Source organism: Pipistrellus hanaki (assembly GCF_964339955.1).
Source record: "Pipistrellus hanaki genome assembly, chromosome: 8".
In the NCBI taxonomy this organism is placed as follows: Eukaryota; Metazoa; Chordata; class Mammalia; order Chiroptera; family Vespertilionidae; genus Pipistrellus; species Pipistrellus hanaki.
Genome location: NC_140510.1, coordinates 55,871,512 through 55,940,749, shown reverse-complemented (window position 1 = coordinate 55,940,749; position 69,238 = coordinate 55,871,512). Strand labels below are relative to the sequence as shown.

Sequence of the window (69,238 nt, the reverse complement as noted above, 5' to 3'; positions counted from 1 at the left end):
ATGGGATGATTGGGCCCAGCTGGGATGAGTTCAACTATCTACAAAGCACAGAGAAATCTTTAATGAGCTAAATCTCATCCAGTTGTCCATCGGAACATGGGAAACTATGCTGGAAAATGCCATCTGTAACCAGCTCCAGACACTGGGCCAAAACCCACTCTGCTTTAGCAAAACCTATTCTTTTTAATCACCTCTAATTTACACACAACAGAATGAACTCATTTTAAGTATACATTTCGGTGGGTTTTGATAAATGTGTACACCTATAGATATTAAAGAACACATTTTGATGAGTTTCAACAAATGCATACAACCATGTAGCCACCACCTAAACAAAGACAGAACATGTCCATCACCCAAAGGGGGCTCCACATCCCCCCTCTTAGTCAAAGCCCACCCTCAGGCCCAGTCAAGTACTCACCTAAACTGAATTAGATTTGTCTTCTCCGGAGTCTGGCATAAACGAAACCACATTCTATGTTCTCTTCGGTGGCTGATGTCTCACTCAGCATGAGGTCTGTGAGAGGCACTCAGGCTGCTCTGTGTATCGTCAAGTTCGTCACTTTTTACTGAGGGGTAGTCATAGTCCATTGTACAAATACCACATTTTGTTTACTCATCCACCTGTTGACAGACTTTTGCCTTGTTTCCAGCTGTGGGTGATTGTGCTATGAACCTGTGTGCAGTTCTTATTTCTCTTGTAACCCATTCATTCTTTCAGCTTTTCACTTTGAGATCATTATAGATTCATGTGTGGTTGCAATAATACAGAGACCCTAAATTCCCTTCTCCTAGTTTCTATCAGTGGCAACAACTTGCACAACTATCGTACAAAATCACAGCCAAGAAATTGACCTTGATATAATCCATTGATCTTGTTCAGATTTTAACCAGCTTTATTTGCACTCATATGTGCCTGTTTAGTTCTATGCGATCTTATCATATGTGTAGATTCATGCGGCCACCGCCCCAGGGCAGGCATGGACCAGATCTATCACCAGGATGCCTTCATAGCCACGGTCACTTCCCTCTCTGCCCCATCCCAAGCCTCTAGCAACCACTAACCTACTCATCTCTATAAACATGTCACTTCCAGAAGGCTATTGACATGGACTCATAAAATTGATCACCTTTGGAGTGACCTTTTTCAGGCAGCAAAATTCCCTTGAGATCCACCCAAGTTATTGCCTGTACCAAGTGTGTTCTTCTTTATTCCTGAGAAGTACTTCAAGATATAAATGAACCGAACCAAAGGACTTGTATGCATGCATATAAGCCTAACCAGTGGTCACAGACAACAGGGGGGGTGGGGGCATGCGTGAGGAGGGGTTGGGATGGGAATGGGGGGATGAGGACAAATATGTGATACCTTAATAAATAAAGAAATTAAAAAAAAACAAGATATAGATGAGCCCTAGTGTGTTTCACCTTTCACCCGCTGAAGGAAGCAGAGATGTTTCCAGTTTAAGGTTGACACAAGTAAAGTTTCTATGAACATGTATGTGCAGGTTATTTTGTGAATGTAAGTTTTTTTATATAAACACCAAATGGTATGATCACAGAGCCAGGTACTGGGGGCATGTTGAGTTTTGTAGGAAAGTGCCATGCTCTTTTCCACAGGGACTACCCCTTCTACGTTTCTACCAGCAAATAGTTTCTCCTCCTGTTTGCCATTCTTATAAGCAATATCTCATGTGGTTTTGTTTGCATTTACCTAATGACTGATAATGTTGAAAATCTTTTCAGGTGCTTTTTACCATCTGTGTGCCCTCTTTGGGGAAAAAAAAAAAAAAAAACCTGTACATGTCTTTAGTCCTTTTTTAGATGTTTAGGTGGATATTTTACTGTTGAGTTTAAGAGTTCATTATATATCTTAGATACTAATCCCTTGTTGAATGTGTAGTTTGCAAATATGTTCTCCTGGTTGTAGCTTTTCTGGCCACCCTCTTAATTTTTCACAGAGCAAGAGTTTTTAGCTTTCAAGCAGTCCAATTTATCCATATTTTTGCTTTTATGAACGGTGCTTTTGATCAAATCAGGCAACTAACTCCTTGGTCAAAATATTTTCTCCTATTTTCCTAAAAGCTTAGTGGTTTTATAGTTTACGTCTATGATACATTTTGAATTGGTTTTGGTTTAACGTGTAAAGTTTAGGTCAAGGTTCACTTCTTTATCCACAGATGTCCAAGCGCCGCCATTTGTAGAAAAGGCTCTGTTTCCCTCAGTTGGGGTGCTCTTACGCCTTGGTCAAGTATCAGCTGGGCATTTTTGTGTTCTATTTCTGATTTCTCTACTTTCTTCCATTGATTTATGTGTCTATCCATCTGTCAATATAATACAGTCTTGATTATGGCAGCTATATCATAACCCACTCTTTTTTAAGAAAGCAAAATAAATTGAACTAGATGTCTATGTAACTCTCCTCAAATCCTTTGAAGATCCCACCAGAGCTGGAATATAAGTTGGAAACAAGAGAGTGGCAGGTATAGTCCTGAGCCGGTCACACCTGGAGAACAAAGGGTGGGTGCAATCCTTGGGCAGGGGCATGGGAAAGGCTCAGCAGGGTTCCCACCTCCCACAGTGGGTGGGGGTGGGGTAGGGCTCTAGTCACAGGGAACTGGAGATCTGACAGCCAGGACAGGACATTTCAGCAGAGGCCCCAGCCAGTGTGCCCCAGGGACACAGCACAAGAGGAACCATAGGGGAGGAATGTCATTAGTGCCAACCTTCTAGCATTTATCTCTTGCAATGCCACCCAAGACACTATACCTGAGGCATCTTCCCTGCTGGTGGGTGTCTTCTCCCTGATGGACAGGAGTTGGTGGGTAAAATCCCAGTTCCCTCAACTCAGGCTGGGATAACTCCCAGGCAGGGCTCAAGTTGCCCAACGTGGTAACTGGCTTCATAATACTACGCTTTGTCACCTCAGTTCCCTGGGTTAATCCCCCTGCCCTCATAGGGGCTTCCCTGGGGTGTCCTCCAAAAATAAAGTATTTGCACCAAATGTGCTCAAGGACACAAACCGAGTCAGGGGCCCAGAGCTGACGTAGGGCTGGTTGCCCTTGACCTGCACTCCGCTGGACACATGGAGCCTTCACTGCTAGCCTGGATCCTTGCACATCAGGTGATCCCAGCAGGTCAGACTCTCACCTGGGGAAACCGCCCGTCTCAGCCAACAGTGTTGGCATTTTTACCTGGAAGGTGGGGAGGGGCTGTTATTGGAACGCTGTGCTTTATTCTTATAACAGATGAGTAGTGTTATGTTAATAACTGAATGCTGCATGTGTGTCCCCAAAATTCACGTTGAACCCTAACCCTCAGAGGGACTATATTTGGAGACAGGAGTTATTAAGGATGTACATAAAGTTTAATGAGGTGTTAAGTAAGGGGCCCTGATCCTGATTCAATAAGAGGAGGGAGAGGGACCACAGATCCTTCTGCACGCAGATTCCTGAGGAGAGGCCATGGGAGGGCACAGCAGGAAGGCGGTCATCACAGCCACAAAGAACGTGGCAAGAAACTTGACCTTGGACTTCTAACTTCTAAAACTGTGAGAACGTGAAGTTCTGTTGTTTAAGCCACCCAGTCTGAAGCCCAAGTGACTAATAAAAGTAGTAAAAGAAGAAAGTGGGGGAGGAAGGAAGGAAGTTAGTTCATACTAGTGATAAGTCTTTTTAACTCAATGCAGCTGAGCCAATCAATGATGGAACTCTTTAGAAAGACTAGCAGCCGGAGTCCTTAGCTTTGATAATATTCAAAGGACCGAAAGAAAAGAACCAAATTAAACAACAGGATGGGATACTAGATCTACTTCAGTTAAGATGGTCTCGAAAAGAGGCCATCATCTTCTCTCTAGGTCTTTTGCAATGAACTCTAAATGAGTGAGCTGCTCAGCTTGGAAACAAGCGCCTTGAGAGAGGGAGAGGCGAGGCATGAGAGAGAGGCTGAGCGCCTGGGGACCAGCTGGCTGGACGCAGGGACACCCACGCACCAGGCGGGCATTGACACCTGCCTTGGGCAGCCCTGAGAGGAGTGCTTCCCAGTCCAAGAATCATCCATTCCCGATTTGACACGAGGGACGTTTTGGCAGAACTTCTGACTCCGGCATCCAGACGTCTGAGATCACCCTGCCTGTGAAATCAACCATAGACCATCGAGCTGAAACCAGACACCTAGAGACGTGGCAAGCCCTCCAGCATAAGAATAAAAACATTAAAGCACTCAGGCCACCACATAGGTCTGCTCAATGACAGAAAAATCTGCCAACGTAGGTGCTGCAGATACTAATGGGGATCAGATGGTACCGACTCCTGACAGCCACCCATGCTCCTCTCGGTGGGTACCGGCAGGGCTGCGTGGGTTCAATGCAGGCTCCAGGTCAGGGTGGGCGAAAGATACAGGTCTGAGTGGCTGCTCTTCCCAAGTGCGCCCCTGAGCTGCAGGATCAGCCGCAGTAACCCCTCTGGCCAGTAGAGGGCACCTGAGAGCAGCAGGACAGAGCTGATAGCACAAGGGAGTCAGGCTGGCCTTGGGGCAGGGAGGAGGGGGAGAAAAGTGTGAGGGGGGAGAGGCTGTCATTAAAGGAGGGGCTGAGTGTGCCCAGTCACAGCAGGAAGCTCTCCCAGGAACCTGGTGAAGCAGCTGGATATACAGAGGCCAGCGGGCTCATCGGGCTCCTGCAGACTTTGCCCTCTGAGACAATAGTTCTTCCCTCAGTTCCAGGATGAGCCCCCCCACTCCCACCCCCACCCCCATAAGCACAGATTTCAAGGTCAGGCCTGTGACCCCAGAACTCGGAGGGGAGCTCCCAAGGTAACTGTCTGCTACATTTCAAGGTCAAAGAAGGCACGGGAGGATGTGGAGGGATCCTGCACTGAGGGCTCAGCCCCCAGAGAGGAGGAGGTGGGAGGGGGTCAGGTCATGGAGTCCTAGAGAGAAGAGTGATTCTGAGAGTATGTTTCTTACAGCTGAGGACAGTGGAACGAAGGACGGGTGTAGAATAGAAGAAGCAACAGGAGAGAGCCCAGGCGAGCTGCTTTGGACCCTACGAGGCCAGGACAAGAGTGTGGGCTTTGTTCTCAACTGGCAGCCCCTCGCTTCACTTTGGGGCTAACAATGCCCCACTGGGTGGGGCTGGAGCACAGGACAGACCAGATGGAGCACAATCCAGATGTCAGGCAGAGGTCCCATAGCTGCCTAGGTCCCCTCCATCACCACCACCACCACAACACACCCCCTCCCCCTGGTGAGCCCCTCAGTCATAGGTTCTGGGTGTGAACAGACAAAGAGGAGAGCTTCTCAAAATACTTCTCTACAGAGCCCTCACTCGATCGCCTGGAACTGGGAGCACATGTTCCCACAGCCACAGCGCAGGCCCCACGCCAGGAACCACACAGCCCACGGATGATTCAGCCGTCAACACAGACAACCAGTTTCCCATTGTTTCCTAGGACATGGCAGACCCAGTTCCCAACCATCTGCCTCAAAGACCTAGAAGCAATGTCTGGCCCCCTTCCCTACCAGGCCCCCTGGCCCACCCACTGCCCCTGCCCTGCATCTGTGGCCTAAGTGCCTTCTGCTCTGGCCCAAGGCAGGGACTGGCCCACCTGGGCTCAGGCCAGGAGAGCAGGAGCTGGGAGTCAGAAGGATTTCCCAGCAGTAGCTGCTCCTTAGGGGGGAGGGGAGGAACGGGGGACGACAGCCTGGCCTGGCCTCAGACCCAGCGGCTGTGGGACTGCTGTGGGAGGGTCCCCTGAGGCCCCAGGAGGCCTCTGCATCTTCCTGGCCCTAGGGCCGCAGTGGGCTACCAGCCAGGATCTTGACTCTGGGATGGGCTGGAGGGAAGTCCCAGCACTCCTGACTCCCCCTCCCTGGGAAGTTCAAGGGCTCCCTTAGGGGAATTCCAGGAGCAGAAAGCCAAGGATGCAAAGCGCTGGTGTGGCTCCCAGTAGGTCCTGAGCAACAACCCTGCCAGGACATGATTTCCTAAGAGACACTGCATACCGGGACCTGGGCCACCAGCAAACCAGGCAGGGACACCAAGAAATGAGATCTTTCTGTAACATTTGATATTAAAAACAGTCTCAAAATAAGCATTCAAGTAACTACTGTGGATAGAAGCTCTTATGGAGGGCTGGACTTCCATAACTTCCTTCTGGCTCGGTCTGGTTTCATTCGGAATCAAACATGGGGAAGGAGTAAGGACAGGTCACCTGATATATGCAGAGGTCTGGGGTTAAAGGCCCAGGTTTCTACTGATTCAGATAGCAGCTCGGTTTTCCTTGCGAGTCTCCTAGTGAAAGGGCTGGGGGCTCCGAGGCCCAAGGAGGAGTTTAATGCCTCCAGGCGGGTGTCAAGAGGCCCCTAAGGGTCCGGGATAAGAAGGACTAGGGGAGGCTGAGGGCCTGGATCCCAGGTCTACCTGCAACCACCGCCGGCTCCTCCTGGGGTGGGGACCATGGTCCCGCCCCACCCCACGGGTCAGACATGGGGGCGGGGCGCCTGCATGCTTTGGGGGGACTCCCCGCCAGCAAAAACCGCATCCCTGTCTTTAATTATGCGTTTGAGTAAAGCTCTTTGGCCACAGACGGAAAGCCTTTGCAGGCTCAGACTTAGGGGGTGGTGTGTAGACTTAGGGGGGGAGGGGGTGGCAGACGGAGTCTTGCTTGTGAGGGGGTGAAAGGCGACCTCAGCTCTGTGGCCAGCAGGCATTATTCGCGCTGTATGGAGACCTCGCCGTGCATGGAGATCTCATTCGTTTTGCACGGAGACCTCACCCTCACTGCACTGCCCTTCACCAAAGGCTCGTCTTGTCCTAGGAGCTCAGACCTCAGAGCGCAGGACGGGGTCCCGTGTTAAGAATGGGGAAACTGAGACTGTCAGAGGACACTGGGCTCCGGCATCAGCCTCCGGGGGGTTAAACCCCTGGCCCTGCCTCCCCTTCACAGAAGGTGGTTGGGCTCGGCGCGCTCTGAGAGCCTCCCGCTATCTGCCTTTTTCGCCCTCTGTCGGTGCGGAGGAGTCACGGCAGGAAATGACCAAAAGCGGGCTTGAGGCTTGTCCTGATTATGAGGCTTCATCCTGCAGGGTCCACTCTGCCCATTCTCAAGCAGACACCCAGGGCAGGATGTCCGGAGGGACAAGACATTAGTTAGGAGGCCGCCAGTCCTGGTGATGTCAGAGACCAGCCCTGGATGATGCCTCACCTTCATCCTTTGCTGAGGGGTCAGTATGCAAGAAAGAGGGAAGAAAGGAGAGGAAGTTTCAACTGTCCTAAGGACAGAGGCTGATGTCCACAGCATACTGTTCGTCCAGTGTCCCTTCTTTAGTAGATGGCCTCTGGTGAGCATTGACATGAGATGCAAGACTCACACATCGTTCCCACTCCCGAGGTCCCCCCCACACGCCTCTGTCTCATCTTCCCATTCTAAGCAGAATCCTCCCATGCTCCGAGCCTCATGCCCCCCTGTTAGCCTTCCAGGTCACTTGCTCAAGGGGCTTGGGGCAGGGGGGCCTCTGGAACCTCAGGGAGCAGAGTCCCGGTGGAGTGTTTGGTCTTACGTAATAAATCCAACCTCTCACTCCTGCTCCATAGCCTTCTAAGCTCTTACTCCATGCTCTAGCAAGGCAGCTGCAGCATCTGCACCTCATTTCCATTGTGCCCACACTTTGCAGAGCTATCTGAGCAGTGTCTTGGGATAATTTTCAAGTGTCCTTGCCAGGAAGACAAGTCCTGAGATAAGGAGATTTCTCCCAAATCAGTAAACTCCACGTGGTATCTTCGAGGTCCATCTGCACACATTTCCCCTGCGTTTGGTGATACACAGTATCCAAGACCGAGATTGTGTCCATGAAAATGCCATTTATTCCCAGAGCAGGAACTTTATTTTCCCACCTGGGCTTTGCTGAGACCCGGCCCTAAGCGTTGTTCTAGAGCAGTGGTTCTCAACCTTTCTAATGCCGCGACCCTTAATACAATTCCCCATGTTGTGAAGAACCCCAACCATAACACTATTTGTGTCGCTACTTCATAACTGTAATTTTGCTACTGTTATGAATTGTAATGTAAATATCTGTGTTTCCCAATGGTCTTAGGTGACCCTGCTAGTGGTTCTCAACCTCCATCGGAAAACACAGACACTTACATTACGATTCATAACAGTAGCAAAGTTACAGTTATAAAATAGCAACAAAAATAATGTTATGATTGGGGGTCACCACAACATGAGGAACTATATTAAAGGGTGGCGGCATTAGGAAGGTTGAGAGCCACTGCCCTAGAGGGGACAGAACTTGGGAACAAGCATCCTATTGTAAGACGTCCATCTGAGGGGAGGTTTCACTCAGTGTCCTGGCACCAGCACCTCTGGGAAGAGGAAAGGGGCTGCTCCGGGGCCAGAGGGCTCTGGGGAACCAAGGGGTTTAATTAAACTCAGACTCATCCACCCAAATGTCCCCATCCCAGGGCACAGGGCTCCACCATCCCCTGTCAGGACGCTGACTATGGCATAGGAAACCTTTTCAGGGTGTTCCCTTATTAACTCTAGGGTCTACACAAGATGCCCAATTCAATTTGAATTTCAGATCAATAAATCATATTTCTATAAATAAGTATACCCATGAAATATTTAGAATGCACGTACACTAAAAAACAAAACAAAAAACTCTGTTCATTGTTTCTATAAAATTCAAATTTAACTGGACAGCCTGTTTCTTCTTATTATCCTGAAAACCTACACTGGGCCCCTTACCATTAAACTCTGGGACTGGGCATCAGCACCAGCTGCCCTTGAGGAGGTGGGATGGCAGATTTCTGTAAACACAGCCAGGATAACACACCCAGTCCTGGGTCTAATTCTTGCAGTTGCTTGGCGAGCCCACATGCTTAACATACACACACACACACATACACACACACACACACACACACACACACACAAACTGCAGAAGAAAACACAGACACTATTAATCATGATTGCCTCTGAGGAATAAGAAAATCTGACTTCCCATCTCTACTGTTTATATTCTTTACCATATATCTTTATCACCACATACCATTTTATACATCTCAGAAACATGCTAATTTAAATAAATAAATACTAAAGTATAAAGAAACATTTTTAAAATCTACCATTAAGGTCCTACCAGATTTGGCTCAATGGTTACAGCGTTGGCCCTCGGACTGAAGGATCACGGGTTTGATTCCTGTCAAGGGCACCTGCCTCAGTTGCAGGCTCCAACCCCTGCCGCTTCGGGACGCGTCTCTCACACATCAATGTTTCTCTGTGTGTGTGTGTCTCTCCCCCTCCCTTCCACTCTCTCTCTAAAAAAACAAACAACAACAAGAAAACATATCCTCAGGGGAGGATTAACAACAACAAAAATCTACCATTAAGGAACTTACTGTTCCAATGCCAATTTGGGGAAGAGAGTATTCATTTTGCAAGCAATTTTAAAGTGTATGGTAAGGAATGAAAGACATAAGAACCACTTGCATGGGCTGTGGAAACTGGTGTAAGTTGCTCTCATCTCCAGGGTTTGCACAGACAGGTTGGTGGTATTTGGTTCCAGCCTCCATCCTAATGGAGTCCTGGGGCCTGACATACCCAAGTTCAGTGTTTTTCAACCTTTTTTGGGCAAAGGCACACTTGTTTCATGAAAAAAATCACGAGGCACACCACCATTAGAAAATGTTAAAAAAATTTTAACTCTGTGCCTATATTGACTATATATAAAGTAATTCTCTTGAATAGGAATCAAATAAACACAAAGAAAGTATTTTATAATTACCTTATTATGAAATATTAAGTAAACAAAATAGTGAAAAATTATAAAATTCTTGTCTTGTCTGCACCTACGGCACACCAGGCAACATCTCGCGGCACACTAGTGTGCCGCGGAACAGCGGTTGAAAAACGCTGCCCAAGTTCACCTCCTGGGCTCCCATCCCCACCACAGTCCTATAATAAGGTTTAGTTTCCTCTCTCAGAAAATGGAGATAACTGTTCACCTGACAGCGTTGACTATGTATTTATTTGTATTCCTGTCCTCACTGTGCAGACATGGAAACTGAGCTACAAAAGTAGTTGCAGGGGAAATGATGTATTTTTGTTTAATTTTAATGGTCAGTGAGAGGAAGGCTGAGGTTCTTCTGCGCCCAAGTCCGGAGGAGAGAGGGCAGATGGGATTTGGAAGGAGGTGCAAGCCCAGTCAGCTGCAGAGGCGGCTGCACCTGAGAAGGACCGGGCGTGGCTTGGAGGAGGCCCAGCCCAGGTGCGCGTCCCCGAGTGCTCCCGCCCCATCTGCGCGCGGACCCGGACTCCTGCCGGAGCGCCACTCTGCGGCTTGCCGGACCTTTCCTGGTGGGCACCGACTGGGTCCCCGCCCCACGGAGGGGCTTCGGGCGCCATGCGCTCCTGGTCCAGGGGCGTCCTGAGGCCAGGCAGGATGGAAGGCGATGAGGGGCACGGGATCTGCGCACGGAAACCCTGGGCTCAAAATCCCACTTCCCAGCTAGTGTTCCCACTTAGTCCGCGTCTTCGTCTAAGGCCCTTTCCAAGCCTCGGTTTTCCCACCTGTAGAGCCGTAGTAAACAGCGTCCTCCCTGCGGCCCTGGGGCGGGAGTTAAACCGGGAGCCGCGCGCTCCGCGGAGCGTTCAGGCTCCCGGACGCCCTCGCACTGAGCGCAGGACCCGCGGCCGCATTGCCCGCAAAGTCACGCGACTGGCCAGCTGTGGGCTCAACCCCCTTCCTGCCGCCGCCTTTTGCCCCAAGCTGTCCTGGGGCGAGGAGCCAGAGGCCGCGCACGGGCGCCTCCTGCGCGGGCACAGGGGTTGCTCGGCCCTCCTCCCGGTCCTGCACCCCGAGGTGCCCGCGCTCCCGGAGCCGGGCGGGGCGCAGCCCACGTGACCCAGCGGGCAGCACCCGGACCTCCCGCTGCCCGCCAGGCCCAGGCAGTCTGAGCTCCTGCCTTGTGCGCTGCGCCCCGCTGCCCCAGTGCGCCCTAGAGGTTCGTCCAAAGCAGGGCCCGCGCGGCCAGGGAGAGAGGTGGTGAGTGCGGGGAGAAGAGGGGACGGTTGGGCACCAGTGACGCCCCCAGTGACCCCCTGGCCGTTCCAGGCTGGTGAGGAAATCCTGCTCACCCCTCAGAACCCCAAACCTCACCCGGATACTCTGATCAGCAGGTCACTTTGAGGAAAACTGTGCTTTTAACTAGAAACCCTATTGGGGGTGAGGGGGAGGGAGGGGGCGGACTGAGCTGGGGCTGGGACCTCAGAGGGCTCGCATTGGGCTGGACGCCCAGGGTCCAAGGCTGCTTGGGTAAATACTTCCTCCTGGGCTGCTGCCCTGCAGGTCAGGGCCCTGGGGGTGTCCTGGCAGGGGAGGAGGCGTCCTGACCTCCAGAAGCCCGGGGTTTATCCGACTCCTCTTGGGTTTGCTGCCAGGCTCCATCCCGGACCATGCACCCTGTTGTAGAGCTAGGGAGAGAGTCTGCATAAATCCCCAAAGATGTCATAGGCTCAGACCTTCACCAAATTTAAAAACCCACTTCATTTTCGGTTGGATTGGGGCTTTTAGATCTTTTCTGTTGTGTGTGTGTGTGTGTGTGTGTGTGTGTGTGTGTTGTTTGTTTGTTTGTTTGTTTTAATCTTATATACATATTTCTTTCTGAGAGGTTGGAGTGATAATGGGGGGAGCGGGGGGGGACCAGTAGCCCACTAGCCGCAAAAGCTGACCCTGCCGATGGAGGTGAAATCCAGGGAGAGAGCCAGAGCTGCAGACCATGGGAGCAGAGCCAGGACATTGGCCCGCAGGCGAGGACAGTGCCAGGCGCCCAGGGGAGCAGGCAGGGGTCTTACTGGTTAAGGCATTAGTGACTGAGAAGTTGCCAGCAGCCGAGTGGGGCTGGTGGGAGGCTTGGGGGTTAAAGTAGGCTGGTGGCAAAGGTGGATGACAAAGCAGTGGCTGCTCATGTGGTTGGGTCAGTCTTCTAGGTCTCACTGTCTCATTCTTTCAGAAGCTACTTCCTGAGGAAAAGCTCCCCTTCCTCCCCTCCTCTTACCCCCACCCCCACCCCCTTCTGTTCTAACATCCCGCATCATACAGGGCTGGAGTGGTCAGGGAGCCTGACCGTTGTCCATGGTGCAGATGGGAAAGCTGAGACCCAGGAACGTGTCCCAGGTCACAGGGCCGGCTGGTGCCTGACTGGGATGGGAAGCCAGCTCCTGACTCTCAGCCCCCCTCGCCCTGCACCCTCAGCCTGGGACCCACCCTTGCTGAGGACACTGGAGCTGAGGCCTTCACTACAAATGCAGGGCCTGTGTCCGTGTATAAATGAGGGACCTGGGGGAGGGGGGAGAGGGAGGGGGCAGGCTGCAGAGTGCCCACCCGTGTCAGTGTGGCAGGAGTGACCTCAGAGCCTCTCCTTGTACCCCAGGTGTGCCGGTGCAGGTGCACAGGGGAGGGGACTCCGTGGGAATGTGGTCCTTTTGCAGCTGATGAGTGCTGGGGCTTGGTTCCTACGGTTTCAATGGGCGGCTCTGGGAGCAGCATTTGGGAAACAGCCACAAAGGTGAACGCAGAGACCCCACAACTGGCACCAGTGCCTTCCTTCAGGAGTGTGCCTGCACCTTTATCAGCAGGAACAGCACCTCACACCTGGATTCTGAGTCAGCAGGCATTCCTGCCACTCAGCTGGGCATTTCGTGGGGACATTGACTGGCTCCCTGGTTTTGTTTGCTCAGGCGGTGACCGCTCATAATCACCATTGCGCCAAGGCTTAGGGAGCAGCCCGTCCGAGATGTGGTTGAGCTAAGTGTCATGAAGGAGGAACCCCCGCCCAGATTTCCCTTTAATTCAGCCAAAGTGTGAACTCAAATCGAACCTTGAACAATAAAGATGACACCCCATTGAGATTCTGTATTCTGGGTCCGGGATATTCGTTTTATAAAACCAGTTCCGCTGTGTCTTTCCAACGCTTTCCCCTCCATGTCAGCCCCTCTTCTCTCCATTGTAACTATCCAGTGATGGGGGAAGGCTAACAGCCTCAAAGATTAAAAGCGTGATTAGCTCTGAGCAGTGAAACAGGCGCAAACTGAAAGCATTTTCTTCAGGAACCTCATGACTGGGAGTTATCTCCACCGAAATGGGGCCGGGGACAGATAGAAGCTGTGGGTGGAGTCTGCCCTCCCTACGTGTGCGCCCTGGGGGTGTCTCCCGGGCCAGCGGCCAGAGCAGCCCTGCACCCTCCCTGGGCTGCCCTTGACTGTTGTGGGTCAGGGGTACCAGGTGGAGATGGGGCCTGGGTGAGCAAGGAAGCAGGGAGTGATGGGCTGAAAGGCTGTCCCCTCCCTGAGCCCACGCAGGTGCCGTGGCAAGGCTGTGTCTGGCACAGGGGCTGGCTCTTCCCCCTACTGCAAGTGTGCCCATCCATGTCCCAACCGGAGGCAAGCCAGAGGGGGTACCTACAATACATCCCCTAATGCCAGTGAATTGGGGGGGTGTATTTTAAATGCTGGCGTCAAACATATTCTTCATTCAACCTAAGATTATTTTCTAGCCGAAACCGTTTTCTAGCCAATACCAGTTTGGCTCAGTGGATTGAGGGGTCCCGGGTTCAATTCTGGTCAAGGGCACATAGGTTGGTTGTGGGCACATCCCCAGTAGGAGGCGTGCAGGAGGCAGCTGATCGATGTTTCTGACTATCTCTCTCCCCCTTCCTCTCTGTTAGAAATCAATAAAATATGTATTTTTTAAAAATATTATTTTCTAAACATAGGGTTTTGGTTTTTTTTAAGCTTTAAGCATTTGTTAATCCACTAAATGGGGAGATAGGGCCACAACATATAAAGAACATGTCGAGGACCATTAGCCCTCAACCCCGGCTATCCTAGGAGCAGCGCCCTCGAAGCATTGCCTCCGGGCCTCATGGCACAGCCTCCTCCGAGGCCGCGTCTGGGCTTGGAGTCCCTCTTCCTCCAGTCCTCTCCCTGCCCCTGCTGCTCACCCTATAGTTGGGCCAGAACCAAAAATAAGCACATGGGTAAAAAAATTTCGGGTAATGTCTAACCCATGAAGTCGCAACAGTGTGGTCTTGGTTTAGCTATGTGGGATGCATGTTTCAAAATGTATATCCCACATCACTGTTTTATTAAACAGAGTACGTGGACACGTGTCACTTTCTTTAAGAACTCAGGCTCATTGTTGGGGCCTCCAAGATGGCATTAGGCCGAAATGCCAGGGTTCCCTTGGACGTGGGTACCCTGTGTGCCTCCCTCTGCTGTGGCCGCCTGGTCCCATCGCAGCATGTTCCCGGCGGGCCTTGCTCTGGGCAGCCAGGAGCCAGCATGGGCCTTCACCCCGGGAGGGGAGTGTCACTGCTCAGCTGATGGTCATGCACTCTCAACTGCTCTGAAAATAGGATTTCAAAGAATGAGCTTCTTAGGATACGATTTTTTTTTTTCTTTAAATGTGGTAAAAAGAAATAGAACTGAATACATCCCAGTCATCCATCAAATAACTTTTTGTTCCAATTTCTTTTTTTTAATCCAGAAACTGTATACTCTGGGGAGCATCAAAAATCCATTTTGTTTTCATGTTTTCTGGCCCAGAATCTAAATTCAAGTCTAACGAGGCCAGTTTGGATGATCCTGGCACTCAGGGTCCCTCCCCATGGGTGTGCGCAGTCAGACTGCGCTTGAGGGGCTGGGCAGAAAATGGAAGCTGCTTTCCATCAAGGTTAAGGCACAAGCCAGGGGGCATTCTAGTTGACAGCATGCGATCTCCGTGGAAATTTTCATCTCAAAGGGTGCCCAAGTGCTGCTTGGAAAATGTTACTTTCCATAATTAACCTCATATGCAAAAATGGGAGTCTGTCCCCACAGTGAGCACATTCAGGGTCAGCAGCCTGAGGGTGACGCTCCCCGTGTTCAGCCGTCAGTGGAGTTTTCCCTTTGACGTGAGGAAAGCTGATGGTTGGCCCCTTCCCGGACATTCCCGGGAAGATGGATTTCAGGCCCCAGTGAAGTCATAGGTGGTTTACAAACTGTCAGTCTCCACAGCGGAACCTCATCCAACAAATCATGCCCCAGAGCAGGGCTGTTCCGGCTCCCAGGACCACTAAGCAGGACCCCGAGATCACACCTGGGGTCCCATCACAAAGCATGACCTAGAACAGGGGGAAGGAGGCATGATGGACACTTACGCCACAGTGAAAAGAGGATTAGGAACTCGGGTCTACAGGTATGAGGTCCAGGAGGCGGAAGTCGATCCCTTTTATTTTATTTTTTTTTATATATTTTATTGATTTTTTTTTTTTTTGCAGAGAGGAAAGGAGAGGGATAGAGAGTTAGAAACATGGACGAGAGAGAAACATCGTCGATCAGCTGCCTCCTGCACACCCCCTACTGGGAATGTGCCCGCAACCAAGGTACATGCCCTTGACCAGAATCAAACCTGGGACCTTTCTGTCCGCAGGCCAATGCTCTAGCCACTGATCCAAACCAATTTTGGCTCAATCCCTTTTAAAAGTAGGGTGTGGGAATTCTCTTTTTTTTTTTTTAATTTTTTTTAATATATTTTATTGATTTTTACAGAGAGGAAAGGAGAGAGACAGAGAGCTAGAAATGTCGATGAGAGAGAAACATCGACCAGCTGCCTCTTGCACAGCCCCTACTGGGGATGTGCCCACAACCAACGTACATGTCCCTGATCGGAATCGAACCCGGGACCTTTCAGTCCGCAGACCAACGCTCTACCACTGAGCCAAACCAGTTTCAGCAGGGTGTGGGAATTCTACACAGGGTCGTTTAGTTGCCTGTTTAGCCCAGATACCGACAGGCCGCCTGGGAGCCCAGACTCTGGGTGTTGCCTGGTGCTCAGAGAATCAGCCAGCATCGCGGGCTTCTGGGCTGACGCTGTGATCCTGTGGTTTCCCAGGTGTGAGCCTGACGAGGAGCCGAGATGGGGAAGAAGCTGGACCTCTCCAAGCTCACGGATGAAGAGGCCAAGCACGTCTGGGAAGTGGTGCAGCGGGACTTCGAGCTGAGGCGGAAAGAAGAGGAGAGACTGGAGTAAGTGCGTGGGGCTGAGCCCTAGAAGCCCAAGCCCGACACTCCCCGGGGCTCCCTGGGTGGGTGAGCGGCATCAGTTTCCTCGTAATTAAAACGAGGGCGCAACCTGACTTTTAAGTGGGCCTTAAGCAGTTTTATTTCAGCTTGAGCCAGCTCCCAGGGTAGTGTTGTCCCCAAACCGGGTGATGCTGGGACCACCACAGTGTAAGAATTAACAGTGACAAAGGGGTAATGACTGGGTCCATTCTGAAACACCCAAAAGTTGTGATCGAGGGGTTTGTGGTTGAGGAGTTTGCGGTCCAGGAGTTTGCAGTGGAGGCTGACTTCCCACCTTCCTTTTTGATAGCATGGGTGGCCCTCATCCAACTGAGTGAAAGCCCCCTGGCATTCTTAACTCCCCCCCCCCCCTTTGCATGTTCCTCCCAACACTTGGTTCCAACCAGCTCCTTGTTATCTTTTCTGGGTATTTTGGGAGGTTGGTAGCTTACTGAGAAGGAGACATTTGAGCAAAGACTCAAGGAGGTGAGAGAGTAGCCAAGAGAATGCCTAAAGGGGCTCCAGGCAGCGCAGGGAGAGGAGGTCGTGGTGGCATCACGTGGGCTCCGTGGATCTTTACCGGACCTGGGTCTTGCTCTCAGGCCTCTGCTGACCTGCCTTGGAGCAGAGGACTAGCGAGACCAGACCTCCGCTCTACAGGCTGTGTGTTACTGAGTCGAAGTCACTTGTATTTTGAAGGGAGAGCCAGCAAATTTGCCCTCAGATTGGATGCAGGGTGGAGAATATGGGAGAAGTCCAAGGTGACTCCAAGGTCATGGCCTGAGGAACTGAGAGGATGGAGTTGTCCCCTCCCCTGGGGAAGGCCCCTGTTAGACCAGGTCTGGGAGAAAGCAGGTAACAGAGCACAGTGATTAGTGGAGATTGTGAAACCAAAAAAGCAAACATGCTCATTCCTTGGAGATCACTTCCCTGTCCGGTGTCTATGGACACAGCATGTGGGCTCAAGGTCAGTTCACCAAGAGCAAACTTGCCAAAAGGTAACTTGCTAAGCAGATAACTTATGTATGCCAACTGAAAACAAAGACCAAAAGAAGTGTTTCTTTTCATATTTACAGAGTTAACAGAAATAAGTATTAGGTGGATTTCTCCCCAAATAGGAGCATCTGTCCCCTGGAAAGGACATTGGGCAGGTTTGGGGGAGACCCGGCACCTCCCTGCACTGTGAGATAAGTGGACCTCCCGGCACTGACAAATGAGCTTGCCCAGGTCCCTGACATAGAAGGCCATGGGGCTGTGAGACCCGTTTCACTAACCCCTGTATGACCAGACTGTCCCCAAGACACAAAGCCTTTGCCCCTGGGGCCAGGCCTCAGGCTCCCCAGGCTGTGCCAGAGACGTTCAAAGTCCCCCTGGGCACAGAGGCGGGAGGCCTTGGCCCTCTCCACCGTGAGCCCCCTAAGTGAATCCCTGTTTATTCCAGGGAACAGGGTTGCCAACAGCACTGACCTCGTTGTGCCTTTCCTCTGAGCTGCCAGGAAGGAATTTCCCTTGGGGTTTGGCTCCTGAGTGGCACGGCCCCTGGCAGGCAGCTTCAGGAAGTGCAGGAGAAGGAAGTGGAGGCCACCTCGCTTTTCCCTTAGCCCAGGCAGATAAAATCTCTCCCTGAAGTTGGCGTCTTCTACCAGGGACCTGGGAGTGGGGTGTTTACTGTACAGGGCGTGATGTTCTTCCTGGCTTCCCAGCAGGTTATAGTGCTGGGCACCAAACAATAAAAAATTCAAAGATGTACAAGATTTGGACATTACCAATGTTGGCATCAGAAGGATTTAGGATAGAATCCGGGCAGGGTGTTGCCATGGGGACGTGGGTCTTGCTGTGGATGAACTTTGAATCTTAGAATATGGTTGGCATTTGTGGGAGAGAACGGACATCCTGATGCCAAGTCTGTTGCCCGGTGCAGGGCTTGGGCTGTGAACCATGGGTGCGGCCACCTCCCTGTGTGAAGAGGGACTGTGACAACAGAGGCTTTGCTCAAAGGGGCTCCTCCATATTTGACGCTCCGGTGGCATTGGCTTCCCTGTCCTGCGGGTGTATGATGTGCTGGAAGGAAGCAGATAGGGGGGAAGGGCATGGAACAAATGAGGTGATTCCAGCCTCTGATGTAAGAAACCAGCTACTGAGAGCAGAAGGCCTTTTGGGAAAGCAACATTCTTGCTGCTTACGTTCTCTTTAAATCCTTCCTTCCCCCGTGGGATTTAGTTCTTGGGGAGAACATCAGCTAATCTTGGACAAAGAAACCTTGAGAAAGAACGAAGTGGGAGGAAGCACGCTCCCTGGTTTCAAAATGTACTACAAAGCTACAATAATCAAAACAGCATCATACTGGCATGAGAACGGGTGTACAAACCAATGGGATAGAATAAGGAGCCCAAAAATAAGTCGGCACTTACATAGTCAATAAATCTATGACAAAAGAGGAAAAACTGGACCAACCTCTTACACCACATACAAGAATAAACTCAAAATGAATTAAAGACTTAAATGTAAGACTTGAAGTCATAAAATTCCTAGAAAAAAAAAAACATAAGCAGTAAGTTCTTTGATATTGGTCTTAGTAATATCTTTTTGGATATAACTCCTCTGGCAAAGGAAACAAAAAAAATAATAAACAAATGGGACTACATCAAACTAAAAAGGTTTTTGTCCAGCAAAACAAAATATCAACAAAAAAAAAAAAAAAAAAAATCTAATAAATGGGAGAAGACATTTGCCAATAATACATCTGCTGAGGGGTTAATATTTAAAATATATAAAGAACTTGTACAACTTAACACCAAATTTAAAAAAAAAATCCAATAAAAAAAATGGACAGAGGACCTGAATAGACACTTCTCCAAAGAGGACATACAGATGGCCAATAAACATAAGAAAAGATGCTCAACATCACTAATCATCAGAGAAATGCAAATTAAAACCACAATCAGATATCTCCTCACACCTGTCAGAATGGCTATCATCAATAAATGAACAAATGACAAGTGTTGCTGAGGATGTGGAGAAAAGGGGACCTTCGTGCACTGTTGGTGGGAATGCAGACTGGTACAGCCACTGTGGAAAACTGCATGGAGATTCCTCAAAAAATTGAAAATAGAGTTGCCATTTAACCAAGTAATAATACTTCTGGGTATTTATTCAAAGAAAAAAAAACACTGATTTGAAAACATATATGCACCCCTATATGTTCATTGCAGCATTATTTACAATAGCCAAGATATGGAAGCAACCTAGATGCCCATCAATAGACAAATAGACAAAGATGAGCTACATACACACAATGGAATATTATTCAGCCATGAAAAAGAATGAAATCTTAACCACTTATGACCAAATGGATGGACCTAAAGGGTATTATGCTAAGTGAAATAAGTCAGAGAAAGACAAATATCAAATGATTTCACTTCTATGTGAATTTTTAAAAACAAATAAACAAAACAGACATCATGTTGATGGTTACCAAAGGAGAGGGTGGTGGGGGTGGATGAAAGAAAAAAAAAGTAATAAAATAAAATAGCCACCACACCTCACAACACCTCATTTACTGCTCAGACAACACCACAATGTGACTGCTGTGTTCTCCCCAGTCTCAGAGGAGGACACTGAGGACTAGGCGGTCCCGGCTCTAAAGAATACCCAGGGATTGCTCACAGTGGGGATATGGGTGGGGCCCTTTGTATTATTTATCTTATGAGTGTTCTGCAGTCATTTGTGTTAACTGAGTGTTAAAAAGGCTTTAAGTACAGATAGATAATCATGTTTCATGTTTAATGGCACATAAACACAAAGGAGCACCAAGGTAAACTTCTTGAGGGGAGCATCCAGTCAGCTGACCCACCTTCTTAACCCCCTCCATCCGGAAGACCTAGAGCTCCGTGGTAGCCCGCCAGCCTGGACCTGGGGCAGAAGCAGGCCTCCAGCTGGTGCGCTGGGGCCCACGTACTCACAGCTGACCTTCGCCCCGCCTTCTCTCTGCTCAGCTGAGGTCCTCTAGTCACTCTCCCTGTGCTGTCCAGGGGCTTCTAAGCTGTGTTTACAATTACTGGGTTTTCCTAAACCCAGAGAATGACACTGCAGAGAGGGAGCTGGGGACTCACGCCCCTGGGCAGGATGGCAGCTTACCTAAGCGACGCCTTGTTTCAGGGGCCGGCCCACAAGTCAAATATTAGGCCTGGGAGTCTGCCCCGAAAAGGCAAACAGCTGGTGGCAGGCATCTGTAACGTCTGTAAACAGGCCTGCGTTCCTGAGATAACCATGAAACATGGCAGACTGTGGCATACCTTAAAAACAAATAATAACAATGACAACAATAAAGAATTGGATGTTACCACTAGGCGGGCCACTTGGCACCAGACAGGACTCCAGGGCTGAACAGACAGGGACTGGAGCAGGGAGTGAGCAGGCAGCAGGGCCCGGAGTTTGGTGCATGATCCATCATTCAGGAAGTTCGGGGCTCTCAGTGCTTCGTTCGCCGCCACCACTGTTCCCTTCTTCATTTTTGTCGCTATCATCCAGTCTCTTCAGAGGACCTCAGAGAGCGCCAGCAAGTCCCATTTCCCACACTGATTCCCGGCGTCTGTGCGGGTGCCAGGGACCTAGAATCTCATCTCTGCTGCCCAGTATTGACTGCACCAGGTCTGCCTCCTTCAGTGGCGACCTCTGGCAGGCAGGTTTCGTGCGGTCGCCTTACTTTTAATAAATCCGTCTCTTCTCTGTGACTTGGTTCTCTGGGCTACAGCCCCCTCCTTGGGGTCAGACTTGACCCGTGAGAAGAACTCAGCCACCACAGCCAGCTCTGTAGACAGAGGAAGGGCCGGACAGAGGATACAGGAGCCCTGGCAGCTGGGAAGAAAGAGGACAGGACCTCCAAGAAGGATCACAGTCCTGCCCACAACCCCATCTCAGCCCAGGAACACCTAGGTCGGATCTCTGATCTCAGAATTGTAAGGTAATAAGCTGGTGTTGCTTTAAGCCACTACCTTTGTGGACATGTGTTGGAGCAGCCACTGTAACTGTGTGGCTGTGTCCAGGTGTGTGTGGCTCTGGCCACAAGAATCGGAAGGTCCAGCTCCTCTTGTGTCCTGGTCGGGAGAGCGCTCGTGTGTTCTCAGGTGGTCGCTGTCCTAGGGCAGGGCCAAGACTCATACCCACCCAGCCAAGCTGTGCAGAGAACAGCCAGCTCATTTGTTACCTACCTCACCTCACCTGTATGTCCCCGCCCTCAGTCAGCAAGAACTCCTAAGCTTGTGGGGTCCGTATCTCAGGCGCTGCTCTGTCCTCTTCTCTGGGTGCAGTCTTCTCTCTCAGAGCCCTTCGTCCCCACCCCTGCTTTTGGCCAAGTCTGCGTGGTCCCCACCCTGGAAGCAGACTTGATCCTCAACTCTGCATCAGGGACCAGCCAGGAGCCAGTGGACAGTGTGTGGAGCCAAAACCCCATCAACTCTGTCCCCTTGAGGGTCATGAGCCCCCACCGATAACACACGCAGACTTGGCCAAAAGCCACTGGATTCAAACCCGAGATAGGGAGACCAAGGACATGGGGTGTGACATCTCCATGCCCTTCTAGCCTTCTCCCTCCACATCCAGTCCCTTCCTCCTCCTGTCTTGGAAGGTGAAAGGGGGAATCCTTGCATCAAATCACCTGCTCTCGGAGGACAGCAACCCCTTGACACTAGCCTCCTTCCATCTCAGCCTGGCTCTTTGTCTCCTGCTCCTTTGTCTCTCGCCCTAATTAGCACACCAGGCAGACGTTTCAAGTCCTCCTCAGTTTCTGACAGTGAACCTCATTGGAGGTGTCTTCTATTCTAGAAGGTGGTTCTCAGTTGTAGCTGCATGTTGAGCTTTTGCCTACTGTAGTGCAGAGACATCTGGTCAACCGGTGTCGGCGTGTGGTGGCTCTGGCCCCACTCACCTCCTCCCCATCTGAAGTTCCAGGTGGGGTTTGTGTGTCCTGCGCTGCAGGTATCACCTGGGGTTCTTCTGTTGCACCCCCACAGGGCCTCCTGTTCTCCACCTCTGAAGAAGGGATGTAATGCTTGAAAGAGTCTGAGTGGAATATAACTATCTTTTTTCCCAATTCTGCACCCAAAATGTATGTCTCCAGCCAACCCTACCCCCACCGCCCGCACAGGGTGCCTCCATATCCTCTTGTCTTTCTTCCTGCTGGGAGGGGACAGGGTACAGCTCTGCCTCGAAGGCGAAGGGGTTAAGCCAGACCAGGTAAGGCCCCATCCGCAAAGGGGTGGCCTCTAGGTTTTCTGGCTGATGCAGATACAGCAAGAGTGGAAATGGGGGGGAGAATTTTTTTTTAATTAAAAAAAAGAAAAGAAAAGGTTTTCGGGATGATAATGACAACAATAATAGAAGCTACCATTACTGAATACTTACTGATGGTCAGCATATGCTAGGTACTGTATGTATATTATTTCCCTTACTTTTTACAATAACCCTCAGAGGATGCATGTAGCAGGCACTTACCTGTTAAATATTTGTTGCAAGAGTGAATAAACTACTATTGGGGAAAAAAAAAAAAAAAAAAAAAAAAAAGAATGGCAATGGAGGCCCCCGGATCCTTCCCCCCTGGTTCCAGGGGCTTGTGATCTTCTGTTTGAGGCAAAGACTTGGCCTTGTCCATGCAGCTTTATTAAGACTGTGGTCAGTGGATGACAATATCCCCCTAGTTTTATACACTTGGCCCTTGTGTGTGTGTGTATATGTGTGTATGTTTATGTGTGTGTGTATGTGTGTGTGTTGTGTACGGTTTCAAAGCTGAGACAGGAGTCTTATTTTTGTGTCTAACTTGGTGAGTATTTTCATATCAGTTGGGAGAGGGAAATCGATGAGGTGCGGTCAACCCCACCTTTTCCAGCGCTGGTCTGCTGGTCTCCGGAGCTCCTTGGAATCCCTCCATTGTCCGCAGCCTAACCACTGCCCCATCAAAAGCCACAGTGCAGCCTCCTCAGAGGAAAATAGCACTGTGTCTGTCCAATTGTGTCACTAAGAACAGATTCATTTGATCTCATCTGAAACTGAAATATTACATCTGGCAGACGTTCTCTGAGGTAGAACAAAGGGGACGTGTTCCCAGGCAGTTTGAGTTGGCGGGTTCGTGAGGAAGCTGTTTCTGCAGCCCCGATAGTCTAGGACCAGAACCATTGGCTTGATCCCTGCCAGGCTCCCCAGAGCCACCAACCCACCCCATCTCAGGCAGACTAGACACCAGATGCTCATGACCATGTCCACGCTCACCTAGCCAACCAGGATACCTCAGCTCGGTCCCCCCAGCTCTGAGCTCTGCACTCACAAGCTCAGGGCTCCGGCTCAGAGCTGGAGAAGGAACGTGGGCCCAGGACCTCCAACCTGAATGTGGGCCCAGGATCCCTGACCGTCTCTTTCTGTTATGCTAAGCTACGTGAGGTGGTGCAGGCAATGGTGGGACCTGCCCCAGCCTGTGACTCGGAACTTTTGTGGTTTGTGGCTCCTTTGACAACCCATGAAAGTCAAGCATGTGCATCCTGGGAAAATACACAATTGTAAACAGTCACAGAAAGGTTTAAATGCCATTTCATGTCTGTAAAAATAAGTTCCCCCTGCCCCTATTGCACATTTGAACCCAGTGTGTTGGTGAGTGAGAAAGTTTCCGTGTCTGTGCTCACACACTCGAAGACTGTTGCAGGAAGGTGTCCAACCTGTTCCCTGTCTCTGCTGTTCCCTAAGGGGGCTGAAGGGCAAAGTGAAGAAGGAGAGCTCCCAGAGGGAGCTGGTCTCCGACGCTGCCCACATGAACGACACCCACTGTGCCCACTGCCTGCAGCCCTACCGGCTGCTGGAGGGCCCCAAGCGGCAGTGCCTGGACTGCCACCTCTTCGCCTGCCAAAGCTGCAGCCACGCCCACCCCGGGGAGGAGGGCTGGCTCTGCCACCCCTGCCACTTGGCCAGGTGAGTGGGGCCTGGAGATCCAGGACCCTGATGGTTTTGAGGGGTGGCTTGTCCCTTTGGGGTGGGGGGGGGTGGCTCTCTGAAGAAGGGTGGGCACCTGTGCATGGTGGTTGAGCACAGCAGTGCCTCAGGCCTGGGCTCCATCTCTCCGCAGAGTCGTGAAGATGGGCTCGCTGGAGTGGTACTACAGGCACGTGAGGGCCCGCTTCAAGCGCTTCGGAAGTGCCAAAGTGATCCGGTCCCTCTGCGGGCGGCTGCCAGGGGCAGGTGAGGAGTGGGTGGAGGGAAGGGTGAGGTCTGGGGAACCCATTTTGCTCCCAGGCATGATTCACTGTTTCAGGGCCAAGCGGACTGCTTTGGCGCCTGTGTCTGAGCACCTGTCGGTCCCTGTGTCTGCTGTTGTGATGGGGTGGGCTGCTTGCTGAGTGAGTGCAGCCTTTTGCACCCCGGTCTGGCCTGGCCCTGGGAGGTCCTGCATGTTGACATCCCCACCCTCTGAAATCGTGTTTTCTCAGAGCTCTGTAGCAAGTGCAGCCAACTTCTCAAACTCAGCAGCTGATGGAATAGCTGGGCCCTAGTCCGTGCTTTGAGTCCCTGAGTCCTCCCTCCCTGGGTGGAGTATTTGGAGGGGTGACACATTGATAAATCCTCCAAACCAGGACATTTTTAAGAGTAAGAGTGGCCTCCTGACAACCACGCTGAGACCACAGACATGGCTCGCAGTGCCCCAGCCACATGGGAGGGACTGTCACCCTGTTCTTGGGGGTTCTTTCTCCTTTCCTCCTCAAGCTGCTTCTTCCGGGGCTAATATCTTTGTCTCGGGCTGGAGCCCACCAAAGTCCCACCTCCCGTGCCCGCTCAGCCAGCCAAGAGCCAGCCAAGGGTCTTCCTGCAGACAACACAGGAAAAGCCACACTGCAAAGCATCTGAAATCTCACCCCCAAAGTTGGCTGCTCGTGACTTTGGGGAAAGAAACCACAGGCCACATCAGAGCGCGAGGACCTGGGCCCCGCCATGGGAGGTGCTGATTGCCAGGGACCTGGTAGGCTCAGGAGTCTGTATGATGCAGAAGGTCTCAGGGTCCAGAGCTCAGTGAGTTGAGTCAAAGGGGCTAGGAACCTGCCAATTTCAAAACTCTGACCGAAAGCCAGGAGGTGGCGCTGTGGGGCAGCAGGATCCCTGCTTCCCGCCACAGCAGAGGCTCCTGGCCCCAGGGAGGCAGGACTTGGGTCCCTACAGTGACATCCCCAAGGACTGTGTCTCCCTGCTGGGGGCCCAAACACAGCCCTCTGAGAACGGGTGCAGGAAGGAAGCACAAGGCTGGGGGAGAGGTATGGCTAAGAAAAGTAGACAAACAAAGAAATGACTGCAGTGCCAGCCAGGACCTGCTGCAGACCCTGTGCAGTTCTGGGGGCGCCCGGGGTCTGCCGAGCAGCCCTTTCCCAGAGGCCCCAGGACTGGATGGCAGGGGCAGCGGGAAGCGGTGTGGGGGGACGTGGGTGGGAGGAGTCCCCTCTCTCCTGTCCTTGAGCTCACACCCCACAGGGTGTCTTTCTTCTCAGCCCCTTCTCTTTGGTTGTAGGTTTGTCTGACAGAGCACAGAGCTTACCCGGTGTCCACAGTAAGTCCTTCTTGCTCAGACATTTTTATCTTCATTTCCACCTCCCTACCAAGAAATATGTTCCAGGTCGGGAACGTGGGAAATCCTTTGGGTTTCTTTAACCACGACTCAATAGCCAGAGGTGGGTTAATATCAAACCCTTGTCCCAGGTGTAGAGGGATATGTAAAGGGCTGATAACCACAGGGTCATGGAGATGCTGCTCATATTTAAGCAGAGGGGCAGGGACACCACCCTGACCGGTCACACACACCTGGGCCTTTGGAAACCACGTCCACATGCCCTCGATGCAGACAGAGTCCACGTCACAATGCCCTCTATCTGGCTGTTTGACTTGAGTTTCAAGACTGTCACTGTTCAGAGAGGGGCCACCAGCTGGCTGGCTGGTGTTCACCTCTGGGGGCAGAGGAGGGGCAGAGAAAGGAAGAAGGGCCTGGGGCTGAGCCTCACTCCCTTCCAGCTGTGCCCGAGGCCGGGCCTGCAGATAAGCAGGGGGAATGAGACTGTGGGAGAAGTGGTTTGTTTAGGAAAACAAAATTAGCTCTAAGCCTCCCTCAAGGGGTGGGTGACTGTGGGGTGAATGCCTACAGGTGTGATCCTATAACATTAATTCAGAGCACTGGTTTTCTGCTATGATGAGGACACCAGCTTTAACTGATGCTTGGATAGGTCATTGTAAGGTCAACAGAGGGCCTTGCCTGGATGTTTGTGATGGATGGATGGTGAATGGAAAATGGATGGATAATGGATGAAAAATGGATGGATGGTGAATGGGTGGATGGATGGATGGTAGATGGTGGATGGAAAATGGATGGATGGTGGATGGATGGATGGATGGATGGATGGATGGTGGATGGATGGATGGATGGTGGATAGTGGATGGAAAATGGATGGATGGTGGATGGGTGGATGGATGGTGAATGGAAAATGGATGGATGGTGGATGGGTGGATAGATGGATGGGTGGTGGATGGGTGGATGGATGGTGGATGGATGGTGGATGGGTGGGTGGATGATGGATGGATGAATGAATGGGTGGGAGGATGGATGTGAGGAGGGGGGTAGACAGAGGGTTTGCCTCCAGTCTATCTCTCCCTAAACAGAGTCATGCAGGTGTCTGTTGCAGGTGAGCCTGAGCCAAGCCCTGGAGAGGGAAGTAGAGACAGCGAGAGTTCCAATACGGATGAAGAGCTGGACACAGGGGCTCAGGCCCATCCCCTTGGCAGCAAAGTAAGTCTTCCCCCACCGCTCCCGGGGCTGCAGCCTTGGGCTCTGACTTCCTAAAAACCCCAGTGCTCCCATGACTCCACTATAGCTGAGCGCTAAGGCTCCACCTCCCTTTGCCACGCCCGGACCATCTCTGAGGGCCATAAGCACCAGATAGAAGAATACTTTCAGCAGAAGGTCACCGTCACCATAAGAAACCCCTAGCAAGCCATGGGTGGGCAGAGGCTGCAGAGAAGGCTGCCTAGACCCCCAGACCTGCCTGGCCCTTGGCCTCGGCCCCTGGAGCAATGGTTGGAAGGGCAGAAGCAGAGGGCACACTGGGGTCATCCTAAGATGGCCTTTGCACCTTTCAGGGATGTAAATCCCTCAAACTGCGAACTTTTTTGCTTCTTTCTAGGACAAAACATGAGCCTTATTTTTTATTGGTGTTTGTTTCTGTTTTCACTTATTTTTAAATTTATTTATGGAGATAAAGACACGCAAAGTAACCCCCAGGGTTTCTGGGTAGGATGATGGAAGAGGAGCCGTTGAAGAGGAGCAGGTGGGAGAAGCAGGTTGGAGGGAGGGGTACAGCAGGCGATGATAAGTATGGGCGGAGTCACTAGGAGAGAGCCGCAATGCCAGGTCAACCCGGCTGCTCTGGGGGAATACACGCATCTGTTTATGACCAAAGTATGTTTGCGCCACTTACTAACCTTCCAGAACACTCCCCAGTGTCTGCACTCTTCCCTACACATCCGTCTGAAGGATGGAAACCATCAGGGGGGTCAGAGCTAACCTCTGACCTTGCATCTAAGGTGCACAAGTTCTCCCTCTCCCCTCTGCCTCCCCCTTTTGCCTAAAACCTCAAGGGTGGGAAACCCGAAGCCTACCTGCCCCCAAGGCTGCAGCCTTCTGGGGCCTGTGTCCTGGGCAACCGCGTGTCCATCAGCAGCTTCCTCTCATCTCTGTGAGGGGTACTGGCCATGCAGACCCTGTGGCGGGGGGGGGGGGGGGGGGGCTCTGGGCAGACTTTTGATGTGGCTTCAGAGCTGGGGCTCATCGGGTTTGTTTTAGGGCCCTGGGGTGAGGGGCGTCCAGTCCTCCCTGTCCACTGACCGCGCTTTCCTCTTGCCCAGCCTGTGCCCACCAAGAAAAAGCGCCTCCTCCCCATTCACAGCCTGGACTTCGAGGAGGACTCTGATGACTCCGAGGGGTGTTACGGTCACCCCCCGAGCCTGTCCTCAGTCCCAGCGGCCCCGGACAGCCTGCAGGTGAGTGGGCTCTCCTTCCTGCCCACCCCTCCTGGGAACAGCAGGTCAGGGACGGGATCCAGCAGGCTCTCGGGGGAGGCTGAGCTGGCAGCATGGCTGTGGGGGGCAGGGCAGTTGAGTGAGGGGCATGGGGCGTTCAGGCTGGGTGCTTGTCCCGGAAGTAAGGCCCAGCCCACTCACTCGGGAGGGCAGACAGAGGACTGGCATCTGCCCAGGAGTTGGACGTGCCTGGACCTCCATGTTATTGGTGGGGGCATAAGCTTATTGCCCAAAGGAGGCTGGTCCTACGTGGAGGAGCTGCCGTTAATAATCACAGCAGCACTGTGGCCCCACAGGGCCCACCCAGCAGCCAGGACAGGTGGTCACTCTGCTCTTCAGGTTTGTGACCTTGGTCTGGGGACCCTCCGTGAGGCTCCATACCCCACCACCTGAGAGGGCTGACCATCTCCCTTCACAGGGTCACTCTCAGGACCAGAGGCTGTGCCAATCACCCATAGGGCACATGCAGCTTGGGCACAAGACCCAGAGCGACGCCCAGCTTCAGCAGGACCCCTGAAGTCGGGGTCCCCTGGGCTCAGGCAGAGCCCGGGCACAGCTGGGACAGGGCTGGGCCTGCCCAGGTTGACTGGCACAACTCTGTTGGGGACAGGCCAGCAGGGTGGGGAGCCAGCACCCAAGAGGCCTTGGGCCACGGGTCCTGCTCCAGCTGCAATTCTGGGGGTGCAGTTTCCGTTTCCTATGGCCTCCAGGGCCTGGGAGGACTTCCTTCCTGCCCCCAGCCCCAGCACAGCCAAGCTGGAAAGGAGTGGGGGCATGTGGCTCCCAGAGGGGAGGTGTGTGGTGCTCGGTCAGCAGACGGCGCCTGGAAGCCCTCCGGATGTGCATTGCACAGACCCGCACGCCAAGGAGCTGCCCCAAGTCCAATCCCCCCAGCGGTTGACAGGCCCCATGTGCTCAGGCCCTCACAGGTGAGCCCTGCGTGGAGGAGGCCACCTCCCAGGAGGCCGTGGTCCTGCAGGAGGCTGATGCCAGGGCCTCTGGGGGCCACTCCCACCCAGAAGAGCAGACAGACATCCTCTCCTCTGCCGGACGGGATGCCCGCACTGAGCTCTGCCTGCCAGGAGAGTCCTGCCCAGGAGCCCTGGGAATCGCTGCCACTCCTGGTAGGTGGCCTTGGCCGCTGTCTTCCGTCTGGGCTCTGCATGGTGGAGGGGTTTCTGGAAACCCTGCCCGCCACCCCAAGTTGGGCAGACACACTGGCTGGTTTAAAGCAGGCCTTTCCTTCCCTGTGATTGGCGGGCGTGTGCAGTCCTGGCAAACCTCATGGATTCCTGCTTCTCCCACACACCCCCCACCCCCAGCTGCGTGTGCCCCTCGCAACACTCAGATAACCAGCATTGACCCCCGACCTGACCACACAGCTGCTGCCACCTTTAGTTATTTTTTGTTTGTTTGTTATTTTTAAATCCTCACCCAAGGATATTATTTAATTGGTTTTTAGAAGAGAGGGAGGGGGAGAAATGGGGAGAGAGAAATGTCAATTGATTGCCTCCTGCATGTGCCCTGACCAGGGCTAGGGGTCAAGCTTGCAACTGAGGTATGTGCCATTGCCGGGAAACAAACATGGGACCCTTTGGGCTTTGGGCTAATGCTCTATCCACTGAGGAGCCAAGCCCCCTAGGGCTCACTGCCCCCTTTACAGAGGACATTGTGGCAGGGCAGGGACATGCAGGTCTTCCTGAAACAACAGACCGATGGTCACTGGACCAACCGTCCTGACCGGGACCGGGCATCTCACAGCTGAGGACTCAGGGTGCCGCTGGGGACCCATGGGGCAGTTCCATGGGGGTGACACCTACCTGGTCCCTCATGAATGGGGAGGTCTGTAAGTGCTGAGAACACAGATTCGCTTGATTGAATTTGTTGCCAGACAGTTTGCTTCCTAATGAAATCCTGAAGCATTGTCTGTGCCTCTGGGGGTGCGCGTGCGGTCAGAGTCAGACTCCCTGCTGACGTCGGGCAAATAAGATCACACAGCAGCACAGCCTTCCACTAACGCGGCTGCGCAATGTGGTTAGGACACCGTCCTCTTTCCCTTCTCCCTTTTCATTATATTAAAGAGACCATAATCTCATGAGCCACACACCCACTAGGACCCTGGAGGCATTGGGCGGGGAAGGCGAGCTAAACAAGGAGTAAGTGAATCTACATTGACTGAGCATGCAGACTGGGACACACTCATCCCCTCCGTGGTCCCTAATCACCCAGGTGTGTGCTCGGTGGCGGGGTAGGGCTGAGGGACAAGCTGAGGGACTGTATCAGGCTGAGAAAAGGCTCTTGAGAGGCCTGCCATTCTGGGTCAAGCCCAGCGCTGCAGCCCACTACCCTACCTCAGTGACGCGAAGACACATTCCCCATCTTCACACTGGGAGCAGGTCGCAGGGCGCGTGGTAGAAAAGGTGTGTGTGGGAGTGTGACGGGCAATATTATCACTTTCCTAATAGAGCATCAAACCACTGCACGGTCTGGGATTTGATGGAAAATGGTGTGCAACTCGACCAAGCCGCTCAGCCCCCGGGCCTCAGTGCCCTCACTGTGAAAACGGTTACAGTGCCAAAGTAGGTATTGAGAAGGCCGTGCCTGTTCACTATTGCTGGTAACAGATTACACAAACGTACCAGCTTAAAACAGCACACGTTGGGTATCTTGCTGTGGCCAGCAGTCCAGGCTCCATTGAGGGTCAACCAGGTGGGCCGTGGTGAGCACTGGGCCTCCTCTGTGTCCTGAAGTTTCTTGTTGGAACTTAGTCTGGTTGAAGGGTCTCAGCCCCATAACATCAAGAATATAATCACGTCTGTGGTTGCTCCGATCTCTCATTTTTCTGTTGGAAAAAATGTCCATTGACTTTTAGTCTCTCACCCCCAATAATCCAAACCCACTGTCCTTCCCCAGGGGTGAGCATCGTCAGGAACGAGCAGCTCCCCTCGCGGTGCCTGGCCCATGTGGACACCTCTGATGAAGACAGCATACAGGCCCGAGAGGCAGCCTCCCACCTCTCCACTCAGAGCGGCCAGACCTCACCTGCGAGCCAGGTACGGGGCGTGGGAAGACTCCTGGTAGCTTCTTTGAGTGGAGCTTTTTCATCTTATACCAAATCATAATAGAAATTACAGCGTTCCATACTTTAAAAGCTGTAAGATTGCACAAGCCTACTTAACAGAGATGAGTGATGACATCAAAATAAATGTGTGTGTTCCCATGGTGGAGGGGTTTCTGGAAAGCCTGCCCACCACCCCAATTTGGGCAAACACTCCCAGCCCCCTCCCCAGCCCCAGCCACCACCCATCTGCCTTCCTGTCTATGGAATCATACAATGCAGGACCCTTTGTGACCGGCTGCTTTCTGATTTTGAGTTCATCCTCATTGTAGCAAGGCTCAGAACTTCATTCCTTTAAGAAAATTCAAGTTGGCCCTAGCTGGTTTGGCTCAGTGTCTAGAGCGTCACCTGCGGACCAAAAGGTCCCGGGTTCGGTTCCAGTCTCCTCCCGGAGTGCGTGCAGGAGGCAACCAATCGATGTGTTTCTCTCACATCAATGTTTCTCTCTTCTTTCCCCCTGTCTTCCACGCGCTCTAAAAGATCAATAGAAAAATATCCTCAGGTGAGGATTAACCAAAAGAAAAGAAATTTCAACTTAAAGTACGTAAGCCCTAAATTAGTGAGAACTACTCACATAAAAACACCGATTTATGACGTAGTTCATCCATCACAAGTTTCCTTTGTTACCACAGGCTTCTTTCACTGAAATTAAATCACAAGCCCATTTACAGACAACTGATGAGAACAAGCAAGTACATTTCATTGGGGGAAAGGCAATGCTGTTTCAGAGGAGAACATCGTGACCTGCTAGGCTGATCCTGACTCACCAGTCTCGGATGGGGCCCTGACTTCTATGGAAGAAATTGTGGGGTTGGGGCCGTTTTGTAACTGATGACTCTCAAAGCATGGAACCCAGATGGGGTGAATGGGCCCTGCTCTGGATGGAGAATCCTGAGCCACAGCTGCCCCGAGGCTGGTCTCACACACATCTGCAGAGCCTGGGTTAGTGCAGGTCCAGCTTCCTCCACACGCTGGTGCCTGGCACAGAGCCCCCCCTGGGAGCTCTGGAGGGTGCCTTTGTGGAGCTCCCCTCCTGGAGACCCATAGGCCAAGCACTGAGCTGGCAGGCGGAGAGGATGCCAAATGTTCAGCAGGATAGAGTCCTCCCCTGGGACAGAAACCTCCTTGAGATAGAGACCTCCCCCAGAGGAAAGAGACCTTCCCCCAGGATAGAGACCTCCTTCCTGGAATAGACATCTTCCCAGGATTGCGAGCTCCCCCTGGAATAGAGACTTCCCGGGTAGAGTCCTCCCCTGGGAACAGAGGCCTCCCGGGATGCAGCCCTCCCTGAGATAAAGCCCTCCCTGTGACAGAAACCTCCTGCGATAGAGACTTCCCATGTGGCAGGACCACAGTGGCAGAGGATCTCCCAGTCTCCTAGTCAGAAGACAATGGGATGAAGACTAGAATTAAATTGTCAATTTTCAGTCGGTTTTTGATTTAGCAACCTTAGTAACTTTCAGTAAAATACATACCCCAGCTGGTACTAACTGTCCTGTAAGCCACCTTGAATTATTCTGGCTCATGCTTGTATCTTATCTCTGGAAATTTTTCTTCATTTACCTCTATCAACTCTATGTTCTTCGATTAACATCTCACCTAGAATGCGTCTTTATATCAAGGAAACCGGGCAGCAGGAGGCGATGCTCCCAAATGCAGCCACACCAGAGCTGCTCTGGGGCCGGGATGGGGGGCCCTCTACCTCTGCCCCCAGAGCAGCCCTTCCGACCCCAAGACTCACAGACACGCGCTGAGTTCTCCAGAGCAATGTCTTATTGGGGCACATCTGAATGGTGCTCCTGTGATCGGTCACCTGTCTCTCTGCTTTGTACCCATAGTTAGGACTTTCTGGGTGAGGAATATTCAGGAAGGACTTTCTATAAATAACTCCTCCTGCCACGAGGAGGCCAACGATGGCACAGCACGCAGCACGAAGGACACTTCCACGGGGCTGAGGTGGCGGGGGCAGGAAACGGAGCCCCGGCACTTAACCCGCACCACCGTGGGGGGTGAGCCCCCCACTCCCGAGAGCCGGCCCCGGGTCATCGAAGCCATGCTCAGCCTGCACACACTGACTCGGTTTCCCCACAGGAGCCTCGTCAGTCCCAGATTATGGCTGTTCCGTGTAATGCATGGCCTATGTCTGTGTTGTGCTTGCAAGTTATACATTTTGGTTTTGTCGCCCAGAAGCTGAAGGCAACCGTTCACACTTGATGTCCGTTCGTACGAGTCTAGTAACATGATGACCCTGACAGTTGGGGCTCACACAGGGGAAGATGCCACCGCCAACGCAGTGGCCATTTGGGGCCGAGGGGGAAGGCTCAGCAGCTGCATGGAGGTGGCCCCTGAGTCCCCGAGGAGCAGGTGTTCCGTGGGCGTGTCTGATGGCCCCAGTGGCTCTCAATGCCAGATAGAAACCCGGAGCTGTTATATCTGCGGTTGCATGCGGTCCTGGAGGCCTCCCTCCCCGAGAGGCCTGGGTGCCAGCCTGGCCTGGTGAGAGCACCACGCCAACCCCCCGGCTCCTCTGCCTGCTGCTGCCTTTCCATGGCTCTATGCTACCCCAGTTCCTGCTCACCTCCCCCAGCCCCAGGTGAGAAGGGCCCCAGTTGTCATCGTGGGGAGTTTATCTTCCTTCAGTGACACCTCACAATGACACTCTTGGCACTGGCAGCCTAGCATCCTGACTGCTCCAGGACACAAGGCTGTCTGCTGGGCTTGTCAATACTGCTCCGAGGTATTGACGGCTGTCACTTTAAACTCTGAGTGCAACCAGAGGTGGTCTCCGTCACCAGGGCCGCTCCAGAGCGAAACCCTCGAGGTGACCTCCCTCAGCTTAGCTCTTCCTCGGGGGGCTCCGCCCGCTCAGGGCTCTCAGTGCTGTGAAGACCAAACTAATTACCTTGCAAACAATGCAGAGGCACCTTTCCCTGGAAGGGCCCTTGCCCTCTGCTAAACCCAGGTGAGCCTCGAGAGAGATAATGGCAGGAAGGCTGCGTCTGCTGGGCCTGCAGAAAACGGAACAAGAATTGATTTTCTCCCGTCCCCGTCTGGGAGCTAATAGCTTCTGGTGACTCAAGAGCCTGGTGACTCAAGGATGAGGAAGTTGTGTGTTTAGTCACTTCAAGCTGTCCCCTGGCCCACCAGTGACCTGCAGCTCCTGCAGATAATGAGTTTTGGTTTGATCGGCCTGGCCTCGTTAACTCACGCCTTCCTGTGCTGCGAGGGACAGCAGCTGCCCCGGTAACGATCCCCATCGGCCTTTCATGTCCAGCTCCCTGGTCTTGGTGAATCTGTCACCCCTCCTGCTTTTGCTGTCCCAGAGCCCTTGGTGTGGGAAGACGGGTGTCTTGGTTACCCTCCCCGGGTCATGGCCTCAGGGACGGCCTCAGCTTTCCATCCACGGCTTGAGAATTTGGTGCTTCCCAGGGGGTGGGTGCTGGGTCTTGCTGGTGGGAGTGGGCTGTGTCCCAGCCACTGTATCCTCGGCTGCAGGGTTTTGGAGTGAGCAAACGCACATCAGTGGTGGAATGTCTGATGACCCACCTGGAAACAGGGTCCCAGAGCCCCTTTGTTAAAGGAGGTTGAGGTGCCAACAAAGCACAAACTAAGGAAATAGTTAGTGAAGATCTATACACCCCTCGTTCACTGCACGTTATTTAGAATAGGCAAGATATGGAAACAACCCAGGTGCCCAGCAAAGGACAAGTGGATAAAGAACAGGTGATACATATATACAATGGGAAATGACTCAGCTGGAAAAAAAAATGAAATCTTGCTATTTATGACAACATGGACAGATGTAGAGGGTATTATGCTGAGTGGAATAAGTTGTACAGAAAGTGTTGGCCAGGGTGGTTCAGTTGGTTAGGCACCATCCTATGCACAGAAAGGTCACCGGTTCAATTCCCAGTCAGGGCACATACCTGGGTTTCAGGCTTGATCCCCAATAGGGAGTGTGTGGAAGACAGCTGATATCATGTTATTTTTCACATCGATGTTTCTCTCTCTTCCTCTCCCTTCCTCTCTCTCTAAATCAATAAAAACGTTTCCTTAAAAATAAGTCGTACTGACACCTGGTCTGTGTGTTCAATGTTTAGAGTGGCAGCCCACACATCAAGGAGTCTCAGGTTCAATTCCCAGTCAAGGCCTACAGGTTTGATCCCTGGCCCTGCTTGGGGCATGTGAAGGGGCCAACCAGTCCATATGTGTCTCTCTCTCTCATGTAGATATTTCTCTGTCTCTATCTCTCCACATACCCGCCCCCCCCCCATCTCTCCCATCTTTCCACTCTCTAAAAAGCAATGAAAAAAATAGCCTTGGGTGAGGATTAACAAAACAATAATTGTAAGTCATACAGAAAAAGAGGAATACACATGATTTCACTTATATGTGGAATCTAAAAAAAGAAAACAATGAACAAAACAAAACAGAAACAAACTCATACAGAGAACAAAGAGATGATTGCCAAAGGGAAGGAGAGGGAGGGGCTGGGCAGAAAAGAGAGAGAGTAAGAGGTACAAGTCCCACCTAAAAAGTAAGTCTCGGGGATAGGGAGCAGAGCCAGGAACAGCCTCCAGACCACACAGGGTGACAGATGGTGCTGGCCGTACTGTGGGGATGGCTTTGTCAGGTATATTCATGTAAAATCACTCTGCTGTACACAGGAGACTAATATAATATGGCATGCAAATTATAAGTCAAATAAATGTGTAAATAGATAAATGGTGGATCTTAGATGGCCTGCTGGCATCAGGATCACCAGGAGCTGCCCACCCTACAGAGCCAGGTTGGAGGCCGGGTCTGGGGCCTTGGGCAAGCTCCTGGGGAGAATGGATGGAGACACTGCTCAGCGGGAGCCTCAGGTGTGCTCGGGGATGCCACCCTCCCAGAGCCCTGCCTCTGAGTACGGTGCGCACAGATGCCACTGAACCGGACCTGCTCACTTGCTCATTTCAGGGTCCCGGTGCCGGCGAGCCCACGGAGGCGGACATGGAGGAGGAGACCCTGAAGAGAAAGCTGGAGGAGCTGACCAGCCATGTCAGTGACCAGGGGGCCTCTTCTGAGGAGGAGGGCAAGGACAAAGGGGCGGAGCTGGACAGGAGCACTTCCTTGGAGGACCTCCCCAGGATGACCCCAGAGGTAAGGCCATCCCCCGCGGTCTCCACAGGACATGGGCGGAGGTAGGGTCAGGGGTCAACAGTCCATAGCCAACCCAGCAGCCCAGCCCAGGGCAGGCAGCTGACCCCTGAAGGTCAGTGAGGGGTCGTGACAAGGGCCACAGGGGGCCCAGCCCCTGGCTGACCGCCCAGCTCCAGGAGTGAAGAGGAAAGAGGAGGGTAGGATGAGGTCCTTGTTGGTGAAGCTGCATCTCTCCTGTCCTAGGTGTGCACATCTGCGGGCCAAACACACAGATGGGAAAAGAGGCCCCCGGGCTCCCAGGGCCCCCTGCAGACCGCCAGGACCCCGGACGAGGCGCTGTCGCAGCTGGAGGACAGGGTGGCCGTGACGGCCTCCGAGGTTCAGCAGGCGGAGAGCGAGGTAGCCCACAGCCTCGGGAGCAGATGGCTCCCCAAGACTGACAGCCGTGGAGCCCTGACGATGTGACAGCAGGGGAGGGGCTTCCCAATGGCTCACGCAGGGGAGCCCCTTCGGCTTCAGAACAGGAGTTTGGGGGTCCCCGTGGGATTCACACCCCCACCACCACCCGCTTGCCTCACCCCTGTCCCTTCCCCTTTGCTGTAGAGAGGGGCAGGCGGGTTTGTAGCCACTGGAGAAAAATGCAGGCACTCACGATGCCCCACCCCATGGAGGGGCTTCTCTAGAAGCAGTTAAGAGTTTAGGGCAGCCCAGGGCTCAGGACCACATTCTGGCCCGAGGAGCATGGGCCCAGAGCTTCAGTGTAAGGGTGGAGGTGTTGGTGGTGACAAAGGTCCAAGGACAGAGCAGGCCTCCCAGGGACAGTCACCAGGGGGTGATGGAGAACTGGGCTCTGCTCAGCCCTGCCCCCAGGGACCCACAGAGAAGAGAGGGCCTATCCTTCAGACTCTGTTCCTAGCTGGGGGTGACCCAGCCCTTCCCCAACAACCATGGCACTTGCATGAAATGGGGCCCCAGAAAGTACATCTGGGTGGGAAACACAGTAAAACTGGTGGAGGAGGGCAGCTGCTCTCCCAGGACTGTGACGGGAGGTGGGACTCCTGAGGGATGTCTGTCTGTTTTCACTGACCCTCCAGGTGTCGGAAATCGAGGCCAGGATCGCAGCCTTGCGGGCTGCAGGGCTCACGGTGAAGCCCTCGGGGAAGCCCCGGAGGAGGTCTAAGCTCCCGGTGAGTGGACACTGCAGTGCCCGGGGCCTGGGTGCCCCGACTCCTGGCCAGGCTTAGAGGGTGAGAGCCCTGGGCAGCCGTCTCCCCGTCCTTGAACTGCTGCCTCAGTGCCCTAACAGCCATCCGTTGGCTGTGCCCTGGGGAGCTCTTTTTCATTCATTGCTTTTCTAACTGGAGAAAGTGCTTTAAGAGGGACCCTCGGCGCCCAGGAGGGTTTGAAAGACACCAGGTGCACAGTTCAGAGTGCAGAGGAAGCACCTGAATGACGACACCCGTGTTGGCAGCTTAACAAACTGCCCCCGACACGGTGTGCCTAGAACAGGGGGTGGGAGGGCAGCAGGCCCCCACTTCCCCCAACATCTCTCCTGGGTCACGCTGGGGATGTTCAGGCAAAATCACTCTGGTGAGAACACCTGCCGAGAATGAAAGCCGTTCCTGGGAGAGGCCGGGACAAGCCTGCCAGGTAAAATGCAGGGCGCCATTTCGCATAAACGATGACTCATCTTCCCGTGTGAGAATAGCCCGTGCATACTGGGGCATACGCTAAGGAATGGCTTGTTGTTTCTCTGGAATTCAGAGCAAATTGGCCGTTCTGTGTTTTAGTTTGCTAATCCTGGTCGTGCCCCCGTCCCAGCGCACTGAGTGGCCTGTCTGGCAGGGCCAGCGTGCCTGCCCCGCATTCCTGAGCGAGTGCGAAGAAACACCACCCCGTGTCCAGCCGGCTCCGGGGCTGGAGGTGACACAGGGCAGAGATAACGTACAGGCTTCTTCCTTGTCCCCCAGGTATTTATGCCCCGACTTGCTGGGAAATTGGGCCAGAGTCCCGAGGATCCACCTGCAGGCCCTTCAGATGGGGTTGAGGTGCGTGCTTCTCTCCTTCCCTCCAAAGGATGGACAAAGGATGGACACCCCTTCTCAGAGCATGGCAAGCCCAGGGGGCGGTGGAGAACTGGGCAAGCCTCACAGGCTGGTGGCCTCAGATACACTGAGCCGAGGGTGGGAGCCGGAGGAACCCTCACAGCCCATGCCTCCCAACATGGGCAGCTCCCCCGAGCAAAGCACCTTTTATGTTCTGGCACTGGGCGCTTAACTGATTGACACCATGCATTTTAATATTGTTAACAGTTCAGTTATTGTCAAAGAGCAAAGCAGTCCACCGGGTTAGTACTTAAAGTCTGGAAGAATAATGGGTCCCAAGTTAGCTCCCCTTGTTTCTAATTTACAATCAAGTGAAGCCCAGAGGTGTCTCCTTCCTTCCAGGTGATGGCGGGGCCCCACCTTCTGAGGAGGAAGTTCAGCAATTCCCCTGAAAGTCAAGGTGAGAGTCACCTGTGTCCCTCCTCCCTGCAGGCTGGGGAGGGGCTCTGGGGCGTGGAGGAAGGCAGGGCTCTGAATGTCCACATCACCTGTGGGACGCCGCAGCCAATGCCCCTGCACCTGCTGGACGCTCTGGTGTGATGGGTGTCACAACAGAGCCCTGAGGAGAGGCTCTCCTGAGGAGGAGTCCCCAGCCCCTCGGGCCGGCTGTCACATCACAAAAGGAAAGGAAAGGAGTGGCGGACCCCACACCAGTGCAGGGACCTTCCTGTTGCTTTGCCCCCAGTGAGCATTTCTGGGCTCCAGGGAGGTAGGGTTTTCGTGCCTGCTCCAAAGAGTGTTCCTTGGCACAGCTGCTACTGTGGATGCATTGCTGAAACTACTGAGTGCTAAGAGAACTTCTCAGAGGGGGATATGTCCATTTTTATGCTACTTGGTTCATTTCCTGGGAGGCAAAGACACTCGTTTGGGTGAGTGTGTGATTAATAAGCACGCCCCTGTGTTTTCTCCAAAGGCAAAGATGAGGAGTCCTTTGTCCGGAAATCTGTGTACCGCGGGTCCCTGACACAGAGAAACCCCAACAGCAGGAGGGGCACTGCCCACCTCAGCTTTTCGGTAAGGATTCATCCGGCTCTCTGAGGTGTCTCCAAAATTCTGTGGCATGTCAGGTTACTTGTTGGTGTTAAGTCCTCAGAGAGAAGAAAATTGGGGTAAAATAACATGTAAAGTAAACTTGGCAAAAGACTTAAACAAAAATCTTATATGTGCATGTGTGTGCATCCTTGTGCATACCCATCTGTGCATGTTTATTGTGCACATGTGTGCATCTGTGTGCACACCCATCTCTGCATGTTTATTGTGCATGTGTGTGCATACCCATCTCTGCATGCTTGTTGTGCACGTGTGTGCACCTGTGTGCACACCCGTCTGTGCATGCTTATTGTGCATGTATGTTTGTGCATTGCAGAAACCTGTAATGACCCACCAGCCCTAAGGGGGAGAGGTTCTTGGGAACAGAACAGAGCAACAGAGCAGCCGGCCTTGCTTTCCCTCCCCCACAGCCACCATGTCCCCCCATCTGCCCTGCACTCTCCATCCCACACCATCCAGAGGAGAAGCAGGAAGAAACACCGTCCATGATGGAACCCCACCTGTGAAATGAATTACGGTCCTCAGACCTGCAGCGGCTCACCCCCATTCATTGACAACTTCCCAGGCCACTGGGCCAGCCTGCTCCGATCCGTGAGAGACTTCTAAGCTGCATCTTCCCTTAGGGACAATGTTGTTTAAATTTTTTGAAGGACACACAGAAAACCTATTTGCCATGAACTTTCACCCCGTCCACTGCTGCCTTTCTCCCGTTGGTTTCATGAAAGGAGCAGAAAGGAATAACAGTGTGCATCAGAGTGTGGATGTAATTGGAGAAGGAAATTGGGCATCAACACAAGGAAGGAACTGAACTCATGATCAGCTGAATAATGAGAGAGGAATAGAGCCCCTGACCGCCCCCCACCCCCAATATTCTGCAAGTTCATCTGTGGGTCAGAGACTGGGAGACATTGCCCTCTGGTCAAGGGCAGAGCATTCACATGGTAGGAGTGGCATATGATCAGTGCCCAGACACAGACCTAAAGGACCTGTGGGGAGAGGCAGTGATGGAAATGTACATGGGGCAGCAGCCTGGGGCTCAGAGGGCCAGGACCCATGAATGGTGCCCGCCGGCCACTTGCCGCAAGTTCCATAGATAAGCCCTAAGTCCACCATCTCAGACAGGCTAGAACTCAGGGCTACTTCTGGGCGTCTGTGTGGCTCATTCAGTTGTAAGAGGAGCCCACTGTGAGCCTCCAGAGCTGCCTCCGGGCACAGAAACTGACCATATCGCCCCTCGCAAGCCTGGCTGTTGCTTTGTAGGTTCCCTGGTTGGTTTAAACCTGGGATCAAATTTAAGCCTGTTTGCCGAGGAGGACATGGAGCCTTTGGTGCGAGGCAGTCCTCCTGGAGCTCCTTCTGTGGTTTCTGTACTCCTGAAGTGATGTTGGGTGAGCTCTCAATGGGTGTCTTGTCCAGGTCACCTGGTACCTGTAAGAGGAAGATGGAGAAGTGATACCCAAGGGCCTTCGATGATGAGACTTCTTCAGACCTGACTGCGGACAAGCCCCACCCACAGCTGCACAGATTCCACCCTGAGCCATTGTCAGGTCACCACAACAGCTCCCAGTGCAAAGGCAGCCTCCAGGGGGTGGAATGAGCCAGCCTCAGGCTGTGCTGGGATTGGTGGAAAAGGTGGATCGGTGGCCCCTTCTCGAAATGGAGGCTGGTTCAAGGGTGTTGCTCCCAAGTCAATGCTACAAATGATTAAAAGATTCCCATAAATGAAAGGGAGGTCAGTTTTTTATGGACACCTGTCCTTATTCACAAAGTAAACTAAAGTCAAGGTGAGCTCCTAGGAGTCAAAGGAGACACAGTTCTGGCTGCCCTACATGTCCCTGCGTATTCCTACGACAGGACGGGGTGCTGTGCCCCAGAACCTGCTCTCGGCCACCTGTGCTCTGTTCACACTGTGTTTGGTCCATGACCAAGGTCTCCCTGAGGAGCTACTAATGTCCAGAGCAGTCGCATAGCCATCCTTCCAGCTCCTCCAACTCCTGCCACCATGGAACTCATCAATTCTCCTATCCACAGAGCTCCCATCCACAGCGCTCCCATCCACAGCGCTCCCATCCACAGCGCCCCCATCCACAGCGCTCCCATCCACAGAGCTCCCATCCACAGCGCTCCCATCCACAGCGCTCCCATCCACAGCGCTCCCATCCACAGCGCCCCCATCCACAGCGCCCCCATCCACAGCGCCCCCATCCACAGCGCTCCCATCCACAGCGCTCCCATCCACAGCGCCCCCACAGAGCTCCCATCCACAGCGCTCCCATCCACAGAGCTCCCATCCACAGAGCTCCCATCCACAGCGCTCCCATCCACAGAGCTCCCATCCACAGCACCCCCATCCACAGCGCCCCCATCCACAGCGCCCCCATCCACAGCGCTCCCATCCACAGCGCTCCCATCCACAGCGCCCCCACAGAGCTCCCATCCACAGCGCTCCCATCCACAGAGCTCCCATCCACAGAGCTCCCATCCACAGCGCCCCCATCCACAGCGCCCCCATCCACAGCGCTCCCATCCACAGCACCCCCATCCACAGCGCCCCCATCCACAGCGCCCCCATCCACAGCGCTCCCATCCACAGCGCTCCCATCCACAGCGCCCCCACAGAGCTCCCATCCACAGCGCTCCCATCCACAGAGCTCCCATCCACAGAGCTCCCATCCACAGCGCTCCCATCCACAGAGCTCCCATCCACAGCGCTCCCATCCACAGAGCTCCCATCCACAGCGCTCCCATCCACAGAGCTCCCTTCCACAGCGCTCCCAACCACAGAGCTCCCATCCACAGAGCTCCCATCCACAGCGCTCCCATCCACAGAGCTCCCTTCCACAGCGCTCCCAACCACAGAGCTCCCATCCACAGAGCTCCCATCCACAGCGCTCCCATCCACAGAGCTCCCTTCCACAGCGCTCCCATCCACAGCGCTCCCAACCACAGAGCTCCCATCCACAGAGCTCCCACAGAGCTCCCATCCACAGCGCTCCCATCCACAGCGCTCCCATCCACAGCGCCCCCATCCACAGAGCTCCCATCCACAGCGCTCCCATCCGAGCCACCCAGCCTTGGAGCCGGAAACCCCAGGCCCCAGCCCCCAGCCCTGTGCCTCCCCACCCCTCATCAGACCACACCCTATGCTTTGTGTCTCCCAAATCATTCCGGAATTCTCAATTCCCCTCAGTCACCTCATGGCTTTTTCCAACAGGAAAAATCCCTTGCTTTCCTGGGATAAAACTCATTTGGACAAGATAATGAGGTTTTTAATACATTGCTGAATTTGTTACTTTAATATTTTATTTAAAGGGGGAGGTAGAAAAGGTAAAGGGAGAATAAATGGTGATAGAAAAAAAACCATTTTATTTAGGGGTTTTTCCTTCATCTGATGCCTTTAATATTTTGTCTCCCACTGTCTACAGACCCACTGGTGAAGCCCCAGAGTGGTGGGCACCAGTGCCACTCTGTGACAAAGCTACTTTGCTGACAGGGGTTTACTGTCCCCACTACACACACAGGCACACTGTACACACAGGCATATGTGTGCTTACACACTTGTACTGGCACACGTGCACACATACATACATGTACACACATGCTCCCATGGTGATGCCCAGACAGCTGCCTCCAGGTGACCCTGATTGCCCACATATCTGTGGGGACCACCCGAGGCCTGCCTCTAAGACAGGGGCACATCTCCAGACAGCGATCCTTCACCACGATTCGTAAGAAACACCCCTGAGCACTTGGCCACCACTACCGCTGAGACACCCCCAGTTCTGATGGAATCCATCCCCAGGGACCTCACCTGCAGCCACCATCACAGCCCCACACCCACCCTCCACTGCCCAGGCCCCAGTCACGTGCCCCCTCACCAGTGCCCACAGACTCCAGATCTGCAGGGAGCTTGCTGGCCACCAGGAATGGGCAGCCAATCCCCGGAGGGGGAGATACAGCCCGGAAGAATTTCTGAGAATTGATGGTCATAAGGGCATGTCCTATCACAACCTACAAGCCTGAGGGGGCTACCCAGGTCTCCTCCCCCAGCTCAGGCTCCCTGACCCTACACTCAGCAGCACTTAGTGACCTTTGACATAGCCTAATTATTCAGAATACAAATGAGTTAGGTGTCTAGGTCCAAGTTAAATGGTAGGATATTCACTTATTTCAACTCGAAGACTTAACTGTTAAATGAAAAGATGAGACTCAAAAACATATAAATATGATGAACTGGCCCAGAAAAGATGTGGGAAACCAATAGGAGGAAGCACATCACCTGTGAAATGATCCACTTCTTTGCTTTTATTGTGCTTTTTTTTCTCGTTTTTTTTTTTCTTTCTATTTTTCTGCATGTGTTAATTTCTTTCCAGATGTATATAAATTGCCTTTACAATAAAATTCAACAGATTTGTTTTCTGGTAATAATAAACTTGCCCATTGAAAACATCAATGATGAAGACTCGTAAAAGCCTCGAGAGGAAGCTCTCTTAAGCTGTGAAATGGACGAGAGTCGATCGTGTATGAGAATGTCGCCATGGAAAGCCACAGGCGGGGGAGGATCGTGGAGACGTGACACCGCCGTGTCCGGCGTGGTCCTTCTCCTTTCGCCGTGACTTAGAGGAGGCGACGGAGTGGCCGCACGGTCGCCCTCTGTGCGGGAGGCAGTGGCTCATGTGCTGCCCAGACTGTTGACACCTGACTTTGCCGTGTCCCCAAGGCAGGCGTGAAGAAGGAAGGCTAATGTGTTTTAAAACCACTTGGCCCAAATGAAATTATATAACCCAGGAAGGGACAAATCACATCGCTGATGAGAGTTTAAAAAAAAAAAAAAATAGAAGAAAACAAACAAAGACTCAGATGTCCCCTTGTGCGGGAGGTGGAGACCAAGGGACGAGGGAGGGTATCAGGGGGCTGGGCTGCTTCCTCCTGGGGCTATAAAAGGGGTCCGCTGGCTCCCTCTGTGTCACACTCAGGACACCGGCCTCCTCAGCACCATCATGGGGAACAGTGGTGAGTAACCCAGGGGACTGTCACTCTGCAAATCTCCCTCTGGGTCCGATGCTGGCTCTTCCAGCGGTGAGGCTGGCTAGCACTGGGTGGGATGGGCAGGGTCAGGCGGGGCAGCCACCCCACGGTTTATGTGCCTCAGGGCCACGCCTGCCTGCCCAGGGCCCCCAGTACTCAGGCGCTGTCCATGGTGAAGGCAAAGGGGGGAGGCCCCCCTGCACCGCACTGAGAATGCAGACGGGGATCCCCCTGGACAGACAGCAAAAACCTCCCCCTAGGGATCTAGATCTGCTAACCTTCTCCCGAGGTCCCTCCATCCAGCATGAATCCCAGCCCCTGGGGAGGAGAGAGCAGCATCTCTTTGCACTCTGTTCTCATGGTGGCACCTCCACTTCTGAGTCGAGGTCCCCCACTCTCCGTGTGACACCCAAAAAAGAAAAGGGTGGGCATTTAAAACCACCCAGGTGGGCAGCACTGTCTGAGTGGCTCAGGACAGGCTGGAAAGTCAAGGTGGACAGAGGGGTCCCCCCTGAGACAGACAGGCGGGGAACCTGACCGAGGACCCAGCAGGAGGAATTGCTGGACGGGCCAGTTCGGGCAGGTCCCTGCCTCCACCCACAGGACAACGTGCATTTCCTGGCCCCTCTGCTGCCCGCAGTGCCCCTGTCTGTAGGGGGTGGCCCTGCTGCTGGTGGCAGGTCCCAGGGGTCATGGGGAGGGGGGTGCTCTTGGTATGGACATAGGATGCTGGCCCTCCTGCAATGCCCAGCTGTCCGCTCACGTCCTCCAATGGGCCTGGGGGCAGGACTGGACAGGCGGCAGGAGGTCCTGGGCCGAATGAGGGAAAGAACCCTGCACTGGGGTCCCAGCCCCTGAGCCTGGCCCATGCCTCGTCCCCAACCCCCAGCAATGACTCAGGCTGGGCTCCCTCCACCCCTGCAGCTCCTCTGGGCAGCTCCCCACAAACCTGCTCCCCTCTACCCTCCCTTCTCAGGCCCGGGTGCACAGCACACAGTATGCAGAGGCCTCCCGCACCCCCAGCTTCCTAACACAGACAGACTGACAGACAGAGCTGCTCCAGACAGCCTGCCTCCCCACCCACAGCTTACACACCTCCAGTTCCTTCTGAAGAAACAGGGTCAGTGCCCACATGACGGAGACACAGCTGACACACAGGACCACCTCATTAATACTCACTGTGCAGAGGACAGAATGGGGGCCTGAGGAGGCGCGGGACTTCGCCAGGCGGTCTGCTACTTCTGCGCTCATGCCCACCCAGCACAGAGCAGAGAATTCACACACACACACACACACACACACACACACACACTCCCAGAAACACACACCCTTCCACATGTACACACAAGCTCATACCTGCACATACCCCTCACATAGCTGTGCACACACTCTCTCTCACGCACACACAGGATTCACATGACCTAAGGCTCCCAGCTTTGTAACACAGGCACCCTCACGCGTGTTTAATGTTGCTCCTGCCCCCTCTGCCCCAGGCCCAGCCCTCCCGTGTGGGATCCCACCTGGAGCGGGGCCTCGGCGAGGAGCCAGGAGGCTGAAGGTGCTGCGGGCCTGGTTCCTGTGCCTGCTGCTGCTGGGCCTGGCCCTGCGGGGGGCAACATGTCCCATCCACCAGCACTCCATGGAGACCCGCAGTGAGTGCCCACCCAACCAGATGCCAGCCTCCCTCACCCACCCCGCCACCCCAGAGCCACCTCCTAACCTGGGGCACGTCCTTACGAAGTGCCCCAGCTCTGGGGTGGGGGGTGGCCTGTGTTCACCCGCTTCCCAGTGTCCCTGTCCAGGATTCACTTCCCACCACCAGGGTGGCGGGGACTCCAGTATGCTTTGTCCCCTGTTGAGCCTGGGTGGGGGTTGCGGAGGGGACTAGTTCTTGGTCCTGGTGTGAGTTTGAATTCCTGTTTCCCGAAGCCACCCCACACCACCCAGAAAAGGTGTCACCTGACCCTCCGGGTGCCCCTCCTTTGTGGGTGGGTCCCAGCCTGGCCTGTGAGCTTAGCCCCGTGGGGGGCAGGCAGTTGCACCCAACACCACATGGCAGGGCACCAGGCATACCAGGGAACGCAGATTGCGACTGTCTCGCCTTTTCTCTCCAGCCCCAGACATCGACCCTGCCTGGTACGCGGGCCGCAGAATCAGGCCTGTGGGCCGCTTCGGACGCAGGAGAGTGGCCCTGAGGAGCGCCCCGGAGCTGAGCCTGTGGCACCAGCGGTTGGCTTCCCCCTGGAAGGAGGCGCTGAGCCCTCCCAGGATGGGTGACACCCCGGCGCAGGAGGAGTGACCCCGCAGCCTCTCCCCAACCCCCGCCCCCTCCGCCAGGGAGGACTTTCCCTTCAGTCCTAATAAAAGCAGCCGCCTCATCTACCCGTGTCTGTGTGGTGACAAACCTGGAGGACACTCAGAGCCCAGCAGGGAATAGAGGAGCTGGAACCTTCTTGGTTACCTGCAGGCGCAGGGCCCTCTACTCAAGCGGCCCAAAGGTGGCTCAGGCTGCTCTCTGCTCCATCCCAGAGGTGGGCAGCACAGCCTTTTCAGCCCCCGCCCCTCTCAGTCCCACCCCTGTCTCAGCCCTGCCCCTACCTCAGGCCCTGCCCCTCTCTCAGCCCTGCCCCTCTCTCAGTCCCACCTCTCTCTCAGTCCCACCCCTCTCTCAGGCCCTGCCCCTCTCTCAGTCCCGCCCTCTCTCAGGCCCTGCCCTTCTCTCAGCCCTGCCTCTTCCCAAAGCCCCTCTCCTCTCTCAGACCCCGCCCCTCCCAGCCCTGCCCCTCCCTCAGGCCCTGCCCTTCTCTCAGCCCTGCCCCTCTCTCAGTCCCACCCCTCTCTCAGGCCCTGCCCCTCTCTCAGCCCTGCCCCTCTCTCAGTCCCACCCCTCTCTCAGCCCTGCCCCTCTCTCAGCCCTGCCCCTCTCTCAGTCCCACCTCTCTCTCAGTCCCACCCCTCTCTCAGGCCCTGCCCCTCTCTCAGTCCCGCCCTCTCTCAGGCCCTGCCCCTCTCTCAGCCCTGCCTCTTCCCAAAGCCCCTCTCCTCTCTCAGACCCCGCCCCTCTCAGCCCTGCCCCTCCCTCAGGCCCTGCCCTTCTCTCAGCCCTGCCCCTCTCTCAGTCCCACCCCTCTCTCAGGCCCTGCCCCTCTCTCAGCCCTGCCCCTCTCTCAGTCCCACCCCTCTCTCAGCCCTGCCCCTCTCTCAGTCCAACCCCTCTCTCAGTCCCTCCCCTCCCTCAGGCCCTGCCCCTCTCTCAGCTCTGCCCCCTCCCCTCTCAGGCCCCTCCCCTCTCAGGCCCCTCCCCTCTCAGGCCCCGCCCCTCTCAGGCCCGCCCCTCTCTTGCCCCGCCCTCTCTCAGGTCCTCCTTCGACCTCTTCACCTCCCTTGTTGGTTGGTACTCTGGAGGAGAAAAAGTGTTGTGAGTTGCTTGTTTCTAGTCGCTTGTTTCCAGTCAGCAGCAGGGAGACCGAACCTAGATCGCTTCCTGCCCACACTGTGTCCCTTTGCTACTTGTTTCAGATCGGGTGGTGTCCCTGTCCTGCCTCAGATGTAACTTGTTTTCGGAGAAGGGAGACTCAGCCCCTTAACCTTCCTGAGCCCCAATTTCCACATCTGAATACCCCAAGACAGTAGTACCCACCTCGTTTCTGAGCTCGGTGGGCACAGGTGCTGCTGCTGGCATGGATGGGTGCTCAGTGAGAGTGAACCTCACACCCCTAGGCCTTGCTTCCAACCCAGGGCTGGGGAGCAGGTTTAACCACTTATTTCCAGCAGGAAACCCTGTGCACCCTGCTGGCAGGACCTCCAGAGCCCACCCTGACCACAGGACTCATGCTCACCTAAGCCCAGTAGGACCCAGGGTCCAGGACCCAGAGCAGGACCTCAGACCCAGCTGGCCCAGCTCAACTTGCAAAAGGCAGGTCCACAGCTCACCAGGCAGCGAGAGGAGGCAGAGCTGGCCAGACCACCCAGATGGGGCTGTGCCAGGGGCGGCAGCTGGGGGGGCGGGGGGGGCAGCTCTTCTTGTCAGGTGGAGCAGTGACAGGGTCACTGGTGGTGACCTGCCCCCAAGAAGGCCTGAGGGAAGGACCTTACCAAGGTAAACAGGATGTGGCTGAACCTGGCTCTGCCTCTGACCCGCCAGCAGGGTCAGCACTCAGCACCTCTGGGTACAGGGAAGCCAGAGGGCTGGGCATCAGACAATTGCAGGCTGTGGCCCTCTGTGATGGGCTGACTTATGTCTCCAGACTCCATATGGACCTTACCTGGGAACAGTTATTTATTGCCATAAATGATTAAGATGAGGTCATACCGCAATAAGGGGATTCCCTGGAAAAGGGGGGGGTCGGGGCACAGACAGGATGTGGAGGCAGAGACGGTGACGTCCCACAGGCCAAGGAGCACTGAGATTGCAGGAAACCACCAGAAGCTGGAGAGGCCTGGGGCAGCTTCTCTCCGGCCCCAGGGGAACCAGCCCTGCCCTCACCTCACCCCAGGCCTCCAGGCTCCAGACTGAGGGACATTTCTGTTGTTTGACACTTTGTTAGGGCAGCCCTGAAACTCAACATCTCTGTCAGGGCCTAGAGAGATGAAGAGGCAGACGATTTCATGTTTCCTGCGTCTCCTCATTCTGAAAGTTTTCAAACATATGAGAACGTTTGAGAGTGATGACAGTGACTCTCACATACCCGCCCCTCAGCTCCCACAGTAATTACTGCGTTCACTTTCACCCCTTCTCTCTGCGCCGGGAAAGGAAGCTGCGGGCGTCACGGCATTCCTCCTACGTACGTAGCTCAGCATGTTTCTCCTCCAGATAAGAACCATCTCCGACGTAATCGCAAGATGACTAGCATGCCTGCAAATTTTAATAGTTCTGTAATGTCATCTTAGTGTGTAGCCAAAGATCCCCAAGGTTGCCAGGGAGTCTTCGTCATCTTTTCTTGTAGGCTCCAGTCTACAGCCACAGCTGCATCCGTTATTTCTCTGTAGTGCCTGCTGTTTTTATTGGTTGTGACGTTGGCTTCCCACCTTGTAGAATGATCCACGCAGGCGATGGTTCCCTGTGGTGTTGTTATCCTGCTCTTCTGTCCCGTGTTCCCCGCCCTGAGAGCTGGACTCGGTCACTCCCTGTGGGCACAGGTGCTCCCCATGCTTCCTGAGGCATCGCTTCTAAGCAACGAATGCCTGCCTGCCCCATCGCCACCCCTCCCCGACATTGTGTTCCAGGACCACAGCCCAAACCCCCCCACACACACACACACAAATTCTGGGAAGGGCTGAGATGAGGTGGGTGAGCACTGGCACAGAGAGCCTTCCATAAATGTATTAGCCATAGTGGAGGCCGTTTCTCAGAAAGCTGGCCTTTTTCTTTAGATTTCGAAGGGGGGGCGGGGGGCAATGGTTCCTATCTTTTTGTTGGACACACATTTGTTGAGCGCCCTATGTGTGTCAGACACTGTACCAGGCACTGGACACCCCCCAGAAAGAAGGACAGAGAGAACCTCTGCCCTCATAACAGTCTTCCACACCATGCCCGAATAGTGGGTTCACCAGGGAGGCCTCAAAGCAGAGCTGCAAACCAGTTTAACAAAAGCCTCAGTTGGGCGAGGGGTGCCGCTTGCAGGGCTGCCAGGTGATCCCAGTGCAGGGTTGATTCCCACCTGCCTCTTGGGGAACAGGAGAGAGAAAGGGGAGATCACATCCCAGGTGATGGAGAACCCGGGCCCCAGACCACAATGCTTCCCAGCCACTGGTGGGGTTCTGGTGGAAATGAGTCCAAGGGCGCTTTAATAATAGATTCTAGCACAGCAATGCTAGTTTGATAAGATGGGAGTAAAATAGGCATAGATGTAAGGGCATCCTACCAATGTCATGCTTGCTTCCATACTTCTGTCGCATCTATCAAAGCATCAGAAATTCCTCTGAAAGCCTTGTATTTAGGAGTGAAGACTCAGGACCTGGGAGCAGCCTGGTTGACCTTAATTAACACATTGAAGATGGATCATGAGACTTCACGTGTTTTCTGTTCTAAGGCTTTTGGCCAATCACGAGGATTCTTTAAAAAGATATTAGCTTGGCCGGGACCGGTTTGGCTCAGTGGATAGAGCGTCGGCTTGGGGACTGAAGGGTCCCGGGTTCGATTCCGGTCAAGGGCATGTACCTTGGTTGCGGGCATATCCCCAGTAGGGGGTGTGCAAGAGGCAGCTGATCTATGACTCTCTCATCGATGTTTCTAACTCTATTTCTCTCCCTTCCTCTCTGTATAAAATCAATAAAATATATTTTTTTAAAAAAAGATATTAGCTTGTAAGAACATGTAATAAATAACTTCAAAATGCAATGGGTATATAATTTGAAAGCGTGCCTTTAACATTTATATAAAACGTTTTTTGTACTTGTTCAGTAAAAACTTATCTGGCCACTGGGTAAAGCTAGCAATAAAACTACCGGTCCGTTAAGTGATAGTAGATCGCCATCTGGTGGCCAGGGGAGCAAAGGGAATAATTTGTGAAAAACTGTCAAACTTTACTAGTTAGAAACTGCAACACATTGGAATAAGTTGTCAGATTTCACCTGTGAAATTATCTTTTTAAAAAATTGTCTAAGGTAACCCATCAAGTGTTGCTTGGTGATTGAGTGTTGACCCAAGAGGTCACCAAGATTACAGGTCAGGGCACATGCCCAGGTTGTGGGCGTGATCCTCTGCAATAAGCAAACAGTGGATGTTGTGGATGTTTCTCTCTCATCAATGTATCTCTATCTATCCATCTATCTATCTATCTCTCTATCTCTACCTCTATCTCTATCACTATCTCTCTTTCACAAAAGCAATAAAAGCTTACTTAAAAACAAACAACCAAGGTATTGGGCCCTTTTCTTTATCCCTAAGCTTTCCCAGAAGGTCATGACAAAAAAGCGCCTTGGGACATCTGCTCTGCTTTTGTCTGGAAAAGTCCCATGGAGTGTCTTTTAGAATAAGCTCCAGGACAGTTTTAATGGCAGGACACCTGGGGGCTGTTTCCATCTCCCCAGAACAGATGCTGGGTCTTCCAGGAGCCCAGGCCCTGCCATTAGGATAACGCTTGCCCAGGTGTGACGATTCAGAGAGACTTGGGCACCTGGCTGATGGGTGAGCGAGGGAGCAACAGCCAGAACTTAGAAGGGAGGCCATGACCTTTGGCAAGGGACACAGCCATGCTGTGGTGACCTCCCTGAGATGGAGCCTAGACAATGCCAGGCCTCCATGGTGTGATCAGCCGCCTGCCAGAGCCCATCACCAGCCAAGCCCCATGTGAGATCCAGGCCCAGGGACCGGGCCGATGTGCCCATAAAGGGTGGATGAGAGCAGAGAGCAGCCAGGAGGGGTCCCTAGAAATGTTGGTGTCCTTTAAATGCCAAGAAGTTCAAAGCCAACGGGATTGGAAATTTTCCATGTGTCTCTCTGTTCGTTCTTACCATCAATATAGTGAAGCCACCCTTTTCAGATGCTAACAACATCCTATTTAAGATTCCAAACATGCTTAACCTAGTCCCAGAGGCAAGGATGAAAAACAACATCAATCCCTCCAAACAGCTCCTCTGACAGCTCCCCCTGCCCCTGGGGCTCCCCTCCCACAGCGACCACCTGGCCTCGGTGAAGGGGGCCAGGCAGTGCCGAGGCCGGGGCACCTGTGTCAACACTGGAGAGATGTCCCGTGCCACCTTTGTCACCGCCTGCTGCCTGACTGCCTCCTGAGCCCCTCACCAGGAGCCCCCTTAGGATGTGTGCGGCAAAGCCCCCACCTTGCGAATGCACCAGAGACAAGATTATATATAAAAAGCAGTTTAATTTTTTTAGAAAATCGTCACTCCATCTCCCCTGGCCCTGCCACTTCCCCCTGCGCCCGCTCCGTCCTCTCCCCAGTCCCACAAGCAGGTGGGCCTTGCCCAGCACCAGGTCCGTTTCCTCCAGCCTGTTTCATTCCTTGCAGTCGGGAGCAGCAGGGGGGATGAGCAGCCTGGCTGGGCGGGTACTCCGGCCTGGGCAGCTGGGACTCGGTCTGGGTCTGGGTGCAGGAGGTGAGGCCATGGACACCGTCCTCTCCTGAATGACTCCCACAGGTTTTGGGGAGTGGTTCCTCTGAGAGATGCCAGCTGCCGGGAACTAGCCAGTGTTAATGGAGAAGCAGAATCAAGCACCACTGTCCATGTGGCGCTGGCGGTGGCTCACCCTGAAGTGGCTGTGGCTGCCCCTAGCGGGCACAGCACTTGGCCCGCCCCATGGGCCCCTGGTTTAGCGTCAACAGGGCATCTCCCCGCCGAGTCTGGTCCTCCTTCCTCTCGGCCCTCTGCAGCAGCTCTCGAGCTGTGAGCACAGACAGAGGGGGTAGGGGTGGGACGAGGGAGCCCCCAGTTCTGCACAGCCCTGCACGACACAGTCCTAAGACCCCACCCCTCGCTGAAATTCCCCTGGAGCCATGAAGCTCAGGCCCCAACTCTCCCACACACCTCCCAGTCCCTAGTGACATCCTGTTGGGTCCAGGACGCCAGAAAAGAGGGCCTGATGTAGCTGAGTCCATGATGGCCCCACCCCCGGGCTCCCTGGGACCCTCACTCACCGACGGCACTGAAGACCTCGGTCACCTGGTGGTTGAGTCTGGCCGAGGTCTCCATGAACAGCAAGCTCTGGCTCTCCGCAAACTCCTTGCCTTCCTGAGGAAAACAGCCACGAAACCCACAGCACTTACTTACAAAGCGTTCCCTAAGACGCTTAGCCGACACCTCTTCTCTCCACCCATCCAACCCCACACGTGGCTCAGTCATCACTTTCATTCTCCAGCTGGTGAGAGACCCAGGTGAGCCTCCTCGCAGTAAGCCCCCCGCGGCAGGTGCAGCCCTGGAGCTGACTCAGTGCTGTGACTTGGTGCTCCCGGACGGGGCCTGCCCAGGACTCGGGTCACGAGGGCTGGGGGCTCACCATACAGGCCCCTGCCCACATCTCCCATGCTCTTACTCCTCCATGGTGGGTGCTTTGACAGAAGAACGACAGCTCTTTAAATGTTCTATCCTTGCTCAGTCCCTAGCAAATTAACTTCTTCATTTGAGCCTTCTTCACAAATGTACTAGACACAAGGAAAAATTCTAAAACCCTCATCTCCAGAGTGGGTGAGTGTGGGGGGAGGTGAGTGTGCATGTGAGTGGGTGCTTGGGTGTGTGCAGGCAAACACGTTGTATGTGTGAATGTGCATGTGTGTACCTGTGGGTGTACATACGTGTGTGTGTGCATACGTGTGGGTGGCTGTGCATGTGAGTGGGGGGAGGGGTTCTCCTTCCTCCTCCTGGTGACATAATGACCCGTCCCCAGTTCTACCTCGAAGGTCACCTCCCGCTCCTCGCTGAGGTCCGTCTTGTTGCCGACCAGCATCACCACGACTTCTCCAGGGAGGAACTCCCGCTCCAGGTCCTTCAGCCACTGCTGAGCCTTGCAGAAGGAATCCTCACAAAGGAAAGAAGAACCTCAGACAGATCTATGGGCGGCCTTCCCGGGACAGGAACGCAGGTGTCCATGCCACATTGTATAGAACATGCTCTGGTCCTATTGACCGTATGACAGATAGCCCCCCCCCCACCCCAATCCTACCCACCCGGCCTGTCCCATGAGGAGGACATCTGCTCCGTCTCCGACCTTGGGGGCTCTGGGCCACAGGGAGTTTGTTACCCCCTCCCCGGACAGTCCGAGGAGGCTCAGCAGTGCCCTGCAGACCAGGTAGTGGGGCTCCTGCCTGGGCCCCACGAGGCCCCTCCCCTCCCTACGGCAGGTCCACCTGCTTCCCTTCCTGCTCGCCTGCCCACCACCTCCCTGCCCCCACCCACCCGGCAGGGCTGTCCCTGCTTCTCCCTCCACGTTCTGCTAGAACCTTCCTGCCCCCCGTGACTCCCCCAAGCCCCGCCCTTCCTGTTCCTGCTCCAGGTGTCTGCTCACTGGTATTTAGCATCTGTCCCGATGATACTCCAGGTGTGGGATGTGCAGCCAGGGCTGTGCCTCCCTGTTTCTGTAACACCTGCTCCCCCCCCCCCCCCCCCCCGGTCATGAGTGGGAGTCCTGAATGGCGGTGCAGGGTGTTCTGGGAGGACCAGCCGTGCCCTCTTAACCAATGACACCCCTAACCAATGTCACCCCTAACCAATGACATCCACAAAGACCCTTTTCCCAAGTGAGGCCACACTCATAGGTCCTGGAGGCTAAGATTTGGCCAGAGCTTTTGGGAAACACAGTACCACCCACTGCTGCAGACAGAGGGCAGGGAGAACACGGCAGATGCCGTGCGAAGGGTGTGGAGACAGGCCTGGCAGGGTGAGCCTCACCTTGCTGGTGATGTCGTACACCAGCAGCGCTGCGTTGGCGCCCCTGAAGTAGAGGTGGCAGACACTGTGGTACTTTTCCTGGCCAGCCGTGTCCCAGATCTCAAACTTCAGAGACGCAGCACCCAACTCCACCACCTTCGTGAAGAACGCACCTGGAACGGAGGCCCAGGGGCAGCTTTATCTGGAGGCCCGGCCTCCACCCACCAGTCAGGCTGGGCCCGCACGAGCCCTGGGCTCAGCGAACCATCGGAGACACGTGCTTCCTGCCGTCCACAGCTGGGAGGGCTGAGCAAACACCTCTTCTGGGAGCTGGCCGTTCCCATCAAAAGCCACGTGTCGCAAATAGCTGCTGCAGATGCTTCATAGACACACGGAGGCCTCGGGCGGGGACATAGGCTCCCGGGGCCCGAACTCACAGCTCCGAGCTTTGCTGGCCAAGGTGATGTGATTTTCACATGGTTGTTGGTAGCACCAACCAGAGCGTGTGGGGTGTGTCACACACAGAACAGCACAGGGTGGGGAGGGGGCTGGAGAGGGCCCTGTTGGGAGATTCTTGAAATTAACACCTCACTGCAAGGCAGAGAGTTTGTTTCTAGGGCGGCTGTACCCAATTACCACAAACTGGGTAGCTTAAGACAGAAAAATATTGTTTCCATTCTGGAGACCAGAGGTCAGAAGTCGAGGCGTCATGGGGTAGGCTCCCCGCGAAGCTCTGAGAGAGAATCCTCTCCCTGCCGTCTCCTGGCTGTGGTGGGGCCGGCCCCGTCCCCGTTCCTGGGCTGTGGACACATCCCGTCTCTTCCTCAGGTTCACATGGCCTTCTCCCCAAGTCCCTCAGTTCCAATGAGGTCCCAGTCGGTGGACTCAGGGTCCACCTGCAATCCAGCACGATCTCATCTCAACACCCCTATCCAATGACATCCGCAAAGACCCTTTTCCAGATAAGACCACAGTCACAGACACTGGAGGGTGAGATTTGGACTTGGCTTTTGGGAAGCACAATTCCACCTACTGCAGATAGAGGGTGGGGTGGGGTGGGGCTGGGTTGGGCTTTTAGCTCAGAGCTGGTAACATCCTGATTCTCTCAGGAGACTCCAGTTTGGGGAGACCGCCAGCCAGGTCCTCTGCCGGCACGCCCCACACTTTCCCGCTTGTCCAGGAACCTGAATCAGATAAACTTCCTACGTGTATGGACCAAATGTTTGTGTCCTCGAAAAATTCACAGGTTGAAGCCGAATCCCCAGTGTGATGGTGTGAAGAGGTGGGGCCTTTGGAAGGTGATTAGGGTTAGAGGAGGTCCTGAGGGTGAGGCTCCTGTGATGAAGTAAGTGCCCTTATGGAGAGAGACTCAGAGAGCCCCTCTCTCTCCTCTCCTCCCCTCATGTAGACAAAGAGAGGAGGCTCCGGTGAGTGCAGTTAGCTCCTACACACCAGCAGAAGAGGCCTCAGGGAAAAACCTACCTCGCAGGCACCTTGATCTCAACTTTCAGCCCCAAAACGGCGGCCAGAGCAGACTGACTGGGTCAAACAAAGCCGTGGTCTCTGTCTCAACGTGGGGACTAATGGCTCCCCACTCACGAGGGCTCAGGGTCAGGAGGGAAATGGACACACGCAGCAGGTGCTCCGTGGGACTGCTGTCCTGAGGGTGCAGGCCGCGAACGGGCCTTGGAGGGGCTCTGTCAGCTGCACGAACTTTGTCCCCTGAGCTTCAGCCTTCTAACACTCAGCTCCTGTCTTCGCCATGGGCCAAGGGCGCCCTCTACCAGGTGGTTGAGTCTGCTGTCTGGCTGCCCCATGAAGCCCCCTGCCTGCCCTCTGCTCTCCCGAATGAGCCGGGAATGTCAGCCGTTTATCCACATCCTTTGTTCGTTTTCCACCACGTCAAGTCACATTTCTGAATGTGATGTTGGTTATACCTTAAAAGGCGTCACTGCCAGGTTGCACGTGGGCACCAAAGCTCAGGGTCACCTCCTCCATTCAATAGCCAAGCTTCTGACATTTCCCCTTTTCATCTGAAAATGATGGCAGCAGCTCTGCTTCCATCAATAGAAAGTCCCGATGAACTTTCAAAAGGTTTGGGGTTTTCCGTCCGAGTGGTGATGAGGCAGAAGTGACTGAGCTGTTATAGAAGACAGAAGCCTGTCTTCCCTGGAGAAACACCGGCCCTCAAGTGGGCCCTGGGCAGGACGGAGGCGACCTTTAACCCTCACCGCATAGACTCCTTGTCTCCAACTCGGAAAAGAGCCCTCATTTATTATCTTCATTTTCAGAAACCCACTGATACTCGCTATATTAGAGAATGAATGGACGGATGAGTGCATGAATGAATGAGTGAACTCAGAGAAACAGATGGCTTGTCCACGGCAGAGTCCAAATTTGAAACCAAAGCTCTGATTCTGGGTGAGGTGGCTCTCCGCCCTGCCCGCTGCCTCCCAGGAGGACTGGGTAAAGAACATGCTGGGTTTCCTTACTTCGGGTGGGGATCGGGGCTTTCACTCCAGGCGGGATGTGAAGGAGGCCAACAGCCCAGCAGACCTCATAGACCTTGACCTCTGGGAGCTCTATCCTGGAGTCTCTGTCAGAAGTGCTGTGAGAGGGTTGGCCCTACTGTCCCTTCCACACACACCCCCACCCCAATCCAGGCAGAAAGGGGACTGCTCACAGGTAACCTGCCCAGGGCAGTGCTTAGCAGAGGGAGACTGAGAGGCAGAGCCCTCACTTAGACACAATCCCCACACCCAACCACTGGGGGCCAGAGACCCTGGCCCTAAAGCTTCACCCCTGCAGACTCCCATGAGCTCTGGAGGCTGCTGTGCCTCCCCACTGGGACCTCATCTCTCCCTGCCTGGGCCCAGGATGCCTGAGGCTCTAGACAACGTCTGCCCTGTGTGCTCTGCCTGGGTCGGTGCCCTGGCTTCTCCCGTGGAGACTAAGAAAGGGTGTCAGTCACTTACATCCCACGGTGGGCAGGATGCTCTTGAAGTCGTTCTTCACGTAACGGAGAGCCAGGCTGGACTTGCCCACAGAGCCACTTCCCAGGAGGACCAGCTTGAACACGTAGGGCTGCCCCGCCCCGGCCTGGGGGGGCCCACTCGCCTGCGCCATGGCCTGCGGAGACACATAACATCTGCCACCAAGTAACCTTAGCACTTTCACCCGCAGCACTGCCTCCCAGCAGAGTGCAGACAGCCTGGGATGGGTGACAGACAGAGGGACTGATGGAGCTCCAGGTCACTGCTGCGCTCTGCACCCATCTTCTCATCGAGAAAGCGGAGGACCGAGCTCAGTGGTTAGAGCATGGGCCAGCTGTGAGGAATGTTGTGAGCAGCTGTGTGTGGAAAGCATGTTGGCGGTGACTGGCAGAGACCACTGTATGAAAAGGGCTGCAGGCCATGGTGGGCCGGTCATCATATGGGCTGATGGTCCTCATTCCACTAATTCTCACCTTTAAAACCTATTCCTTTTTCCAAAAAGTGTCTGAAACATCCATGTTTTCTAAAGCTCCCCAGTGCCTGCTGTGGAGGCTAAAAAATATATCAATACTTTTTCTCTCACCTTCTAAGTTCATCCATTTAACAGAGACAGGTTAACAGGAGAAAATCAAATTTGTTAATACATGTGCACAGGGAATTCACATAGACATGAAAACCCCAGAGAGTGAAGCAACATCAGGGATAGGAGACAGTTTTGGACAAAGGAGTAAAAAACAGGCGATTTACAGGTAGCTGAGGAAGAGTAGAAAACACACACACACACACACACACACATACACGCAGGAGAGTCTCAGGGACACTGGTGCCCAGTGAGCAGGCCAGGAATCTTCCTGACTAGAGGGAGGGCAAAAGTTCTTAAGGTCCTGAAGACAAGGCCCCCTTCCTGAAGCCGGTTGTCTAAACCTCTTCAGGGTCAAAAGTTTTTTCTGAGTCTTTTCTTTCTTTCTTAATAAACAGCTTGAAGTCCACATCCCAAAAGGTAGCTTCAAGATGGCAAATCTTTGATTCCCTTCACTGATAAGGCTGAGAATCACTGCTGTGATTTTGTCAGTTTTCGTCACAGTACTAACAGTGCCTCTAATAACCAATGGAGAGAGCCCAGCCAGTGTGGCTCAGTAGCTGAGCGTCGACCTGTGAACCAGGAGATCATGAATCGATTCCTATGCTTGGGTTGTGGGCTGGATCCCCAGTGGTGGGTGTGCAGGAGACAGCCAATCAGTGATTCCTTCTCATCATTGATGTTTCTCTCTCTCTCCCTCTCCCTTCCTCTCTGAAGTCAATAAAAATATATTTTATAAATAAATAGCAGAGGGAAGGGAGCGAGGAAGAAAGGGAGGGAGGGGAGGAAACACAGGGTACTGTGGAAAACAGGGAAAGGCAAATAACCCATCAAAACACCAATGTTTTTTCTGAAACCGATTTGGCTCAGTAGATAGAGCGTCGGCCTTCGGACTGAAAGGTCCCGGGTTCGATTCTGGTCAAGGGCATGTATCTTGGTTGCCGGCACATCCCCGATGGGGGGTGTGCAGGAGGCAGCTGATCGATGACTCTCTCTCATCGATGTTTCTAACTCTCTATCCCTCTCTCTCTTCCTCTCTGTAAAAGATCAATAAAATATATTTTTTTAAAAAAAGAAACACCAATGTTTTGAAATATTTGCCTGAACTGGGAAATTTCTCAGAGCCTGAGGCAGAAGAGGAGGAACTTGGGAGGGACCAGAGTCTCTGCTGAGAATTAGCAGGGGGCAGGCTCTAGGAGCAATCTGGCCAAGACCTGGCCGGACCTGCCTGGGCCTGTTGGGGGGTCGGGGCTCTGGGCGCCCAGGACTCCTGCATCCCACAGACCCACCGGCACTCAGTGAGGGTGCTGGGGAGCATTCTGCTCTCGGAGAGCCCACCCACCCATGCCGAACTCCCAGCAATTCATCCCACGGAATCTGACCCCTGGTAACAGGAAAATGAAACCCAAAGGCAACATACACAACCTGAGAGAGCAGGAAAGCACCTGGAAAGCCAGCTGGCTGCCGGGAATGGACTTCAGAGCCCTGGGGATTCAACAAGCCAGACTCCCTTGAAGCCCAGAGAGAGATAACAAGAGGTCAGAGTTCAACATCACCAGAGAGTTTCCAACAACTCTCCGTCAAACACACAGGGGTCGGCCTCTGGGGAAGGGCTGTTGATCTGCTTGCTTCTCTCTGTTGGGGTTGATACAAATCTCCCTCGGCTTGCAGCCTCCTCTCTGGCCCCGCAGCTGCCAGCCTGGCCCCGATCATGTGTCCAGTCCCCATAAATAGCAGTCAATAAAACAGATGTCATGGGCCATGGGTCCTGTTCCCCTTCTCCAGCGAAATTATCTCAGTTTTAACTCTACCTTCATTCCCAGAACTAATTTTGTAATGACTTATCGCTCTTGCTGGGCTGTAACCTCCAATGAGGTTTAATTTATATAATTATTTTGTTACTATCTGCTTCCTCCCCACCCCACCCCCCACCCCCCCACCCCCCCAGGCTGCAGCCACTCAAGAGTGCAAGGACTGCCCTCCTGGGGCACACAGAAGTTGTTCCACAAATATTTCAGAAACCCACGCGGGCTCACTTAGCAAGCAGCCCTCATTGGACAGACGTGCTGTTTCCAGAGCACGGTTTGCTCAGCCAGTCACACCAGGCAACCTGGCATGTGGTGAACTGGTACAGGCAGAGCGGGGAGCAGAAGGGCCTCCAGCGGCTCAGCTCACAGTGGCCAAGAAAAGCAGCAAGTGACTCACTGGAAGGCCACCCCGTGAGGGTGCGAGGGTGAGGAGTGGAGCTTATTGAGCCTCCTATGGGAGTGGAGCAGGAGGCCTCTGGGGGCCCCGGCATTACCCCATCTTACTGATAGCCAGCAGCAACTCTAAGACAAACGGGCAGAACTGGGAGCACCCCCGGTGGCTTTCACAGCCACACGAGATGCCCCAGGCCCTGGTGTGAGTTCAGCCAGTCGGGAACGTGCAGGACTCACTCCTGCATCCAGACTGCGGTGCAGTCCTCCACAGTGAATCGCCTGCTGGCCGGGACCCATCGGCCAAAGACTGTCACCTCAGTAGCAAGTCCTAAGTTACAAACGGCTCTTCCCCTGAACTCAGAGAAGCAGCGAGTAGAGCGATGGGTACCAGAGGCTGGGAGAAATGGGGAGATACTGATCAAACAGTACAAACACCCAGTATTAAGATGAATAAATTCTGGGGTGTCTAATGTACAGCCTGGAGTTTACAGCTAACAAGACTGTATTTTATACCTCGAAGTTGCTGGGAGGGTAGATCTTCAATTCTCACCACAAAAGAACAGCACTTCAGCGACGGGCTGGAGGGATCACCTGATGGACGGTGGTCATCATGTTGCAGTAGATGAATGCAACATGTTACGTGCCTTAATGTACGCTGTCTTATACATCAGTTACACTAGAAACAGCCGGGAAGGTGGGGGGACCTTTTCAGAATGGAGTCCTTGAGCTTTCTGTGCCTCCCGGGCTTGTCCGTTGTTTCTCGCTGGAGGTACGTAAGGCACCTGCTTAGGAGCAGATGGTCCATTGACTTGTGCTGTAATTTTACACAGGAAGTCCTAACACACCCACAGCCATGCATCCTCCCCCATCGATAGCCCTCAAGTTCTCCTTGCTATCTTTGGGTACCAGCTAATAAAATTCTTCTTGAGTCAAGAAAATCTTTAGCCGAAAACACGTTTTAATTAGCCACGTAGGTGGGCTATGAATGCATAGACCATTTCTGAAATTCCAGGTGCCAGTGTCTTACTCCTTCGGCAATGCGACACCTTTGTTGGAAAATGTTATTTTACTGTCAATATAAATACAGCATCCTCAATATGAAAAAAATTAAGTCACTCATAATCCCATACCCTTAATACAACCAGGAATAGCATTTTGCTTACTTTCTTCTAGTTTTTTTTTTTTTTTTTAATGAATCATAACAGCAAACAAACCAAAAAACCATAGTTTAACATATACTTTTGCACCCTACCTTTATTTATTTATTTTTTTAAAATATATATTTTATTGATTTTTTACAGAGAGGAAGGGAGAGAGATAGAGAGCTAGAAACGTCGATGAGAGAGAAATATCGACCAGCTGCCTCTTGCACACCCCCTACCGGGGATGTGCCCGCAACCAATGTACATGCCCTTGACCGGAATCGAACCCGGGACCTTTCAGTCCACAGACCGACGCTCTACCGCTGAGCCAAACCGGTTTCGGCTGCACCCTACCTTTAAAACAACTACGACATGTATCAAAGGCAGCTTTACACATTGCTACCTGTTATGTAAGTTCAAAGACCATGTCACCTTCCTACAACTATTCTAATTTAATGAACCATTTTACTACCACTGGTTCATCTCTCAGTTTTGATTCTTTCCTCTGTAATGAATCAGACTCAGTGAGCATTTTAATGTATAATTTTTGTGTGATTAGGGTTGTAAGCTTTCAATAATCAGAGGTGGAAGCCCTCTGTTCAGAGAGGAAATTGAAAACTCTAGGCCTGGCCCCACCTCCAGATATTAATCAGGGTGGGTCTTTGAAGTCTCTCACGGAGATGCTCCAGGAATGCGGATTGGTGAGAGGGCTAATAGACTCTTTCTCCAGCATCCTGATTTTGGGCCTTTCCTTTCTTACAAGCCCGTCTCCTGTTCCCACAGAAAAAGAAAGAACTGCAAGCCTACCTAGGGGCGAGGACATTCCAGGGCGGGGCTGGCTCCTGAGTCTCCCTTCAGGTGTCCCCTGTGTGACCCTCCCAGCACGGAAAGAACACGGAGATTATTGTGAGGTTCCTCCGCTCCCGACTGACTGAGCACCTGGTTCCTCCTCACTGCGAGCACTTTACCTGAAAGGCCTGTCACTGCAATTTACGTAGGAATCTCCTGCAGGGACCCCGACCTCCCTGACCCGGCTCCTACGCGGCACCCTGGCCCTCAGTCCCACAGACTCCTTCCCCTCACTGTGCCCTTGTGATTATTCATGTGTGGGTACACACACACACACTTATCCACATACAGAGACGCACACACAGACACAAACACATATACACACAGACACACATGGATACACACACACACACACACACACACACACACACACACATACACGCAGACACTGCCAAGTATATAGAAGTTTAAACAATGACTCACGTGTTTCCAGGCCTGGTCACTTCCCGGGAGCCTGACAGGCCATCCCCACTGGGCCCGCGGGGCCCCTAGCTGCCTCCCTCTGCCCTGGGGAAAGGTCGGCTTCCCTCACCAGGCAGCCGGCTGAGCGGTGGCCAGGGCAGCCGGGTGGGTGGAGGCCGGGCTCCAGCAGAGATGGGGCAGAAGCAGGCCAGCCCCCGCCCCCCGGCCCGTAAGACAGGCCACTTCCTTCTGCCAGGCTCCCAGGGCAAGGTCCTCCGGTCATGTGGCCACCTAGGCGGAGGCTGGACCTCAGAGCGGGCCCAGCAGCAGCACCTGGGCGCGCAGCCGGAAGTGAGCCTCCAGCAGGGGCTTGTGTCACCCGATGCTCCCAGTCCCTGAGCCTCTGGGAGCCTCCTCTCAGCTCCTTCCTCGGGCTGCAGCAGCTTTGCCCACTCGGCAAAGGAGAGAAGGCAGTGAGCGCGGTCCTTCCACGGACGGCGGGAGCCAGCTCCTGGGGACCTGCGCCCGGAACCGGACGCCAGCCAGGCGGGCCGGGCCAGGTCAGGTGACAGCTCCTGGCCCGGTGCCACCTGGGGACAGGGTGCTGTGGGTCTCTAATGCCACCTGCCAGCTTTGTCACCCTCCCACCTGACTGTGCTCCTCTGTGGAACCAGGATCTTGGGAGCCATTGCAGAATCCCGCCTACCCCTGTGCCCAAGCCAAAGCGCCCAGGGAAGGCGCGCCCCGCCCAGGTGACACAGTGAGCTGACACCTGAGGCCTCGGGCTCAGGCTCAGTCTGAACCCAAACCACCTACTGGCCCCTCCCCACCTCGAGAGGCCCAGGGGTACCTTGGACAGTGAGCTCAGATACCCGGGGGGCTGGGCTCCTCGCTGCTGTGGTCTCAGGGGTGCCCAGCCTGCAGCCTGGGCAGCCTTTCCCTGCACCCTGCAGGGTCCTCCCACAGGCACTCAGCAGGCCACTGCCCCTCTGTCCCTCACCTCCCAGGCCAGGGCGCTGGGCCAAAGGCTTCCTGCGGCCACCGGGATCGAACCTCAGCAGCAGAGGGAGAACCTGAGACCTTTCAATCAGAAGATCCCTTCCCTTGCAGACATGACAACGGGGAGGGAGGGGGACAGACACAGGCGTCCTGGCCATCACCCCGCCCGACGTGGCACTGCGCACCAGAGCCTGTCGTGGGAACTAAGCAAAAGCGACGCGTAAGCGATGTCCTTGCACGGTATGGTTAGCTCCCAGTACTTCGCTATCCGGACCTTGGACTTGCTCTCTGGCACTTTATCAGCGTTAACAGGGGGAGCTCCCACTGCGCCACCTAATCAGGCCGCTGTACAGGCAGTGTGCGCTCAGCTTATTCCGCTTCGAGAGAAATGCAAAATTATGGGATTTTGGAGCCAAGAGGGCCGCTGGGGATTGGTCTGAGCACTCTCCCAGTGTCTGGAGAATCGTGGCAACACCCCCACCCATGGACTCTTCAGACTCTGCACAAACGTGACAGCGACGGGATTGCCTGCACCGAGGCAGCCATGCACCTGGCCCCTTTCCGGCCATCCCACACCAGTTTTGTACAACTTTCCACCCAGCTGCCTCCCGGCCTCTCAGCCAGAGCCCCTCCCCTGTTGCATAAACATCTCTGAGCTTCTCAGAGCAGCTCTCAGGGCTGCGGCCCCCACGGAGCCCAGACCCAGGGCCCCCTTGCTCCTGTGAAGAGGCCCCGATTGGCTCAGAGTGTGAACTAACGCGTCTCCTTTCCAGGGGGTGTGCCCGGTGGCCCAGCTCTGTGGATATGTGGGAAGAGGGGCTCCCGTCTCCTCATCTCCTGGGGCGTCCATGCAGAGCTCTGGTTAAGGATGGAACTCAGAGTGTGATTGTTATCTGAGCTGCAGATCTTCCAGAATGCTCTTATCTGCTGAGACCTTGCAGATAAGCAGGAATGGCTGGCCTGCCTTGCCTGAAACCTTCAAGCTTGCTTATCTCGATGGAAAATTCCAGCAGGGTTATCTGAACTCCCAGTGAAATTCCTCCACTCAACAATGGGTGTGGTGCTTGGCTGCTGACCAGGCTGGGCAGAGCAGGGCAGAACAAAGTCCAAGGCCAGCGGTGACAGGACAGGCCCGCACAGAGGCCACCCCGGCTCACACATGCTCACCTGCCCAGGTAGAAGGGGAAGGGTCAGGAGGAGATGCTGACACACGAATGGAGGGAGTAGAAACCTGCCCAGAGGCCAAGAGGAGGAAAGGCTCTCTGAGCCCCAGAAGCAGAGTGAGTGGTGTGAGGCCTGGCGTGCAGCACTGCAGGACGCAGGGGACAAGGTCACCCAGCGCGGAGTCAGGGGTGGGTGGCCAGAGGGATGAGGGTGGAGAGGCCCGGGCCAATTCCATGAACACTAGACTCAACGAAAACAGTGAGTGCCTACTCTGTGCCAGGCACCGCATGAGTCCTTGCCTTAGAGCAGTGGTTCTCAACCTTTCTAATGCTGCGACCCTTTAATACAGTTCCTCATGTCACGGTGACCCCCAACCATAACATTATTTTGGTTGCTACTTCATAACTGTAATTTTGCTACTATTATTAATCATAATGTAAATATCTGTGTTTCCTGATGGTCTTAGGTGACCCACAGGTTGAGAACCGCTGCTGTAAAGCCTAAGACTGATCTTTACATTCCGATTCATTTAGCAGTAGCAAAATTACAATTATGAAGTAGTAACGAAAATGATTTTATGGTTGGGGGTCACCACAGCGTGAGGAACTGTATTAAAGGGTCACGGCATTGGAAAGGTTGAGAACCACTGCCTTAGATAATCTTTCTCACAGCCACGCCACCTTGTAGGCCACACCTGCGGGCCTTCTGCTGGCCTTCTTCAGCCCTGCCCCTCCTTGTGGGTGAGTCGTTCATATCCTGAGATCAGAATTCCCTGCCCAAGGAGCCAAATCCCACTTCCAGGGCCTGGACACCTCCGCACTGGATGCACCCTCCCAACCAGACCACCAGCATGGGTGCCCAGGGGCCAAGAGGCAGGCAACAGTGGGCAGCGTGGGCAGAGATACAGGAAGACTTGATAAATGAAGACACTTTACATGTCCCCAGATCAGAGACTAAACACCCTGACGTTGACACATCCGCTGACTCAGTTTAATGCAGTGTGAGTGAGCATTTCATTAGCATGCTTGATTAAACCTAGCTCTCCACCTGCACCACCTGGGCTGTCGCAGCCCGGCTATGCCTCATTTCTGGTCTCGGTGGGGTAATTGCAACCCCGCTTCACGGGCATCCCTGGTAAACAGTACACAGAGCTGAGTGTCAGCTCTTCCGTCCTGTCTGACTTCTGGTCAGGGTACCTTCAATGTAGTCACTGGTGTGGTTCTGCTCAAGTCTACCATCTTCTGTGCACTTTCTATCTGCTCCCACAGTCTTCATTCCTTTTGTCCCCCTTTCCTTCTCCTTTTGATTCAATGGAGTGCTTTTTAGTATTTCATTCCATCTCCTTTCCTGGTTTCTCAAGCCTGTTATAGCATATCTTTCTATTCTGTGATTTCTATTTGGTTCTTTTTAGAATGTCTAAATCTCTCCTGAAATTCACCACTTTCTTTGCCTGTTGTATGCACCTTTCCCAATGGAATCGTCACCATTTCTGTCACAGTGTTTTACACTCCTCATCTGCTAATTCTAACAGCGGGTTAGTGTGTGGGTCTGAGTCCACAGATTGTTTGTTTTGTTGTTTGTTTGTTGACCACAGGTCATGTTTTCCTGTTTCTTCACCTATCTGGGGATTGTCCCTGTGAGCTGACCATTGTGAATGGCATTTTGGCAAAGGATGGAGATACCCTTCCTTTGGCGAGAATGGACACCCTGCAGACACCCCTGCTGGGCATGTGGACAGCACCGATTCCGGAGACACATGGGAATGTGTGTCCAGGGGCTCAAGGACAGTGCGGCCTCAACCCAGCTGTGGTCCCACACTCAGCAGCCCCTGGAACCCCGAGGAAATGGCTCGGTTCTTTAGATCATCAAAGCCTTTAGCGGTACTCAATGCTGACAGTAAAAATACCCGCATGTCCGCATGTCCAGCAGGCCGGCACCAGGAACCCTTGTGAGAAATCGGAGCTGGGGGGGTCGGGGGGGAGATTCAACTTCATTCCAATCAACATCTGAGGCCTGACTTTGTTGAACATAAGATCACCTGGGCTCCAGGATTCCCTTTCTTTTCCTTTTTACGTGGTTCCTCAACTTCACTGAGTTTCCTGACTGACCTCCACAGGAAAGAGACTCTGGGACAGATCCATCCAGCACCAGCACCCACCTAGAGGGCCCACCTTCCATTCCTGGGCAGCCTTGGGTAGCGTGACCAGCAGCAGAGGCCATGTTCTCACCGAGGGCGAGTGTGCGGGCGATGCAAGGGGGACTCAACCAAGATGCCACTGTCACATTCAGAGGGACAAAAGAATGATGCAGACGGAGGGGAAGCCCCGTCCTATGAGCAGTGGAACCACTATGCATATCAAGGTGCCAGGGCCACTGTTACCAAGCACCACAGTCTGGGCTGCTCACAAGCGGGAGATTATCTCACAGCTCGAGATCGGGTGTGGGCAGGGTTGGCTCTTAGTGAGGCCTTGAGAGAGAATCTGTCCCGGCCTCTCCCAGCTGCATGTGAATGAGGGAATGGATGGACACACTTCCTTAGGGACTGATGTCATTTGAGTCTACTGCATTCTGATGGTTGCCCCCACAATCCACTCATCAACCACCCAGAAAAGCAAAGCAAGTTCTTGCCCAAGACTGGGAAGCAGAAAGTTAATGATGCTCCCTACACATGTGTGCCCATAGAGCACACACAAACACACACACACACACACACACACACACACACACACACACACAAACACAACATACACAGACATACCCGGGGTGTGCAGCCAGGTCTCGTCTCTTCTTTGTTCTCCGCTCCGTCGGGCACCAGCACGCCTTTGTCCCTTTATCTGGGCTTGCTCCCCACGGCCCTCCCTCCTTCTGGGATCAGCCCTGGCCCATCCCTCAGCCCTGGCCCTTCCGTCCCACGCCCAATCTCCTCCCCAAGGCTAGAGGCCCTCCTCCTTCTGTGGAGGGGTTTCTCCTCTCTGTCCCTGAGAGGCAGCCGGAGATTTTGGCCAACAGCTAAGGTGCTGAGCAAGGGTCCAGAGCCCCCTCTCAGCGTGACAGGACTGGAGTCCTTGGAGAGGACACAGAGAGGGGTTAAGGGAGAAAATATAATTTTCCCTGACCCTTCTGAGTTCTGGGCTGAGGCCCAAGTAATAAAAGGCAGAGTAATAACAGAAAACAAACCAAAGTTTATTCATGTGTATACCTCATGGGAGACGCCAAGGGGCCATCGGTCACTCCCAGGTAAGCCTGAGCCATGCACTTAAATTCCATCCTCAGCTAAGGACAAAAGACAGAAAGAGCTCAGTTATGGGGAGGTCGCAGGAAAGGCACGGGAGCCAGACAGGGCTGTTTGCAGCTCATGCACCTCGCCGTGGATAAGTGTCCCTGCTGGGGCCGAGCCGTCTCCTCTCCCCGATCCTGAGAGCAGACACCTTGACACTTTGAAGATACCCTTCATTCGTGCACAATGCTCTACAGAAGGGCAACCTCTACAGTTTCCTGAGCTTCTCTGTTTGCTGTTTCACACAATAATCAGCTCAGGCTAGTCCTCGCGCCAAAGGGGCAGATTTTGGCTTCGTCGCTCAATATGTTCATCCTGAAGGCAGGAAAATCCTGGCCCCGGAGGCCAAGTGAAGCAAGGCCGACTGCACAGCCTCCTCTGCTACTGTTTCTTCCCCAGGGAAAAAACCATGTCTGTCCATAAGCCAACCGTTCCTTCCTGACCATCCCGGAGAGATTCTGGCTGTTTATGTACCTGACTCTTTGCTCCGTTTGCTGCCCTGGGACCCACTGGAGGTAGGAGCTGTGTCCTGCTGGTCCTGGTCCCCTGGTCACGCACTGCAGGCAGCAGGTCCTGCTCTCACAGCGCCCCCCACGCCCGTTGCCAGGCGCTGCCAGAGGCTGGGGTTTCATGTGGTCGTTTCAACGCTCCTACCGGTACTGTGATTAC

The 69,238-nt window shown here is 53.8% G+C and overlaps 3 protein-coding genes across 9 annotated transcripts; 2 read left to right on the top strand and 1 right to left on the bottom strand.

Annotated features, from left to right (window-relative positions):
- Nucleotides 1-10,925: 10,925 nt before the first annotated feature.
- Nucleotides 10,926-41,677, top strand: MLPH (melanophilin). Of its 4 annotated transcripts, none has more exons than XM_084892763.1 (16): nt 10,926-11,049; nt 15,937-16,070; nt 23,838-24,059; nt 24,214-24,326; nt 25,642-25,680; nt 26,804-26,907; nt 28,023-28,157; nt 29,116-29,320; nt 31,110-31,249; nt 36,274-36,456; nt 36,700-36,855; nt 37,551-37,643; nt 38,427-38,504; nt 38,904-38,961; nt 39,475-39,575; nt 40,022-41,677. In XM_084892763.1, the coding sequence occupies exons 2-16, from the start codon at nt 15,961-15,963 to the stop codon at nt 40,115-40,117; spliced, it is 1,833 nt and encodes a 610-aa protein (XP_084748889.1). In that variant the 5' UTR covers nt 10,926-11,049; nt 15,937-15,960; the 3' UTR covers nt 40,118-41,677. The 4 variants fall into 4 exon arrangements, with proteins under 4 accessions (XP_084748889.1, XP_084748891.1, XP_084748892.1 ...); XM_084892765.1 differs by having other exon boundaries at nt 39,928-41,677; XM_084892764.1 differs by lacking the exon at nt 10,926-11,049 and adding an exon at nt 15,367-15,427.
- Nucleotides 41,678-44,595: 2,918 nt separating this feature from the next.
- Nucleotides 44,596-46,916, top strand: PRLH (prolactin releasing hormone; the record flags this gene model as incomplete). The annotated part of the gene is given in 4 exon segments (XM_084893010.1): nt 44,596-44,624; nt 46,133-46,291; nt 46,754-46,861; nt 46,864-46,916. Coding segments are annotated over 4 exon segments (333 nt in total). The 5' UTR covers nt 44,596-44,611.
- A 5,531-nt stretch (nt 46,917-52,447) lies between these two features.
- RAB17 (RAB17, member RAS oncogene family) lies at nt 52,448-68,107 on the bottom strand. Of its 4 annotated transcripts, none has more exons than XM_084892778.1 (7): nt 63,151-63,380; nt 61,250-61,518; nt 57,938-58,091; nt 54,984-55,135; nt 53,989-54,114; nt 53,237-53,330; nt 52,448-52,983 (listed from the first exon to the last, which is right to left on the bottom strand). In XM_084892778.1, the coding sequence occupies exons 3-7, from the start codon at nt 58,086-58,088 to the stop codon at nt 52,871-52,873; spliced, it is 636 nt and encodes a 211-aa protein (XP_084748904.1). In that variant the 5' UTR covers nt 58,089-58,091; nt 61,250-61,518; nt 63,151-63,380; the 3' UTR covers nt 52,448-52,870. The 4 variants fall into 4 exon arrangements, with proteins under 4 accessions (XP_084748904.1, XP_084748905.1, XP_084748906.1 ...); XM_084892779.1 differs by having other exon boundaries at nt 61,250-61,412; XM_084892780.1 differs by lacking the exons at nt 61,250-61,518; nt 63,151-63,380 and adding an exon at nt 68,051-68,107.
- Nucleotides 68,108-69,238: the final 1,131 nt, after the last annotated feature.

Bases quoted from the DNA above. Each gene is read 5' to 3' on its own strand.
- MLPH (XM_084892763.1), top strand. From the start codon at position 15,961: ATGGGGAAGAAGCTGGACCTCTCCAAGCTCACGGATGAAGAGGCCAAG. The intron at 31,250-36,273 runs GTACGGGGCGTG...TGCTCATTTCAG, and splicing joins AGACCTCACCTGCGAGCCAG to GGTCCCGGTGCCGGCGAGCC. The intron at 37,644-38,426 runs GTGAGTGGACAC...CTTGTCCCCCAG, and splicing joins GGAGGAGGTCTAAGCTCCCG to GTATTTATGCCCCGACTTGC.
- RAB17 (XM_084892780.1), bottom strand. From the start codon at position 58,088: ATGGCGCAGGCGAGTGGGCCCCCCCAGGCCGGGGCGGGGCAGCCCTAC. The intron at 54,115-54,983 runs GTGAGGCTCACC...TTCCTTTGTGAG, and splicing joins TGTACGACATCACCAGCAAG to GATTCCTTCTGCAAGGCTCA. The intron at 52,984-53,236 runs GTGAGTGAGGGT...CTGTGCTCACAG, and splicing joins CGAGGTCTTCAGTGCCGTCG to CTCGAGAGCTGCTGCAGAGG.